Here is a 63,215-nt window from a genome sequence, read left to right as displayed (position 1 = left end):
TGCGATCCTATGACCCCAGCTGACTTCCTGCCCTTTGGGCAGGGGGCTGGACTCGATCTCCCGAGGTCCCTTCCAGCCCTAATGTCTACGAAATCTATGAAGAAAATCCTTCTCTGTCACATGCTTACCTATCTGCTGTATATATTAACTTGATGCAATTTTTAAACTCTGGAACTGTTTCTTATAATCCAATTTGTAAAGATAATCTTAGATTCTAACAGGGGTGAAGATACATATGATGTAGTTTATAGACAACCTTATTGATTTTTTAAAAAAATATTATTTGAATTCATCTTAAATTACTTGGCTGAGGTGGAAGCTGCCCAAATAATTTTTCTTTAAAATTTACAATTGTGCCTTAATGGCCATAGTTTATCTATTTTAGTAGTATAGAGACAGTCATGCAGACCTGGGTACTTATATCACATGTCTAAAAAAATTACATTATTGCTCTCAGGGCATACTCTTACAAGCAAAGGATCTTGGCTTCATTGGGATTTAGGAGTACAAACAATGCTGGGTTATAATGCACATTTTTATATGGACTGTATTAAATATATACACAGAAAACAAGTTGTTTAAGCTATACCAGTGATAAATTTGACTTACAGACTAAATTTTCAAAGAAGAATTCAATAATACCTGATTTGGGAAGGCTAACTTGTTTTGGTTCTCTTCTAAAGAAGTAGCACAAAATATGTTAAAGCACTGCTCTGTACCAAATGTAAAGCCATCAGATTTGAAAACATAAGTTAAAAATAGACATCTCTTAAGTGGACAATATTGATAAGGAATACAGGTCACATTATTGTGTTTTATAGTTAATGAGAAAAAAATGCTTGTTTTTTTGTTTTGCTACGAGTAATAAAATATGACAGCAAGTTTTAATAATCCTTTTTTTATTAAATAGCACTGTATAATGGATACTGTATCCCACCCCTTTTCCAATCCTAAGGATAAAAAAATTGCATACCTACATACCATATATTGGAGAGAGAATTACATTTTTATTATTATCATATAGCATCCTTCGTGCTGTGAAGTTCATGGGCTTTTAGTTATGAAGTAGCAGTGGTGTTAATTTTTTTCTATACTAAGATCTTTGATATAACTTTTCCTGTTTGAATACATTTTCAAAGTGAACTCTCAAATGCATGTACATGAGTAAAACCCAGTGATGTCAAAGGTCAGCAAAGTTATTGAAAGCCACCAATGAACTATTTCTTCAGACTGATTCTTCAGCTGGGTTCAGGATAGAACAATCGAGATTAAACTGAAGATGTGAAACAGCTCCTGTATGACCATCCCATAGCAAACAAACATCTGAAGTCATGCAGGAGCTTCTTCACCAGCACCCAACATTTTGATGCTACACTCAAGGAGATGTGGAACAGAAGGCTGAAGAAAATACCTGACACTGAAAAAATGTACATTGCAGCAGCTGAACCATGACAAAGGTAGTGATAGGTCAACTGCCTACACATCAGAGTCGGATGTTTTGAGGAACTAATGAAAAAGTGGGGTTATACCATTTGTTCAAACATATTGACTATGGCACAGAGCCTCAGATTATGCAATACCTGCTTCAATATTTGCTCCTCAAAGGCCCATGTACAATGAAAATCTTGCAAAGTACAGTAAACGACCACAAGCACATGTAACAAAATGGTCATGTGGTATAGAGACATGAGAAGAAGCAGATTGATACCTAGTGAAAACAGTATATTTTACTTCTTTTAAAAAGAGAAGATGATCATAACTCTAACTTTTTGACCCATTTTTCTTAAAAATCTAATTAATTTAACTTTCAGGATAGCGCTGGTTAATTTGACAGCCATATATGAACTGTTGTAATGTTGTACCATCACATTTATCACATAATAAAAAAGAACTGTGTTGTTGTTATGCAGCAATCAAAAAGTTAATTAGTGAAATCATCCCAAGTTTCTTTCTTTGTAATTTCACATTTGGAATTGTGACTATTCATTCACACTTAAATATATTTTTGTGCATGGAGAGAGCCCACCAAATGATGCAATCAAGATTTTATTGGGACTCATTTGAGAAGGACATACTACCCATTGTGGCAAAGTAGGGCTTTATTCTGAAACTTCAACGTGTAGCATATAGCACTAGCTTCTATGTAGAGAATAGGGGTGGCCAACCTACAGCATGCAACAACAGGCACAGGCAACCTTTGTGTCTAGCATGCAGCAGTTTGCGGAGGAAGCAGGCAGCACAGTGGCAGATAAGGCAGGGAACAGAAAGTCAAGTAGCAGCTTGGGCAGAAAGCACGAGCAGAAAGCAGAGAAGTAGGATCAAAGTGGCAACTGGGGAGGGTCCGGTGATAATCTGTAGCACTCCTGCCAAAAAGGTTGGTCCCCACTAGCATAGAGGATACCCAAATGTGCCAATGTTTTATCTGGGAAAGTTCTCTTAGGCACAAACAGATGTGTCCCCTGTACCACAACAAAAATGATTGTAGTGGCACAAGTTGCAAGAAAATAGATTGTGACAAGGGCCTAGGACATTTAAGAGCCCCAAATGCTGTTGTGATCAAAAGTAGCCACAATTTGTGATGCCTTTAATGGGAGGGAATCTCTTTACTTACTGTGTGCCACAGGAATTCCCCTCCTGGGATTTGTGTGGCCCATACTGTGCCCTGATTTGGGGTGCATGTCTGTAAGTAGAGAAACATGTATGGGGGTTCATCAGCTGGCAGACATGTGCTGCAAGAGTCCTAAAGAGGATTCCCATGGCACTGCTGCATTCCACCTTGTGGTTTGGCACCCAGGGCCATTGTCCTGCAGGATTGGGCCCCTGAGTCTGGGAGCCAGACAACAGCTCTGGCAATGTCTGTAAATGACAATGAAGCAGAGCTCCTATGCGTGGCCAACCATGTCACTGCCAGCCACCAGTAGTGCTAGCTTCTCCCTGGAGGGGCCCCGCCTGGGCGTCTGCATGCTGTGCCCCACCATCTGAAGAGTCCACCCAGAGCTGCATGCTATTACTGCCAGTAAAACTTTATTGAGCAGTCTGTGCCCTCACACCTCGGCAGGCACGGGCCTGTCACATGCTGAGGAATGGATTGATGCCAGCAGCGATATCCTTATCAGCTGCAGGGGGCAGGGATGTTTAGTGCGGTTACAGGTAATCCTTCAGGTGGTGGTGGAGGTTGTGGAGCAGCCCAGGCTTGTTCCACCCCAGGCCATTGAAGCTCAGAGTCCCATGCCTGTTGCACAGGTGCACCTGGGGCACCATGGCAATCAGCAGCAGCAGCAGTGTGTAGTGGGTCAGACACCCCTCAGTTTGCACAAACAGCTGCTTATGCACTACCCATGATGCACAACAGGGCACAGTGCCAGGATGGAGGTGAGGGCTGGCTCTGGGGTGCCTCCTTGAAGAGAACCCCGTGGGGAGGGCAGGAGCATGGTCAGCTCCTTGTTCCAGTTGTCTGGGAGCCCTGTGCCCCCCGAGCCCAGGTGCCATGGGCTTCGTGGCAGCACAGGAGACAGGCTGGCCTGCAGGAAGGGTGGGGAGGTGGGGTCTGGAGCCATGGCAGCAGGTGGTGCCAGGAGCCTAGCCTGGCCTGTCCTGCCCTGGGAATGGGGCGTGGGAGGCAGGATGCCTGCAGGCAGTACCCAGTGGCCCCCCTGCCCCTGTAGAGTAAGTGGGGATGGGGGGCTCAGCCAGCGGCCTCCTGGCCCTGGCCTGTCCATCCAACTTACTATGGTCCCTGGACCACTTACCAGGGTCAACTTACCATGCACTCCTGGCCCCTGATCTGAGGTCAGGCAGTACACAGCTCCTTGTACATAGCTTCTTATCTCAGAAATATTGCAAACTCTCACAGTTTCTTTCTCTGCAGGCCCTGCAGCTGCATGTGGGGGAGGGGCCACTGTTGGCAGCTGAGTTGTGGGCTCAGGGTCACCACCATCCACTACTGGGGATCTATGGATGTTCCAGCTCTGCAGGAGGAGGACTCAGGACTACATCATTCTCCTGTACTGGCTGGTGATAGCATCAGAGGAGTGCCTGGTGGATGCATGGGCCTGGTGGGCAGAGGATGTGACCCACAAGAAGTTGCAGGACTGACATGAAAAGGCACAGGACTGGTTGGACCAGGAGTTCTGGATGCAGCTCCTGGCCCTGGCATGTGAGTGGGTGGAGGCCCTGTGGGAGTAGGGCGTGGTTGCGGCCAGGGAAATGCAAGCCAGGGAGGAGGACCACCAGGTGCTGGACATGGTCATAGTCCTGGCATTCACCTTTATGCTGCCTGGCCTTTGACCCTAGGCACAGGCCCCACCTTTACCCCTGGCAACTGCCCACTGCCCCTGTAGGCCTGAGTGGAGGTCCAGCACCACTTCCACCAGCCAGGAACCCCTGCCCTGGACTCCACAACAGGTCCCCTGCCACTGAGCCCCCCTGCCTGGGCCCAGGCCCACCGCTCACCTTGGGTCCATGTGGGCATAGAGCCAGAGCTGCCTGCAATAGGGCCAGGACCACATACCAGCCCTGCTGGCCCTGGCTGCCAGAGGGAGAGCCACCCATGTTGGGGGCTGCCAGCCATCATTGGGTCTTAGTGAGCACCCTGCCTGCTGGGCTTGCCACAGCATGTGCATCTGTGGAGGAATGGCCAGAGGCTGGGGTGCTGGCTGCCTGTCCCCGGGTTCTTCCCCCTAGGTACCTCTGCCCCACAGCCTCCCACTCTGGGATGGCATACAAGCCACATTGTAAATAGTTGCACAGGGAAGAGGGTATTTGTGGGTAGAGTGGGTAGTGGATGGGCTCTGTTGTTGTGGGGAAGGGTAAAGGAGGGTTCTGTTTGTTGGGGAGGGAGGGAGATGGGGGGCTCTGTTAGGTAGGGTGAGGGGCTCTGTTTGATGTGAGAGGAATAAAAACTTGTTCTTCTGAGATGTGTCTGAAGTAAGTGTGATGCTAGGGGTCTTGCATCTGGTGCCCCGGCCTCTGGAGGTGGGTGTGCAGCTCAGTGAAGGGCCCCAGCTGGGGGGGCCCACTTCTGTCACTGCCACCATAGGTGGTATTCCCACTGCCAGATATCCTTCATTTGCCAAACCACCTCCACCCAGGTCTCATGAAACAGCTCCCCCAAGGCCTCACAGATATTATGCAGCATGCAGGCTGTGATGATGAGCTGGAGGAGGTTGTTTTTGGTGATCTCAAGGTGAGCAACAAGGGTGTGCCAGAGTCCCTTGGGGCATCTAAAGGTGCACTCCACCTGAGCATGGGTCTGACCCAGGCATCAGCTGGGCAGGGGTCCAGCTGGCCTGTGTAGGGCTGCATAAGCCAGGGCAGGAGAGGATAGGTTAGGTCCCTAATGAGAAGAGACAGGATCACCAAAGCACTCAGCTGCAGGTCCAGCACCTCCAGTGCAAAGTGGCCACTCTGAACCAGGGCTCGCAGGGTTGCAGAACATGCAGGCATCGTGAGCACCACCCACCCACCCAGCACTCATGTTTGTGAAGGCACTGCAATGGTCAAACAATGGTCTGGAGTATAACGGAGTGAAAGCCTCTCCAACTATGGTTGGAGTGGTGGCCGTGTGATGGGCAGGTGATGGGGATGTGGGTCCCATTCAGGGCCCTGATGCATTGGAGAACTCCCAGGGCATGGAACTCCACCACCCTGACCACATGGTTGTGCACACAGAGCACCATGTACCTCAGCATGACCTGGAAGATGCTACACACCTCCAGGATAGCATTCCTGGCAGTGGCCTTGCCCACTTCAAAGAGATAGCTCACAGCGGAGGCTGTGGGGTGTGACCAGCTTGAGCAGGGTGAAGGCCAGCTGGGTGTCTGTGGGGAGGGGCTTCTGCTTCAGATGTGGCCAGAGCTGCTCCAGGAGGTCCCAGAAGGTGGCCTGGGTCATCCAGAATTCCTCCAATGACTGCTAGTCATCCCAGGTCTGCTGGATGACATGCAGCCACCAGTCCTGGGTGGCCCAGCAGGCCCAGAGGTAGTGAGGCTGAAGGCCCAGGAGGACCAGGGCAGCCCTGGCAGTGGTGTCCAGCAACTCACTGGTGTCCCTGCTGGGATCTGACCAGCTGGATGGGGTCCAGGTGGCAGCTGCATGCTGGCAGTGGCTCTGGGACACACTGTGGCTGGACAGGTGGTTGCTGCATGTGGGAGAGCCAGGGGGGCCCAGATGGGTGAGTTAGCAGTTGCCAGGGTGAGCCAGCAAGGCTAATGCAGTGCCCAGCTGGAGCCCAGGGTGCTGGTCGGTGTTGCCAGAGGCAGAGGCTGGAGCAGCCATGGCATGGGAAGTCAGAGGCAGTGAGGAGAGAGCTGCCAGGTGTTCCTCCTACAGTGTGCATGTTGCTCCTCACCAGGGAAGTGACTGGCTAGGGAACAGAGGTCAGGGCTGGCTTTTCAAGATGGCTGCCAGCTGCTGGCAGTTGCAGCTGAAGCCTTGAGCTCTCCCCATTTGTGGCAGGGGCCCATTGTAGGACTGCAAGAAGTGATGCCAGTTTGCTGCTAAGAGCAGAAAATCTGCTGCCACATCCCTGCATGTGTGGACACCTGCCTGGGAGTGTTTACTGACAAGTAGTTTATTTGCAAGTAAACTGATCTTAGATCAAACGCATGTGTAGATGCACCCACTGTGGATCACCAGAAGACTTCTAATAGTAAGTGGAAATCCTAAGGAAGAAGGCATACTATAAGCTACTGAAATAGTACTTTAGCAGAAGCAAGGACTAATGCTTTGAAATACTTGGAACTTCCTGAGTGTCTTACTAAGTGGATTTAGAAGAAAGGTAGCCCATTCATGTGTCCTAAGGATGTGTTGGAAGGAGGTTGGAATTGTACTGAAAAAACCCTGCAGGCTCTAGTGTTGGATAGGAAAGGAAAGAAAAATAGGAAAAGGGCTATTTTATTATAAGGTCTTTGCATGGGGTCAGTGCCCTTCACAGGCAAATTATCAATGTATTGAGCCATGGAGGAGGAAAAGGCTTTTTTTTCAGGAACAAAAACTGCCCTTTAGACTGCATGCTGAAACAGGAGCAGACACCTTTTTGTTGGGGTTAGTAGGGATTATGCAGGTATTTGACAGGAGTAGAATGAGCTCATGAATGAGGTGCGTCATCAGTAGGATCAGCTATACTGGTGCCAGCTTAAGTGTTCACCAGTTCACCAACTGCCCTCACCTACAGCAGTCCCTGGTACCCCTCTCTCATATCCATCTTCTGAAAAAAGTAAGAATGCTTGGGCAGATGTGTTTAAAGCATCTGAGGGGAGTCTTCTGCTACAAGCTACAGTGGTTGTTAGAGTTGCAACTACTGGCAATAATCAAGAGCAAAAGAAGCAAATTACTGAGTCTAGATCATTATAGGTACCTGAGGTTGAGGTATAGAATCATAGAACATTTGGATGGGAAGGGACCTCAGGAGGTCTAGTCCATCTAGTCCAACTCCCTGCTCAAAGCAGGACTGTTCCCAACTAGGTCATCCCAACCAAGGCTTTGTCTAGCCAGGTCTTAAAAACCTGCAAGGATGAAGAGTCCACAATGTTTTTGAGTAACCTGTTCCAGTGTTTTACTATCCTCCTAGTGAGAAAGCTTTTCCTAATATTTAACCTAAACTTCCCTTGCTGCAATTTGAAACTATTACACTTTGTCCTGTCATCTGCCATCACTGGAAACAGTCTAGCTCCATTCTCTTTAGAACACCGCCCCCCTTCAGGTAGTTGAAGGCTGCTATTAAATCCCCTCTCAAGCATCTCTTCTGCAGACTAAGTAAGCCCAGTTTCCTCAACTTCTCCTCATTAAGTCATGTGCCAGAACCCCCTAAGCATTTTCATTGGCCTCTGCTGGACTCTCTCCAATTTGTCCATATCCTTTTTGTAGTGACAGGCCCAAAACTAGATTCAGTATTCCAGATGTGGTCTCACCAGTGCTGAATAGAGGGGAAGAATTACTTCCCTTGATCTGCTGGCACCAGTCTTACAGCAGCCCGGTATGCCATTTATCTTTTGTGAAGTCCCAGATTTCTGTTCCATGTGAAGATTTCAATAAGTTTACAAGGGGGCTTTTGGGAAGAGTTGATTATATCAAAACACACAATCTAACTAATGAGGATTGGAGCATGGTGTTGCAGAAAGCACTGGGCCCTTCTTTGTAGCCTCATGCTCTGTGACCTCATGCTCTCAGAGTATTGCAGTGAGGAAATACAGCTGTTGCTGTTGCACATGTAAGGGTGTTCAGGACTTGTTCTCAGGGAGCTAAATTAGCTGACAAGGAATGGTGGAAGACCTAGAGGCAGAGGAATAGGCACACAGGATATTCAGATGGTGGAATCTCAGAACAGCTGGGTTATAAAATGTGCAATGGGGAGAACTAGCCCACTGGGAGGCCTTTTAGCATTCTGTGCCCCTGGAATGTAAAAACAGTTTACTCCAGCCTTAATGATATTACTGATATGCTGCTTAGGACTAAGAACTGGTGGATGCAAAGTAAAAATGCCTTATCAGTGCAATGGTCTAGGTTGAATGGAATCTGGGGCTCAAGGGAAATGGACAAGATGTTTTAGTTGGAGCCATGGGACTGGTGAAAGATGCGGTGTTCAGGCTACAGGGCAAAGGAACTGGATTCTGTTTAACCAGATGCAGGAGCAAACCTGGAGTAGAAGTACAGGAAACTGGAGAATATAATAATGCAGATGCGGGGTGGGGCTGTGTTGATTGACATGAAAACCCTTAACAGATAATAAAGGGTAAATGGTTTTGTGCTCATTCAGGATCAGGGCCTTTGAGGACCTACCTCTGCTACTTCCAGCAGTGCCCCTTAGACAGGACAGCTGGGGATAGTCCACAATAATCACCAGTATGGCAAAGGTGGAAGTTAGTATGTCAGTAGATAGTGGGGCTGCAATCACAATGACAAAGCATTTAAAAGGGAATTAAGTAAGGAAAAATTCAAAGGATAACTGGCAGTCAGGAAAATGTATCTATAGAATCACAGCCACTGAAGACTGGCATTTGGGTAAGAAGGTGTGATACAGTAACTGAGACATAGGAAGAAATCCTGGTCGTGGCAATCCTAATGCAAATGAAATTCATTTGGACAATATGCCTGCTTTTCTTAAAAAAGGGATATTCAAACAAATGGCTTCCATTTCTAACTTCATGGACTGGCCAGTTTGAAAGCCAAATAGCAACTGGCAGGTCACAATTAATTCCATTGCAATTGTTCACTTACACATAAAGCAATTTTTAAAAAGCTTTCTTAGACATGGGCAACTCATTTTATTTGTGGAAAATATATTGGTACAGTTTCCCAGTGAAGAATGTTTAGAGGCTTTCAGTAGATTAAAAACTGTTTTGAGAAGTACATCAGCACTAACCAATCTAGATGAAACTAAATCTTTGTGCTTTTGCCCTGTAATCACACTCAATAGCATTGTGGTAGGTCTCTTCCCATTTTGTTTCGCAGAAACAGGGTCAAATCCAAAGGAAGAATAGATTAAATAGACATTACTGAAGTCCCTATTTGTGATGACTAATGGGTTTGATAGCTTTTCCAGCACCTATTGGACCAATATCCATCAAATATGAACTGTTACTCCAAGTTCTGATAGTGTTTGTAACCTCAGTCATTATCAAATGCATTCTAGCCTGTTAAATACTGAGGCCATGATGAGAGGCCGTAACCCTATCTGAAAGGACTATCCAGCCTTCAACTGGTGAGTCAATAGAGTGACTTCCATTAATTCTGTCAGTAAATACAGTGAATCCGTTCACTCTGATGGTCTCCGGCAAGAGGATGTGGACTCATGGATTGGGACTTCGGAAATACAGCCAGACATCAGCAAGTGGATCTATCAAATGTAAGTGCTTTTTATGCCATTCATTACTACCTCCCCCTTTTTCATCCTTAGCCTTGTACCTGATATTAATGCACATGCTTTCGATCACTTTAATGCAAATCTCATATATATTGTTAACTATTTAGAGCAGGGGTTCCCAACATTTATGTGCCCAAGGGCACATTCGAATTTAAAAGAAAAAGCTGTGGGTACCACTGTGAATATTAAAGTTTAAAATTTTGAATCCTGGATATGCGCATGTGCATAGTTTCCTTTGGGGAGGGAGCAGTAAGTGCCACTCTGTCACTGCATCAGTCAGACTGACTGAGTCTCATTTTGGTGGCTGTTGTGTACAGCCTTTGAAAAGAATTTTGAAGTGTTGCTGTTCTGAATTCAATCAGCAGTAATAGCATTTTTTTGTTGGAATAATGATTTTTGCTGGTCATGAAAACATGCCCGGACACCTGAATAAACCTCAGGGGGTGCCATGGTGCCCACGGACACTGCATTGGAAACTGCTGGTTTACAGCATTATGATATATCTTTAGCAACTGCATGTGAAATTTATTGTAACAGAATTGTTGAGTTGCTTGTGCAGAGTTTATCTCAGATGAAACCACAAGAGTGTCCATGCTTGCTAAAAGCACAGCTACCAGTACACAAGTTGAGAAACAGAAAATAGGACATATACCACTAGACTTTTTGAGGTGTGCTGAGTTTGACAGACCCCCATCTACTAAAAACACTGGTGGAAGCATCCACATTTTAACATCAGTCCTTAGATGGATCACTTCTCTAATAAAAAAAATGCACTGCACTAATAGTATGGGCACTTTTTAAAACAATACCTATGTGCAGCACTACCCTATCATCCATTTGGGAATAGAGTGGGCTTTGAGATGAACCAAGCATGCTATTCTAAAATCCATGACACGTAGCACTGTGAATGCTATGCTGCTGTCACCATCAATAGTGCAGAAAAAAGTTGGGACTGACTGGTGAAAACAACATCAAGTAAATGAGGTTGTGTAGCTCAAGGAAACTGTGTGCCATGGGACACACCCATTTCACACTGCATGGAGACACTGGCCCAGGGAGATACTGGCCCAGGGAGCAGTGTGATGGTCATAGTCCAGATTGGAACCCATGTTTTTAGGCTGACTGCTGTTACAAGCACCATGACTGAGGTTGTCACCCCACCCAGTAGCACAGATGACTTGCTGGTGAGTCTATTTCCTGCTATAATTGAATTGCATCTGGAAATACAAGGGCTGGTACAGCTCACTAAGGAAGACTTTGTTCACATAGCTAACCTGATTCAACAGCAAATTAAGCAGACAGAGGAAATGCAAGCAAGAATAAAGACCCCTTGGAGGGTGATTCTGGAGGATGTGATCCTGTACCCATAATTATAACCTTGAGTGTCCTACTCATGGCACTGCATACACAGTAAGCGTTATTGCTATAATAGGAATATGCTGCTACTTGCAACACTGTTGCAAAATCTGCAACAGAAACAGACTGGGATGAAACTGGCAGTAGCTATGACTAACAAAAGGAATAATGAGAAATGGAGTTTGACATTACAAAATGCAAGAAAGAAAAACCAGTGGAATATTGGCTGTTTCAAGATTGTTTGAAAATCATCAGATCAGTTTGGAAATGTAAGACAAGAAGTGGTAAATACCCAGAAAAGACTGGGAGATGTCAAAGAGTTAAGTCGTTTTCCTTAATCAAGGATAGCTTCCTGAGTGACTTGGAGGTTGACAGATAATCAAAGAATATGGAAGCTGGATTAAAATGGTAATACACTGATAGACATGAGAAAGGAATGGCATCCTTATATTAGCCTGTGATTGGATGGTTCAAAGGAGAGCGTATGTGTATAGATGTATACTTCCTAGAGAGCTCTGGATTTGTGTGTACCCCAGCATATTCTTCTGTCAATTGGATTGACCAACTGATGGTGAATAAAGACTGTCTGATTTCTAGTTTGTTTCTTTTGCTCACTGGTGAACCTGCAGCAGTGGGACTGGGAGACGTGTCCCTGGAAGCTGGGAAAGTGTGGTTGACTGGGAGGGGGGCAGGAGAAGTAGAGAGATTCTGAGGGAGCTGGAGAAAGAGAGGAAGTATCGTCCCAGAGGACAAGAAGGCATAAGGAAATAGCTCTGGGGGGACTGGGTGGAAAGTGGAGTCCCAGGGAAGACTGAGAGGATTTTGAGGAAGGACAGAGGGAACTGCAGTGCTACAATAAAAACTGTTTGGATCTTATAGTTTCATAGTTTCATAGTTTCTAGGGTCAGAAGGGACCTGAGTAGATCATCTAGTCCAACCCCCCTGCCATGGCAGGAAAGTGTACTGGGGTCAAACGACCCCAGCAATGTGTACATCTAACCTCCTCTTAAAGACCCCCAAGGTAGGAGCCTGTACCACTTCTCTTGGAAGTTGGTTCCAGATCCTAGCCATCCTGACCGTGAAGTAGTGCCTCCTGAGTGATATGAGCAGTTTGCTGTCCCGTTTGGGACATTAGCAAGCCTATCCCTTGAGGAAGACCCTCTCCTCCCAAGTTTTGAAGAAGAAAACACCCTATCTTTCATTAGCTGACCAAAAAAGAAGGATCTCTCTGAGGTGGGGCTACTATGGATTGCTGAGGAAGCCAGAGAAAAAGAAAAGCCAGGTTCTTGAGCCAAAGGCTTGCCCCTTGTGAAGCCACCCCTGAACTGGTTTCATGGGTCCTTCAGGAGAGGAAGACCAAATGAGGATTTTTGGGGGGAGTCCTGAGGCAAAGCTTCCCCTGAAATGGGTGTGAGCCATGACAGGGAGCTGGCAGTACCTAACAAAAATCATGAAGGATGACTGCAGAAAAAGCAAAATTACCATAGTGATGAATGCACGGACAGTCTTTAGACTGAGATGAGACTTGTCAGCCAGGTTTTGACTGAATAATGTACTTTTTCTCATGTTTACATCAAAGACAGAACCATCCAGGAAGAGCACCTGTATCAGGCTGAATGTAGCAGACAGACTTGGGAAGATGGCTTTACTTGTCAAAATATTTAAATGTGCGTTGAATTCTTATTTAAATGTCAAAATGTTTCAGTGTGGTAAAGGGCAGGGAAGGTACAATGTTTAAGTCAGCCAGGTCCTCCACATGATTGCTGCTGTAGTGAGAAGGTTGGTAAAGGAATCTTAGACACAAAAGGCATTTTTGCATGGGCTCTGGTAGATGAGGGGAGCACTTTAATTAGTGAATGCTTTCAATTAAAGTGCCTGAGCATCACATGTATCAGTGCCCCCCCAGGCTGAAATACGGCAGTGGGGCAGTTTAAATTAAAGCTCACTGAGCGAGTTTTAGTTCAAAATACCCCACCGTCATTTTCAGTATGGGGACACTGATACCTGTGACAACAGAGTCTGCTGGAGCATGTTTATTTCTGTGCTTCAGCAGACTCAGTGAATGGGGTCAGCTTTCCAGCACATCAGGCCAGCTCCCTGGATATGGACAGGAACCCAAAGAGAAGTGTCACCTTATCCTGTTCATTTTCTGTAGCATGTGGTGCCCAGGGGGGTGGGAGCATGGGTTGTTGCAAATAGTTGCTGTATATAGTTTCATAAGTGGGACATCTAGATGCCCTTTGCACTCAAGGCGAGGCAGCAGTCTGGACTTGTCAGCCTGCTAAGGCTGCTCCCATATTGTTTCCCTGTGACATTATATTTCATTTGATGGGGTGTTATTCCTTGGTTATAGCTTTATAGTTTTGTTGTGGGGGTGGCTAACTGCGCTTAAAGGGAAAGAGCATGAGTGACTGGTGCCTCCTGAATCTGGTGGGGCATCTATGGAGGCTGCCAACCCTGTCAGGGGGGGCATCAGTGCTACCAACAGTATCAGTGTTGGCTGTCAGGGTGGGCACCGGCCCATCAACGTGAAAAAACTGTCTTAATTCTGCCACTGTGGTTCCCTCTGTCCTTTCTTGGACTGCACTCGTCCTTCCTGGGGCTATTCCTTTCTCTCTTCTCTATCCTCCCTGGCCTTTTCTCTCCCCATTTCTCTCAGACCATCCCTCTTTCCCACAGGTGACTGGTAGGGGACAGCTGTGCCATTTGGGACATTGCTGCCCCTCCCCTTTGAAGAATAAATTCCCACCCCCTAGGGCATGACTGAAAAAGAAACTTTCTAAGGGTGCTACAGATCACTGGAAAAACCAGAGACAAAGAAGAGCCAGGGTCTTGAACCAGAGGGTTGCCTCTTGAGAAACTACACTGTAGCTGGCTTCAGGGGATCCTTCGGGAGAGGAATATCAAATTAAGGATTCTTGGGGAGTCCTGTGGTAGTACTTCCCTGAAAAAGTGGCATAAACCATGACAAGTGGTGGCATCTCAGACTGCCTACCCAAAACTATGACTGAGGATTCAGCATACAAGCAGCTTTTTAAGGAGAAATTTACTGGATTGTGCCAGGAGAGAGGTCTAACCTTTGGGAAGGCCAAAAAGAGTACAATTAATCACGCTCCTGGGACAGGGAGGTCAATCTCTGACTCCTGAACTGGTTCCAGAGCCAATAACAGGACAGCTGTCCAATTTGTTGGTACAGAATTAGTGATGATTAGTGCAGCAGCTGTAGCAGGAGCCAGGCATCAGCATGAACTTCTTCCTTTGACACTGAGTTGGAATGGCTGAGAGAGAGCTTGGAAACAGAGAAGCTTCAGAAGAAGGAGCTTGAGACCAAGATGACGTGTTAGTATCAGCAGTACCAGAAATAATCTGAGCTGGAGATGGAGAGACTGAGAAGCTCCAGGACTCCTGAAACAGTAAGTCTGAGAATCAGAGGAGCAACCTACACTTTGAGGGGGACAGATCTTGAGGGAGGGAAGAAGGGAGGTGATGGGTACTCTGGACAGTACCCAAAGGACCCCAGTGATTTCCAGGTACAGCAGAAAACTCCAGAGGAAAGAGGCAGATCCCAGGAATCTTTTCAAGTTTGGATCCATTGAACACTTGCAGACTCGGTGCCCTGAGTCAGTGGGACAACAGGATTAATTCCAGTCGTTGGTGGTATTTCTGTGTATTTGGTTAAGGAGGCATCAGAAAAGGTCCTCATGAACCAGAGAAGCCAGAGTTTTCTTTAGAGAACAATGGCCATGCTGAAGAATCCGAGGATGATGGCAACGTGTGATTGAAGTGGAGGGATGCAGGAACCCAGGTCTATGGATCTGAGAAGGGAAAGGCATAGAGGAGGTTTGTCTCCCTGGCAAGAAAGTAAAGTAACAGCTTTTGAAGGCAGGGAGGGGTGGGAATGGGGGTGGGTGCTTGGGTTGAATGGGTCAAAAGGATATCCAGGTTGCCCATGATTAATAGGGCTGCCAAGCATACCAGGATTTCCTGTGGCTTGAGGAGATCAGGGGCCACAGAGATTTCCAGGATGTGACAGAGCAGATGGTTTAGCTGGGAAAGTGGGAGTTCTGGGCTTTGCAGGTGGAAAAGTGGTGAAGTGTTTGGTGCTGAAAGGTACCAATGCCAAGCTGATAAGGTGGAACGTAGCTCTACAGGATTGAGACATGCAGGTGATCCACATCCAGACTAATGGAAACGTGATTATAAAGAGAAGACATTTGAATTTCCTTGGTTCACTGTTTGTAGGGACCCAGCTTAGTTCAATTAGCTGTACACTTCTAGTTCAGGAGGAAATATATGCAGAGCATATGCTGAGCCTCTTTGTACAGTGCTTCTAGTGACATTCTGGGGCCTGACAGATGTGTATAAAGTGACATGCTGTCATTGTCTCAAGTTGCCCACCTATTTATCTTCCACTTTGATAATATGACATGGAAAAAGAGGGATATACAGAGAATATTCACTATCTCAAACAAATACTTTCTCGAAAGTTTTATTTTCTTTTTTAATAAGTTTTGGGACTGTTTTTTGTAATGCTTTACTTATATAGAAATCCTTCCTTAATTACTATGAATTCAGCTTTATAGGTCTCATAGAGTCATAAGAAAGATACAGATATAGCCCCTGGATAACTCAGTGGTAGTTGTGGATACAGCTAAGGGCAGAAATTGTCCTTTGAAAACCATAATAACATACAGTGTATATATATACACACACACACACACACTACTGACTAGTTTGTAACAAAAGCCACTGAATATTGTATACCTATCTGTCAGAAGCTGTTTTAATCGCATTTCTTGTAGGAGTTCAGTGCTTCTGCGTTGAACCTGCCTGAAACCAGGAAGTGAGAAAGCCTATATTTAAAGTGATACTTTTGCAGCTTTAGTTAAAAAATTCAATTTGAATTACAGACAGAGGTCTGAGTCAGTTGTCCCATAAATCAAACTGGTTTGTACATTATTTTGTGATTAAAGCACTAAACTGGGACTCAGAAATGTTTTTCTACCACATGGGGACAATAATACCTCCCTAACTCTCAGTGATAATGTGAGAGTAATGCCTGAGAGAGGACCAGGAATTCTTACCATCCTCTATGGTAAATACCTCTATAGATAGTTGTCTTTTACAATATTTATCTTGGAAGGGATATAATCAGTTCTACATGACTTATTATATCTCTATATTATTATATCCCTTTATGCCTCATACATGGGAAGACACTTTATTTATAGATGGTCCACTATTTGTCTATTTCAGAGATTCTCTGATATCTTCTAAAGTATCTGGTAATGACCACTATCTGAGATAGCATGATAGACTAGATGGACTATGAACTGACCAGGGCAGCCATCAGCAAAAGAGAAGTAAGCATGAAAATTTGAGCACAACTTTCCTTGGGAGGAAGAAGCAATATTTGTTCCCTGGACTTAACTCAGATTTTCCCTTTTGTTTGCTCATTTATTTGTGGTAGATTTTAGTTTGTTGCAGATTTTTGTCTTTATTGCAAAGAACAAGACCAGATGGTAAAGGAAAAACTTAGCTGAAAATAAATTGGCTGAACATAGAGAAGGATGTAGAGGAAACAGAGACAGAAACAGAAGACAGGTAGAAAAGGAAAGAATAGTTAATCCAATAAAACAGAAGAAAAGAAAATGGGACACCAAGCAATCAGAGCCAAGGATGATTGGCAATCAGAGCCAGGCAATTGTGAGAGTGAACAAAAGGAAAGATAATAGGCAGTTGAGGGACATGCTGAAAGGGAAAGAATCAGAGATTTACACAAACACCAGGAAGAAGCAGATCTCCATGACTCAGAACTGCTTGGTAAGAAAGATTGACGGGTTTGTCATTAAAGCAAATCCAGGGAACTAAAGCATATACTGTCTGCCAGGAGCAACGATTGGTGAGGTAAAGCTGAGGCTGAAAAGGATCCTGAGTGGAGCATGGAAGAATCCTTTATATCAAGACAAATTACACTGCACATTTCTAATTAGAATGGACCAAGGATGACAATCCCAGGCTGGGGAAAGATACTTGAAGAAGTGGATGCATGGGTGATCTTCAGTGAAATCCCATTGGTTCACTGTTCTTTCTAACAGTGCAGGATTTTTTTCATGATATTCAATCTAAACCGCCTTTGCTGCAGCTTCAACCCATTGGTCCACATCTTGCTCTCTGCAGTAAAAGAGAACAGGTGCCCTCCCTCTTCTTTATGACACCCCTACAGATATTTGAAGATTGCTATCATGTCCCTTAACTGCCTTTTCTGCAAGCTGACCATGCCTATTTTCTTCAACCTCTAGCCTTTATCATTTTTTGTTATCCATATCTGGATTCTAACTTCTCCATGTCATTTTTAAAATGTGGAGGCCCAAAATGCAAAAAATACTCTAGAAGAGTTTTAAACAGTGCTGAGTAAAGGGCCACTATCATCTCCCATGTCTTGCTTCTGCTGATGTAACCCAGATCTGAATTTGCCTTTTGTGCAGCTGTATTACACTGCAGAGCACACTGAGTCTGTGATCCACCAACATTCCCAGATCCTTTGCCATAGTGCTGCCATCTAGCCAGGTGTCAGCCATTTTGTATTTTTGTTTCTGATTATTCTTCCTGAGAATGCCTTGCATTTGTCAACACTGAATTCCATCCTATTATCTCCAGACCAGCTTTCCAATGTGTCAAGATCCTTCTAAATTGTGCCCTTTTCCTCCAGTTCATAGATTCATACCTTCATAGATATTGAGGTTAGAAGGGACCTCAGCAAATCATTGGGTCTGACCCCTTGCCCCAGGCAAGAAAGTGTTGGAGTCAGATGACCCCAGCCATATGCTTGTCCAGTCTCCTCTTGAAGACCCCCGGCGTAGGGGAGAGCACCACCTCCCTTGGAAGCCCATTCCAGATTCTGGCAACCCTTATCGTAAAGAAGCTCTTCCTGATGTCTAACCTGAATCTGTTCTTTGTCAGTTTGTGGTCATTATTTCTAGTTACTCCAAGGGGTGCCCTGCTAAACAGAGCATCTCCTATCCCATCCCTTGCTGAATTTGTAGATGGCCATAAGATCACCTCTCAGCCTTCTCTTTCAGAGGCTGAAGAGATTCAGGTCTCTCAGTCTCGCCTTGTAGGGCCTTAGCTGCAGGCCCTAACCATATGAGTGGCCCTTCTCTGCACCATCTCAAGGTTATCCACATCCCTCTTGAAGTACAGCACCCAAAACTGGACACTGTACTCCAGATGCATCCTCACCAGTGCCACATGGAGGGGAAGTATCACCTTCCTGGACCTGTTTGTGCCGCACTTGCTAATGCATGATAAAGAGTAGTGCAGAAACTTTCTCAGCCTGATGAAGGGATTTTAAAACTGAAAGCTTGCTTAAAATTGTTTTTTTCTAACTATTGAAGTTGGTCTAATAAAAAATACCAGATTCATCCAAAGAACCTTATTAGCTTTACTGATCACTTCATCACATTGATGACTCATGTTTATCTTGGAGTCAACTATGACTCCAAGATCCTTTTCTGCTACAGCACTGGTGAGAGGGTCATCCCCCAAGCCTGTAAGTGTGTTGGTGATTCCTTCTCCCTGGGTGCAGCACTTTGTATTTGTCCTTGTTAAATTGCATCCTATTCTGTTCTGCTGACTTCCCCACCTGTTCAGAACTGCTTGGATTCATTTCCTGCCCACTAGTGTGTTTACTTTACCCCATAATTTGGTGACATCCATGAATTTGGACAGAGTGCTTTCCATGCCATCATCCAAGTCACTGATGAAGACATTAAACAGAACTGGTCCAAGGACCGAACCTTGGGGAACTCTACATGCTCACATCTTTCCAGGTTGATGCTGACCTGTCCACCACCACCTCTGGCTGTGTCCTATTAGCCAATTTGCCACCCCTCTTGTGACAGCTGAAAATTATGTCTATGTGATAAAGGTGCTTGCTGAAGGCTCTATGAAGATTAGACCAAGTGTTTTTCTGTCATTTGTTTAGATATTAAGCTATATGTTGTTGCTAAGAGCTTAATTAAAGATTAAGATATAGTAAGACCTTGTATGAAGTAAGGCCTAATAAATTTAGCAAAGCCTTGAAGTAGTAAGGCCTTGTGGCGTAGTTAAAATTAACCTTATTAAAGGAATGCAAGGCTTGTACTGCTATTGGTCAGTCTAAGGACAGTTGAAGTAAAAAGAATCTGAGTGGCTGTAACTTATCATCACAGCTCAGAAATTATAAATGGGCTGGCACATCTGGAAATCATTCAGAAGGAAGATACAGCTCCATGAAAGTGACTAATTAGCTGTCGACCTGGATCAGTGGGCCCGTGGATCCAGCCCCCAGGAAGTCTTATTTCTAGGGCAACTCCCAGCCAGATGGGGAAATCCCTGAGCAGCTTGGGGCTGGCTGGGAGCAATCCTGCTTCTGGGGCAGATCCTGGCCAGCCCTGGGCTGGATGGGGAAGCAGAGTCCCAGTCCCAGTGCTGCTTGGCTTCTGGCTCTTGGCTTTTGTGGGGAGCCAAGAGTTAAGCAGCAATGGGACTGGGGGTGGGGGGGTGGGGCAGGGAACTACCCTGTCCTAGGGCTGCTTAGCTTCTGGCTCCTGGGGTCAGCTGGGAGCTGAGCAGTGGGAGTTCTCTGTCGCTTGTGGCCCCAGTCAGCATCTACACATGTGCAAATAAATAGTACCTGCATTTACAGGTAGTAGATATTTTCTCAGTAGATTTATTTACTGAGCAGTAAAATGTGCACATGTGTAGACAGTGATGCTTTACTGCACAGTAGATTAGTCTATTGCTTAGTAAAGCATCTCATGTAGACATGCCTTCTGCTCATTATAGTGGAATAGTAACCATAAAGGAAACAGATGTGCTTAAGTTAACACATTCTTTAGGAAAGATGGAAAAAAAGATAAAGGTGAAGGCATAAGTTAATGATGCAATCAGTATTAAAGAGATGAAAAGGAATAGCATATAAACTGTCCAGATTTAAACTACTTTAAGAAAAGAGGCTAGGGAAATTTCAGCTTCCTTTATATAGACAGGAGAAGTCTCTCTTCCAACTATGAACTATGTGTTTAGTAGCTCTCCCAACTGTGAAGTCAGTCCAATAAAAGCTACTACCTCATCTCACAAATCCTGATTCCTACATATTCTGTAGGCCATCCAAGCTGCAACTACAATAATACAAAAACAATCTGAAATTTGTATTCTAAACAAAGGGGAAAAACAGGAAAGGAATCAGACCAAAATGAATGAAAAACCATCTCAAGAAAGATATTAGAAATAGACAAAAAGCCAAAAATAATAGATAAAAGGACTGTTCAATAAAGAAAGCTACATCAGAGGTCATGAAGTATAGGGATAAAGTTAGAATCCCCTAAAGGATATTAAAACAAACAGCAAAAGCCATATAAGTGAAAAGAAAATAAGGAAAGAAGTTGGAGTTTACTATTCAGTGAGGAATGGGTAAAAAATAAAGATAATCTTGCTATGGTCACAAAACTGATTGGGTACTTTAGCTTAATATTCAGTAAGAAAGATGATGTTGATTCTGTAGACAAAGGTAAAATGTGAATGAGAATGAAGGGTCAGAAATGAAAATTACCATAACTGAGGTGGAAACAAAACTAAAGATGCTTAAAGGAATTCAGCTAAGGGGTGAGGTAATTGCCATGCCAGAATTCTAAAAGGATTTGCACATTAAATATAACCAGTTGGGAGTGGTTCTTCCAGTAGATAAAGAGAAGCACTAATGCCATTGCACAATTCATGGGTGTGGCCTCATTCAGGATAATGGAATAGAAGAAATGCAGAGAAGTGCTTCTAGGATGAACAAAGGAATAGAGTACCTGAGAGGACCTTAAAAGTAAATCTATATCACCCTTTGAGTAAGTTAGGGTAAGAAATGAGTCCTGCCTACTCACATGCACCAAGGCCAGCAAAATAGACTGTGGAAGTGGCTTGAGGGAAGGCCCAAACAGGTTGGAGTGACCTTGAGCACGTGCCCCAACACCATGTTCCTGAAACAGCATGGAGCTGGGGTAGTGCAGTGCCTCCTAAACCATTTACATTGTCTAGTTTGTGGTCCAGCATGCCCCTGAATGGGCAGGGATGTATTCTTGGTACTATTTCTTGGTAGGGAACTCAGGCTCACTCAGAAGGCAGTATAGGTGTAGCCTAAAAGACCTTGGCTTGTTTAACATCATACACATCCTGAACCAGCAGGATGGGGTCTGAGGAGGGGCAGGCTGAAGTGCTCTGGGTCAGGATACAGGGGGGTTATGGGGAAAGGGACTTAATGGTGGGGGTCTACTACAGACCTCCCAACCAAGGGGAAGAGCTGAACTGTGAATTCTTGGGTCAGCTTGCGGAGGCACTTAAGGCAAGGGATGTAGTTGTCATGGGTGATCTAAATTACCCGGACATTTGCTGGGAGGAGCAGTCAGCCAGGTCTGACCACTTATGAAGGTTTTTTGCTGAAATAAAGGACCTCCACTTAACCCAGGAGGTGCGCAGTCCCACCAGGGGAAATGCCCTGCTGGACCTGGTCCTGGCCACAGGCGACAACCTGGTGAGGGGACTCCAGGTCCTCAACCACCTGGGAAACAGTGATCATTGCTTGCTGGAATTCACTATGCAGTGCAGGGTGTCAAGGGTCTGCAGCAAGGCTGTAGCTTTTGACTTCAAGAGGGCCAACTTCAATGAGTTGAGGAGATTAGTGGGAAGAGGCACTGGAGTCCTGAAGAGTAGGGGAACTGGGTGCCCAATATGAGTGGTCGTTCCTAAAGGAGATTATACTCAGAGCCCAAGAGGTGACAATCCCAATAAGAAGCAAAGGGGCAAGAGTGCTCAAAAGCCCCCTGGCTCACCAAGGGCATTCAGGAATGCCTGACTGCCAAAATGGAGGTGTACACCCAGTGGAAGGGAGGGGCTATCACCAAAGAGGAGTATACCTCCACTGCTTGGGTCTGTAGGGGAGCTGTTAGGAAAGCTCAGGCAGATATGAAACTAGGGCTAGCATCAAGGATAATGAAAAGTCCTTTTTTAAATACATAGGGAGCATGAAGAAGGCACCGGGTAATCTGGGCCCCCTGCGGGATATGCTTGGCAATCTGGTGGTTGCACCAGAGGAGAAAGCAGACCTCTTTAACAATTTCTTTGCCTCCATTTTCTTGTGTAGGGACCAGGACTCCCCCACCAAGATTCAGAACAAACTCAGGAGAAACTCTGCCAGGCCTAGGGTTAGGGAGGACCGAGTTAGGGAACTTCTAGAAGGGCTGGATATGTTCAAAATCAGCAGGTCCAGATGCTCTCCACTCCAGGGTGTTGAGGGAATTGGCAGGGGTTATTGCAGGGCCCCTGGCACAGCTTTACGAGCACTTGTGGTGCTCTGGCCAGGTGCCAGACAACTGGAATAAGATCAATGTGGTCCCCATCTTTAAAAAAGGGAAGAGGGAGGACCTGGGCAACTATAGGCCTGTTGGTCTTACTTCAATCCTGGGGAAGCTCTTTGAGAAGATTATCAAGGAGCACATCTGTGATGGGCCAGCAGCAGGGATGATGCTTAAGAGCAACCAGTATGGTTTCATTAGGGGCAGGTCATGTCAGACCAACCTGATTGCCTTCTACGATCAGGTCACAAAATCATTGGACGCAGGTGTCGTGGTGGATGTAGTCTTTCTGGACTTCAGGAAGGCCTTTAACATTGTCTCCCATCCCATTCTCATTAAAAAGCTAGGCAACTGTGGCATTGATGCCTACACCGTCAGATGTATTGCAAATTGGCTGAGGGGTCATACTCAGAGAGTGGTGGTGAATGGGTCATATTCGACCTGAAGGGAAGTGGGCAGGGGAGTCTCCCAGGATTCAGTCCTTGGGCCCTCACTGTTCAATTTCTTTATTAGTGACTTGGACGATGGGGTGAAAAGCACCCTGTTTAAATTTGCAGACGACACCAAGATTTGGGGTGAGGTGGGCATGCTAGAAGAGAGGGACAGGATACAGCTGTACCTGGACAGATTATAGGGGTGGGCAAATGAGAATAGGATAGGATCCAATACTGACAGGTACAGGGTGCTGCACTTAGGCACTAGGAACCAGCAGCATACCTATAGGTTGGGGAATTCCCTTCTCAAAAGCACAGGGGCAGAAAGAGATCTTGGAGTCATTATTGACTCCAAGATGAACATGGGCCAACAATGTGAGGACACGGTCAGTAGGGCTAATCGCACCTTGTCATGCATCCACAGATACATCACAAGCAGGGCCAAAGAGGTGATCCTCCCCCTCTATATGACACTGGTCAGGCCACAGCTGGAGTACTGTGTCCAGTTCTGGGTGCCGCACTTCAGGGGGGATGTGTACAGCATTGAGAGGGTCCAAAGGAGGGCCACTCGCATGATCCGGGGACAGCAGGGCAGACCCTATGAGGAGAGGCTACGGGACCTGAACCTGTTCAGCCTTCACAAGAGAAGGCTGAGGGGGGATCTAGTGGCCATCTATAAACTTACTAGGGGGGACCAGCAGGGTTTGGAAGAGACCTTGTTCCCCTGAGCACCTCCCGGAGTAACACGGAATAACTGCCATAAGTTGTTAGAGAGTAGGTTTAGATTAGACATTAGAAGGCACTACTTCACAGTCAGGGCAGCTAGGATTGGGAACCAACTTACAAGGGAAGTGGTGTTGGCTCCTACCTTGGGGGTCTTTAAGGGGGGGCTTGACAATTACCTAGCTGGGGTCATTTGAGCCCAGTTTTCTCTCCTGCCCAGGGCAGGGGGTGGGACTAGAAGATCTACAAGGTACCTTCAGACCCTATATCTGTGAATCTATGAACCTGGTAAAATGAAGGCTGAGAGGGGGGGATACTTATTATCTGCAACTACAACTGGCAGATTTAAAAAAAAAATTCCTATTTAAGCTAAAGGACAAAGTTATGACAACATATAGATATAAACTAGCCATAAAAACATTTAGGTTTGGCATGAGATGAATATTTAAAACCATTAGATCAGAGATTTGGGGAATATCAAAAAGCCTAAGCAGTTTTATGATGGGCTTTGAAAGTGATTCTGGGATATGCAACAACCTGGAAGTTTCTTACGCAGCCCTGTGTTCTTGCAAATGGGCAAATCTGGCTTTTTTCAAACCCTTTTTTAGAACCTCCTGGAGCCCCCAGAAATCATTCCTACATTGTTCTGCTTATCACTGCTCTCTCCATGGGTGCCTGGGGTGCTAGATGTGCTGGGAGGCTGCTCCAACCTTCTGTAATTACAGCGCACTGAAGCAGCCTCAGTTTTTTGGTTTTTGTTTTTTAGTGTGCTGCACCCAAACTCCATATCTTATGTATCAGAATCCCCATGCTTAAAAATGGTGGCAAGGGCTCTTTAACTAAAGCTCATTGAATGAGCTTTGGTTAAAGTGCCCTGGCTGCCATTTTGAAGAACAGGAAGGCTGATGCATGAGATGCTGTGGCATTTTAATTAGAGCAGCTCTCAGACCCACTCTAATTAAAGTGCTGCTACCTTCGCATGCCCAGAGCACGTGTTAAAATGCCTCATGTGTCTATGTCTTTCCTTTGTTTATATATGTTCTGCATTATAAGCTCTTTAACAAAGGGAATTTGTCTTTTGTGTACCAGCACTTACATTGATGGTGCTATATCAATGATTAATAACAATAATTAATAATAACACCAGTCTATCAGGCATTAACAACTCCATAAGCATCAGCCTTTTTATCTTAGCATTCCAGATAACTCTCTCATGAACTACAAGACTTCAAGAATAATTAAATAGAATTAGTTCAAAAAAGAAAGTATTTTTCCAGCTATTAAAAACATAGATACAGTAAATAGACTATTTTGTCTTTGATACTTTTTCTTCAGGAAGAATTTTAATGTGGTTTTGTGTCTTTGGGCAATATGCTTATGACAGAACTGATCATGTAGTTTTAGGAATAGGTTAGACAAGGACCAGAACGCTATGATTTGGATAGAGATGACCCTGCTTCAAACAGGAGGTCAGACCAGAAGACCTCTGGAGGTCCCTTCCACTCCTACCCTTTTATGACTCTATGATTAAAGTAGATAACATACAAAATGTTATATAAATAACATTTTAATAAAAATAATGATGTATTACCCAAATACAGTTTCTTACTCCATATGTTCCAAGACAAGCCTCTGGCTTAGACTGATGTTATGCTTGAGAATAATGAGCAGTAATTTAAGGACAAGAATTTTAGGAATGTTGTAATCATCCAAACCCAGGAAATTCAAAGTTAAGCATATACGTAAAAGAAACCAAGTGTGTTAAATTATGGAAATGCATATTTGAGGCATGCAAACGCTCGTAATTCTTGCTTGCAGTAATGCCATGCAATAACCGTGTATTTGTGATTAAGGTATTGAAAATGTAGTACCAGAGTGGATTAAACCAGTTTTTAAAATGCATTTTTTTCATATTTTTTCTCCTCGTGATGTTACCATGTGTCAGAGTCAAGATTCTTAGTGATCCTGCCAGGATGGGTGGTGGTGCTGGGGTGGGGTGTTGAATCAGTGGAATCTACTTTATTTAAGTGTCCTTGTGCTTCTGGCTCACTGTCTCTAATAACATTTATTCACTGAGTATCAATCTTGAGAGCCATTCACACAACGCCTAAACTGGTGTGTCGTGGAAGCGACATGTTGGGGCAATTCTCTGTGTAAACTCACTGATGCACTATAGCCAATAGTATGTTGCATACAAAAAGAACATGGAGTTACTGGTTGTTATCTATGATGTCACAACACCTCTACTGCTCGGGTGTGTGTATATAATAATTAGATACAAACTGTTTTCTTCAAATATAACCTGTGCACAAGATTTCAATAAAATTTAACTATGAAAAGTTCAACCAGCTGTTTTATTCCACTAACATCAAGGGGTCCACATTTTAATTAAAGCAATAAAGAAATTGAAAAGTCCTTTTTATGACTACATAGAAAGTGTATTCTTTTTCTGAAAGAATAGGTTTAGAGAAAAAAAATCTATTTTTTTTATATATAACAAAGTGACTTGGAGAAAAGCAACTATGAGCTCATCCAGATGAGTGCATATGTGCACTTTGTGGCACCTCGAAGACCACAAAACAAATGCGAGATGCTACATATTTGTAGCGAGGAGTTAAAATTAGATACCAGGAACTCCCAGTATCTAAAAAAAACAGAGCTGAGCATGTGGCTGCAGCATACACCACCTGAAACTGGAGCCTGGCTGGCCAGAGCCTTGTTTTGGCTGCTCACCAGGCTCCGCATGCCTGGATTGCCACTGCTGCAGCCCCAGGAGGCCCCCAAGACCCCAGGTAAGGCTTCCAGGACCAGCCCAGCTTCTGCTATCCCACCTGGGCAATCTGCTGCACACTAGAGTGCATATGCAGGGGAGTGGCCAGGGACAAGTAGCACCGGCACAAATATGTACCACTGCTATTTGTCCCCAGGGAAATGCACATTCCCACTCATGTGGAAGTGCCCTATAGGACCAGATCCACAAAACTTTTTGGGCACACAACTCCTATTAACTATAGTACTGGAGCTTCCAAAATAAGAGTGCTAGGGTTAGCACTCTTGATATGATATTATTTGGTTTTGAAAATGTGTCTCCCTTTGTGTGCACACAACCCTTGGGGTGACATTTTCCAAGCACTAATGCCTGGGCATATCTACATGAGATGCTACAGTGGGGAGCTATGGTGATGTAGGTCATCATTACAGTGACCTAGCATCAGTGGTCATGAACCATGATGCTGCTGCTAGTGCACAGTTGCGATGAGCTACTGAGCAGCAGCTCATTGCTACTGTGCAGTAAGGTCAGAAATGAGCCGTGTGGCACCAGGACTGTACAGTACCAGCAATTACTGCGGTAACAACTGCGCAGTTGGGCACACATGTAGATGCACCCCCAGTATATGTGTAAAGGTGCAGAGGGGTTTCCTCAGAGCTTGCAAGCTCAGTTAGGGTGTTTGCACTCTTGGCACAATGATCTGCAGCAGGCTGTGCATGCAGAATGCATGTGCATGATTGGACAGTTGGAACTCCAGGGTGGGAAACCTGGGAAGGAACAGGGGAGACTAGCTGGGGAGAGGGGAGCTGAAGCTGTACAGAGCAGGGCTGCTTCTGCGGGGACTGCTACCAGGACAATTGCATCTCGAGGACAACTGGCAGAAGAATTGTGACTGGGTGAGCTGCTACTGAGGGCCGAGGAGCCATCAGCTAACAAGTACTCAGGATTGCCTAGTATACTTTACTGAAGGAGCAGGGGTTGTGCAAACGGGTCCCCATCCCCACTCTTAAGATCCCCAGGTGCAGGGAGTCACTGGGAGGGAATCAGGGACAGGGGTTGATAAAGGAGGTTCTCTGGGAGAGTTAGAGAAAGCGGCAGGGAATTGGGGCTGTGGGGGAGCTTCAACAGAGCTCAGTAAAGTGCAGCCGATAAGGGGTGCTCCAGGTGCCAAACACAGGGGAGCTGCCTTGGGAAATGTCTGGGGAATGGTGTGATTGATTGCCAGGCTTTTCCTGGATTGCTGCTCAAAGGGCGACATTGTTGCCAGACCCTGGCTTCTGGCTAGCACCCTGAGGCAAAGTGGGGCAGGGGAGGGAGGACTGCTTCTGTGGAGTGGATGCATCTGTTGATGATACTAAGAGTTTCAATTTCCCTCTTCCTGCTTCTTCAAACTGTCTGCAGTGAACTGAAAGACAAACAAGGCATCAGGGAGCTAATAACCAGGGTTCCAGGTTTTCTGTTTCCCATGGAAAAATGGAGTAAAATGCAGATTTCCCCCTGTACCAGAGTAAAATGTGGTTTTCTCATTTTAGCAGAGAAACACATGGATTTTGCAGTTTTGCAATGAGCTCTCTGCAGGCTGAGAGAGTTGCAGCAGGCTGAGAGAGTTGCAACCTGCAAGGGGCTGGGGGGGGGGAGGCGGTCAGGCAGGGTGTGGCATATGCATCTATATGCACGTGATCCCAAGCAGCCTGGACAGCAGCTCCTGCAGGTAAGTGCGGAGGGGACTGAGGCCCTAATAGGGAGGGAGGAAAGGAGTTGGGTAGGACTGGGGCTCCTGCCCAAATGGGTGGTGTATGGGGTTTGGGGCCTAGGGCCAGAATGTGTGGCCACAGGCCCCCAGTGGGGAGCAGAATTGGGCTGCAGGAATTTTGCTGGGAGTGGGGCCAGCCTCCCCAGAGTTGTGAGCACTCCCAGGGGCAGGGTGCAGCACATGCCCCCCCAGATCTGTGTGCAGAGCAGGCGCAGGTGCATGCTGCCTGCTGTAGGCCTAGGCTCCGTGCTCTGCTGCCCCAGGGCCTCTGCAGCCCAGCAGGTTTGACCCAGCACTGCAGGGAATAGGGGGGCTGTACAAGAAAGCTGCTTAATGCTGCTTAACACTGCACTGGTGATACTTCCTCTGTGTACATGGAGTAGCAGTGTGGGGTTGTGCCCCTTACTGTAGCCCCATGCTTGCAAGAGATGCATCGCCAGGGCAGCACAGAGCTTGCAGCAGTAATGAAATCCCTCCCTACATAGCTCCACTGTTCCCTGCAGCACTGGGTCACACTCTTTGGGCGGCGGTGGTCCCAGGGGAGAGCAGTAGGCCAGGTGCCCAACCCTGCAGCATGCACCCACCTCCACTGCCACCCTGTGCACACTGGGGAGCACAGATCCCCCCTGCCCCCTGGGAGTGTGCACAGTGGCAGTGAGCCAGCCCACCTACACCCAAGCACACAGCAGGCAGGCAGTGGGGAGGATCTGGGCTCTGCTCTACTGTAGCAGCCTCTGCCTTCTGTCAGGGGCAGGGGACTGTGAACCCAAGTCCCTGGCCCCATAGCCCTGTCAGCTGGGGGCCCCTCTGGCAGTGCTGAGGAGGCAGGGGGCTGTGGGTCACCGGTAGGGCTGTGGAGGCTGTGTGTGGTGGGGTGAGGGGCATGAGTGGGGCTGGGGAGCAGTGGGAGGGGGGGAATAAGGAGCACCTGCAAGGCTGTGTGGGCTGTGGAGGGGGGCTTTAATTTTAATAATGGATTTGGGGATTTTTTATCAGAGAATTTGCCATTTTTTAATCTGAGAATTTGTGATTTTTTTATCAAGGAAATTAAGGATCCCTGCTGATAACACAAAGTTTATTAGCCCATCAAGAAAACAAAAGCCTCTCATATTAGTTCAATCTCTTCTTAAACAGCTTTTTCTAAGGAAAGAACTGAGGGACATTACCAGCTGACCTGCTGATTAGCTCCAAAAAGCCCTAAGTGGACACTGTTGTCTGCCTTTGTCCCATTGAAATTGGAGACACACACACAGACACCTCTCAGCATTAGGTAGCATGGGGGGTGACCATGACCAGATGCTAGGTAGGGTCTGTGCTATGGGAAAAGAGAGGAAGGGATGGAGTGGGGGATCCCTGCTTGAGCAGTGAGTGTTGAGGCACAGGGAAGCCAGGGAGATGCTGCTGTGCCTGTGGTCCCCCACCCTCCTTCTCAGCCAGCTGGAGCAGTGATAGTGCTTCAGCGAGGGTAGGAGGGATGGGGCTGGCCCTGCTCTCTGGAGCAGACAGACCAGTCCAGTCTAGACCAGGGCTGAAGTGCATGATGGGATCCTGGGGGACTCTGATTTAACTTAAACCAGGAAGAGGTCTGGGACAGAACTTGCATAAACCAGTTTGACCCAAAGCAGTTATGTGTGATACTACATTCAACATGGTTTATCTTATGTGCATTGAACGTATGTTCTGTTACAGGTTTAAACCAGTTTCTGATCACTTAAACTCATTTATGTGTAACATCTGTCCCTAGCCATGGTGTAACTGGCAATGTACAGTAAATGGCAATTCTTAGGAACTTATCAGCTTAATGTACAGAAGTTAGTGGCTGGAAAGAGCGAGTGTGGCTGTTCCATTTGCATAAAGGCCAGACACAGTCCTATACGTAGTAATTTTGAGTAACAACTTACTATTTAAGTTATCTTAGTAGAAAAGTAGGATAAGTTGTGTACTTGTGGAATTAGGTGCTAACCAGTAGAGCTGTGCGAAATGTCGCCAAGCGTTTCGTTTCAAAACAGCAAAATTGAAATGAAACAAAAAGCTTCAAAACAGCTTTGAAATGAAATGAAGGCACTCGAAACTTTTAGAAAGTTTTAAAACATTTCAAGTTTCAAAGCAGCCCAGTGGCAGGAGGTGGGGGAGAACCAGAGCTGCACTTTGAGCAGCTTTGCCAGCCCAGGGAACTCAGTCCAGTGGTGGGAGGTGAAGCGTGTGGAGCTGAGCCTGGTGGCAAGAGGTGGGAGAGAGCCACTGGCCAGGGATGTGCTCCAAGTAGTGGTGGTGCTCAGAGGACAGCCCAGTGGCGGGAAGCGGAGGAGAGCCAGGGCTGTGCTCTGTCTCCAGCCACCAGGCTGAGCTTCATGGGGCGGGATGAGCTGGTCGGAGTGTAGCCCGGTGGCAGGAGTGGGGAGAGCCAGGGCCATGCTCTGAGAGGCTCCACCAGCCCCACAGACCTCAACCTGCCCTCCCAGCACTGCCAGACTCCTCTGGGGGGGGGTGCCCCCAGATCTGCATTTGGGATGACAGGAGGCAGGAGGTTGCTGTCTGGGGCCAGCAGCAGCAGCAGTCTTCCCAGTGCTAGGCATGGGCTGCCTCCTGTCATTCAGTGTGTAGATCCAGGCCCCTGCACCCCCAAGAGGAGTCTGGCACAACCCCACAGCCCTCCCAGGGGTGCAACCCCTGGATCTGTGCGCTGGATGACAGGGGGTTACCTTAGTTTAAAGAATCACTGTAAAATGGTACTTCATAATAAACAAATGCAAGTCTGCTCTTTTGTATGGATGAAGCAGCATTCATATACAGAACAATTTTATTTAAATTATACATAAACTGCCCTCTTTGAGACATAAAGAAAAGAAAAATCACCATGCACTGTCATTTTCATAGGACCTATATTCCTGTTACTTAGCTTACATATCTATCTGTTAAAGAAACAGAACCCCTGACATTTGTTTGCTGATAAGACTGGAGCAACAAGGGGAAAAACTTGGACTCATAATAGAGAACAACCTGTCAGAATGTTTATGTCGCATTAAGATCTACTTTTTATATAAGATTATTTCTTTGAATTAAAATTTTCCTGCTTCTGACATTTCACAATCATATGCCTGTGTTGTTCATTACCTATTTGACCTTTTTTTTTGTTCTATGACCATTCCTAGGCTTGATGGAATGACATGAAATGCAGGGCCAGATCATTCTTCTTCAACAGCACACAGCAGCTCCAAACCTGCCACAAATAGCCGGTTACACTGAGTTACTGGCTGCTTTTATAATTGCTTTGTTGTGTTCAACTTGTGCATAATAGTGAGCATGTACTAATGAATATGATCTCTAATGTAAAATATGAATTACATGTGCAACCCAGGCTGTGGAATGTAGCTATAGGGCCTGATCTGCAAGTCTTGTTCTGATAGCACATGATCCAATCCAAAGTAATCTTTCTTCATAATGGCTTTTGGATTAGGCACATGAGCAATACTGATTTCTGTGAGTTGTTTCTTTCAGAGCTGATAAAGATTGCTGTTAAAGATTGCTGATAAAGCTTGATAAAGATTAGTGGTGTGAACAAGCATTGTAGTATGAGGTACATTATTTTCTAAAATTACTCTTAGGAAATAGTGTTGAAGTAATGTTATTGTAAAGGTCAAGGAAATATGCAGGAAACCATAATTTTTGTGGCTGATAATCCTTTATAGGATCAACTACATGGTTGCGATAGACATAGGAAAGTTTTTGGTTAGCCCAGGACTCTTCCTCAGCAGAGTTAAGTAGCAGATGGAACAAAAGCTTGTGTAAATTCCATATGTAAATAAAAACAGGCTATAAGAGAAATTATCAGGTAGCCTCCAGGCAGGAGAGATTCGTTAAAGATCTGATAAAGGAAAAACAAGGTTTTTTAGGAGAGTTGTTATCACCTGTGAAGTGCAGAAATGTGGAAGTATCATATTATTAATGGACCATGAAGTTATAGTCTGTGCTAAGTCCCTGATACTTAGGGCATTTTTAAACCTCCTTCGGGAGGTACAGGCGGTCTCTTTAACTAGTGAGCCATGCTAATTAAAAGTACCTGAATGTCACATGTATCAGCATCTCCCACACTGAACAATGGCAATGGGGTGCTTTGAACTAAAGGTCATTGAACGACCTTTAGTTAATTTTTTGGCAGGGGACATGTGGAGACATTGATACGCATGACACCAAAGGCTGCTAGCGTGCATTTATTTCCATGCTCCAGCAGACTCTATTAAATAATCAAGTCCGCTCTGCCATGTTGGATTTCCAGTATATTGGAGCAGGCTGGCACTTTGCCAGCCCATGTTCATCTTGGCATCAGTGATGACTCCAAGATCCTTTTCTGCCTCTACACTGATGAGAAGGGAGTTTCCCAGCCTGTAGGTATGGTGCTGGTTCTTCCTTCTCAGGTGCGTCACCTTGCGCTTGTCAGTGTTGAAACCCATCCTGTTCTCATCCGCCCACCCCTGTAACCTGTCTAGTCTCTTTGCAGCCTATTCCTCCCTTCTAGTGTGCCCACTTCCCCCCACATCTTAGTGTTGTCTGCGAATTTGAACAAGGTGCTTTTTACCCCCTTGTCCAAGTCTCTGATGAAGATGTTGAACAGTGCAGGCGCAAGGACTGAGCCCTGGGGGACCCCACTGCCCACATCCCTCCAGGTCAAATAAGACCTGTCTACCACCACTATCTGGGTGTGGACCTCCAGCCAGTTAGTGACCCATTTGACTATGTAGATGTTGATGCCACAGTCCCCTAGTTTTTTAATGAGAATGGGGTGAGAGACAGTGTTGAAGGCCTTCCTGAAGTCCAGAAAGACTACGTCCACTGCTACCTCTGTGTCTGTGGACTTTGTGACCTGGTCATAGAAGGCCACCAGGTTGGTCTGAAAGGACCTGCCTCTAATGTACTGGGCTGGTTTCCCCTAAGCATAATCTCCTCTGCTGGCCCCTCATGGGCGTGCACTATATTTCTCTTAAGAAGCTTCCCCAGGATTGAGGTAATATTAACTGGGTGCCACAGTTTCCTGGGTCCTCCTTCCTCCCTTTTTTGAAAATGGGAACCACATTGGTCCTTTTCCAGTCCCCTGGCACCATACCAGAGCACCACAAGTGCTCATAAAGCCATGCCAGGTGTCCAGCAATGTCCTCTGCTAATTCCCTCAGCACTCTGGGGTGGAGATCATCAGGACCAACTGATTTAAATACTTCCAGTCCCTCCAGAAGTTCCCTGACTAGATCCTCACTGACCCTAGGTCTGGGTGTGCCTCCTCTGGGGCCTATGGAGGTCCTGGTGGCGGGGGTGATGCAGTTCCTGCTCAGGAAAATAGAGGCAAAGAAATTGTTAAATAGGTTAGCTTTGTCATCTAGTGTGATGACCAGATTTCCTAGTGTGTGTTGCAGAGGCCCCACATTACCCAGTACCTCCTTTTTACCCCGTGTGTATTTAAAAAATGGACTTCTTGTTGTTCTTGATCCAGGTTGCTAGTCCCAGTTCCATCTCTGCCTTGGCCTTCTTGACTGCCCCCCTGCAGCCCCAAGCAACCACGGTATAGTCCTCCCTGGTGATGGCCCCACCCTTCCGTTGGGTATATGCCTCCCTTTTAGCAAGGAGACATTCCCGGATGCTCTTAGTGAGCCATGGGGGCTTTTGTGCCCTCTTGCCCCCTTTGATCCGCATTGGGATTACCTCACTTTGGGCTTGGAGGATCATCTCCTTAAGGAAGAACCACTCTTCTTGGACCCCTAATTCCTCTCCCCTCCAGGACTTCAGTGCCTCCCCGACTATTCTCCTTACCTCATTGAAGTCCGCCCTCCTGAAGTCCAGGGCTGCTGCCTTGCTGCAGGCCTTTGCTACCTTGTACTGGATGGTGAATTCCAGCAGGCAATGATCGCTGTCACCCAGGTGGTCATGCACCCACAGCCCCTCACCAGGTCATTGCCCGTGGCCAGGACCAGGTCCAACAAGGTGTTTCCCTTGGTGGGGCTGCGCACCTCCTGGGTTAGATGGACGTCCTGTATCTCTGCTAGGAACTTACGTGAGCCATCAGACTTGGCTGACTGCTCATCCCAGCAGATGTCTGGAAGGTTCAGGTCACCCATGATGACTATGTCCTTTGACCTAACTACCTCCGTGAGCTGACTTAAGAACTCCCGGTCCAGCTCTTCCCCTTGGTTGAGTGGTCTGTAGTAGACCCCCACCATTAAGTCCCTTTCCCCTCAACTTCCTTGTATTCTAACCCAGAATGCTTCAGTGTGCCCCTTCTCTGACCCAGTGCTACTTGTTGAGGATGTGTATTCCTCCTTAATGTAGAGTGCCACACCTCCACCTTTCCTCCCTGTCCTATCCCTCCTGTACAGCCTATAGCCCTTGATATTCACCACCCAGTTGTGTTTTGGGTCCCACCATGTTTCTGTGAGCCCCACTATGTCTGGGTTGGTGTCAGCCAGCAGGAGGGTAAGTTCCTCCTGCTTGTTCCCCATACTATGAGCATTTGTGTAGAGGCACTTGAGACCTCCTGAAGATGTGTGCACTGGCACCCTACTGTCAGTACTGCCCTGGCCCCTGTTGCCTACCTGGGTATTTGTACTGCTCGTTGCTGGTCTAGGCTGGGCTGTTCTTGTGGGTGATGCTTGGATTAGTGGTCCAAGGCTTCCTTCACCTTCATCTTCCCCTTCCCCTGATAAGCCTAGTTTAAAGCCCGCCGGAGGGGATCTGCCAACCTAGAAGAAAACATACACTTATCTTTGGGGGAAAGGTGAAGCCCATTCCACCCAAGCATGTCTCTCATTCTGATGTGCAGGTTGTTGTCTAGGAAGCCTGTAGGGAAAGGAAATATCTATCAAATTCATCCTCCACCTCCCTGCTTCTCCACAGCCTGCTAACCTCCTCCTGAAGCTCCCTCACCTGCACCTTGAGAGCCCTAAGATGGGCACCTGCAAGACACCTGTGGGGGCCCCCAATCCCTGCCCACCCTGGCCCTGCTGGGCATTCCCCACAGGCTGGGGGACAGCCCCCCCATGGGCTCTGTCTGGGTGGAGGCCTCAGATAAGCCCCGCGTAGGCGGCGCCCCCCTGGTGGGCAGAAGTCCTAGCAGCACTCTGCCTTGACACCATTGTATGAGTTGCTGTCTGTTTATATTTTAGTGTGGTGCCTTTGCTCTGCCCTTGCAGGAGTCTCCCTCCTGGCCTTTCCTGCCCACCCATCGGCATGAACGCCAGCGCAAATGCCGGTGTGCTCTTACAGAGCATGCCTGTTTGCATGCTCTGTTCGTGCAGCGTGGCTCAGGAGCGCAGCTCCCTACCGGCTCAACTAAAAGGGATCCTGGAGGGTTTCCCCTCTGGATCCAGCTCAGCTGTGCCGGCTCCCTCTGCCCCATTTACCTTTGGGGGATCAGCTGTTGCTGCCCCTTCTGCTGCTGTGTCCACCTCCACCTCAGGTCAGGTAAGAGGGATACTTATCTTACCCTGTTTTGGTAAGATCAGCTTAAAGTGAGGGTACCCTTGAAGTGGTATAGATTTGAATTAGAGACCTTTGTGCCATGCAATTTCCTTGCTGCAAAAGGAATCAGAGATGCATAAGCTTTTGTGAATCTGACCTCATTTAATCAGATACCGTGAAAGGGCATGCCCTGCGTAGTCTATCAAAAGTAGATCATGATTTGAATAAAAAGGACAGGGAAGGAGGGAGGGAGGGACAGTGCTAGGAGTGGCAAATCAGTTATAAATCCATAGGGAGGGAGATACCACAAAAACTAATCCAGGTAACAGGATAAGAATCCAGTCACTGTTTAGACCATACTTAACACAATCTTACATGTAGAAATCACCTCATCTGTTCAGCACAGCAGCACTATAAGCAGGTGATGGCATATACGATGTTGGAGGTGCAGGTAACTGAGCCTTGTGTGTTATAATCCATGTTATTTGGTCCAGTCATGATGTGGTCTGTATTGATAAAGGGGACAGCTGGCATCTGAGTTTATTGCAAGGCATGGTGCCTCAATGAGAGTAGTGTTTAGGTAGCTTGTTACTTGAGAGATGCTGTTTGAGGTTGGGGAGCTGTCTGTAAGCCAGGACAAGTTTATACCTTATGGCTACTTTGAGACAATTATCTTTTTCCAGGAAGGCTCAGAGGTTATTAATGATGTGTGCAAGGTGTCAAGCTGAGGATGTAAGTCACAACCAGGGGGCTTGTGTTGTCCTTGTCTTAGGGTTAGTATTGAAGCAGACTGAAGCAAGGTCTGAGTCAGGCTTTGTTGATCTGAGTGGCTACAGTTTGGTGATTATATTGTAATTGTAGCTTGCTCTAGATCTTTGAAATATGCATCCTGTGGGTCAGTGGGATCAGAGCAGATATAATGTAGAAGTTGGATGTAGATGATGGATCTAGTGGTATGCTTAGGATGAAAGCTGGTGGTATGAATGTATTTGTGGCAGTGTGTGGGTTTAGTATACAATGCAGTGCTGATGTAGCCACTGCTAGCCTTCACTGTGGTGTTTAAGGGATGAATTTGCTTGGTAGAGTCTTCCAGTTTGCAGTCATATTCCAGACTGAGACTGGGATGCATTTCTGATCACCTATGTCCAATAAAAGCCAATGCAAGTTAGAAACATTTTTAGGCTGCCCTAACAATGCAAAGGAAAGACACATTCCAAATGCAGGATTAAGATCAAAGCTGTGCAAATTGAAGCTCTAATCCATTTTTGCTCATGATTCTTTGTGAGTTTGGCTCCGCTACAGCCCAATAAATATTTGTTGGGAAGCCCAATGAATTTTCTCCTGTGTTTCTTTCTGTTCAAACAGTTGAAGATCTTGTGCTGCTCTTACTACAATGGAATGTGAATAAGAAACACCTTCTTGGTCTCTCTTAGCTTACTGTAATAATGTCACCTTTTTCTGTGAAACATGGATCTAAACTTAGGATTTGGATGCAAAGCTTTCAATTCACCTGTAATGAGCAAGGAGTAGAATGTATTATCTGTGGAACTGATTCTATACCCAATGAAAACACAGAGGCGATTTTCTCCTTTGATAAGAAGCAGTTGAAGCAGGGTCTGACCCTGACTTACCACTTGAATATGTACCTGTAGCGTAATGGAAGGCTTAGTCTGTATGCTTCTATTTACAATCTACCCTTGAATTAATGGGATGCCAAATTATCTGGATGAATTTTATAGCTGAATTTTGTTATTGGTGGTGTTGTTGAACAGCGTGTAGTCAGTATACTCATTCTGCCATTTCAAGGGTCACAAATAATTTAAAAATAAGAAGTGTTTATGACTAGGGAGGATCCTTGAGGTATTTCTCTAGTCAGTAACTGTACAGTTCAATAATATTGCTTCATTCTTATTTTTCACTAATTTATCATTTCTTTCTTAACCTGCTATCTTTCACAAAAGTTTCTATTTCCATATAGTCATGTCTCAGAGAGAAACTTTTAAAATCTGTTTGTAAACAACAAATGTTAGAGCGTTTAAATGATTTCAGTCTCATTAGATAACTGAAGAAACTTAAAAGAAGTTAATTTGTCCTTATGCCAGTCAGGATATAATAGATTTGTCTTGTTTTGGGGCTTTTTTTTCCATAAGGTGAAATATTTTTTAATGTTTGACCATGGCTATTTCTCTATTATAGGTCATATCATTATTTATTATGACATACTGTTATTTTAAGAGGCTATAAGACTGAGCTGTCTGCCAGATGTTCATGTAAAGATGCAGTGGGATCTGATGCATGATCTACAACATTGCACCTCCTGCTGTGCCACATGTGCATAGCAAGGAAGCATGACTCTGGGATTCAGCATCAAATCCGATCATGCCTTATTGCTGGTGCAGGGGGTGCCTGGGAACGTGACCCCAGTCTCTCCTTGTAACAGCAAGTAGTAAGCTCCCAACCACGGGGTCTCACAATGAGCTCCTGTGGCTAGGGGCACTCTCAGCTGATCCATGCTCCCAACCACGGGAGTGCATGGTGCAACCCCATGACTGGGAGCCTGGATCAGGGCACGTACCTGGCCTCACATTCAGTTAATGATGTAATAGGAACCGGCTGCATAGTTATTACACATTTTTTGTGAAATAACTTTGTGGCTTATTTCTTGTTTTATGGCACCATTAATTAATATAACGTGGCCAGGTTACAACTTAATACATGATTAACTGGTTAATCACATCTTAAGTGTAATGTGTGGCAAGGGCCTGACTCTCAGTTGATATAAATGACTATGGCTCAAAGAAGATAATGCCAATTTAAAGCAGCTGGTCATATGGGTGTTTAGTTCAGTCCATGGAATCCTTAGAAGTTTGTTCCTTGGCTTCAACAAATAGTTAATCTTTTCTTATTTGAAAATGCTTATATATTTAATTCCCTGCACCTTGCTTTCACTGCAGACATTTTGTGTGTGGAGTCCATGTTCAATTTAGATGTAGGAGAAACTGTATTCGGTTCTAGCCTTGATTATATTTAAAAACTTCCATTTGACAATTGTCCTCTAGATTTCATACACCATACACCTTTTCAGTTCACTTGCTGTGCATTCTTAAAAATCAGCACAATCTAACTTTTATTCCATCTTACCTATATTTGAAATTCCTGACAATATGTCTTTTGACTTTTGCTTAATCTCATTGATTTCTATAGTCCTTTCTGGCACTTAGATTTTATGAGTGTTAATACAGATTTTACTCTTTTTCTCTTCCTGAAATGCCTTCTGATTTTTTCATTATACATGTTCAGTAAAATAGTTGACTGAAATAATCTTTTTTTGAACTCATTATATATGCTCTGAAAATGTGCCATTAAATTTTAATATCTTTAGCTTCTGTCTTTCAAAGATAAAATCTGATGATGAACTCTGTAACTATATGAATTCTACATTAAGTCATTCAAGTACATTTTGAAGACAGTTCCCTAGAAGTGGTTTATGCAGCATGCTAGTTTCATTAAGACATAATGTGTTTGTCCATCTGCAGTGAATGTTATTGCTGCATGTCAATACGTGGGGGCAAACGCCAAATTCAGCAAAATGATCACCCACACAAAATAAGCCAACTAATCTCCAGTCTCACATCTGGAAAGCACTTGTTCATTTCAAGCATTACAGAATTATGTGGAAACAAAACAGTATAATACAGATAGGCACACTACTAATGATATTGCAGTGTGCTGAATGTGGTGCTTTTATAGAGCACGTACTACAAGGACACAAGAGCACACAATTTATCTTTATGTTTAGAACCTCCTGGGAAGCACATTCTAAATGAAGAAACAAGGTTTGCTCTCTGTTTCCTGACACAACTTTAAATGGAAAATAAGCATTTCTATCCCAGCCAGAGATCTGGGTTCAAAGAGGTCTTTCAAACAATGAATGTCTCAACATTTACTTTGAATTATCTTGGGTAGATGTTAAATAATGTTCATTTAAAGATTATTTTCTGTGTACTTAATACATTATTAAGGCCTTTTTCATTCTCTCTCAGGGATGTTTTGAAGATAATGCAACTGAGACTGTAGATTCCTACCTATTGTTCCTTAAGTTTCACCCTTTTGAAATTGATCTGCTGCTTTTCCTTTTGCCCACCTAGTCTTTTCTCAACTTTCGTGTTATACTGACCAGCATCTTGTACTGTCCAAGTCTTGTTAGTTACTCAAGCAACAAGAAGAGAGCAAACTTTTAGTGCCCATAGGATCAAGCCATCCATTTAAATGACTTCATAAATGAGTGTTGCTGTCAATCTTACTGTGGTTTTCTCACAAAAGTATTAACATTATGTCATATGTTCCTAGTTTTACTGAAGCAATGAATATAAGAAGCAGAAAAGGAGTCATTTTAGGAAATATTTGCTAAGTTAACCAGGGATTTTATAACCTTTCATATTTTTCTGCATTAGCTCCTGTTTTACCTTTCATTAGTGTTATTTCAGCGTTAGTAGGATATTCAAGTCTCATTGTTATCTTCTTACCATGTCACATCCCCCATTTATGATGCTCCAGTGTGGCATATGAATGTTGGTCTTTTGAATGAATTCTTGTATATATTATTTTCCCCATTTGTTTTTCTGGGATCATCAAAACTTCAGTTATCTGCTTGCATTATATCCCTATCTAAATATATGTTTAATGCTTTCTCTTTTTTGACTTAATGTTTTGTTTACTGTCTACTGTGGTGCAGTTACCCACCAGCAGCATATCTGTTTCTTAATGCACACATTATAGATTAGAAGATGAAATATAACATGAAGCAAAAACAGAGAAGCAAAAAGTCTCACACAATAAATAAAACCTCACTGTATGTATATCTATTGATTAATGCAGAAATAATGTAGCAAATAAAGTACAACTGAGGGCAAAGGCTGAACAATGAAATGCTATCATAATCACAACAAGACTGGGAAGTAGGATGATTAATACAGTGTATTGATTAAGTAATACCAAAAGTCTATTAGTGAAGATTTTGGGTTATCTGAACTGCACTTAATGCAGCACAATGTAAACAGTTATGTATTAGGGAGCTATATTAGCTAAAAGTCACTTTAATGTACATGTATATTGCTCTCCTTCCCCTTCCCTCAAGTAGTCCTGCTAGTGAGACTTAAATGATACTTAGCTTTTTTGATAGCTCACCAAAGGTGAAGATGTAAGAGCACAGTTGCCTTTTTGGCAGGATTAAATAAACTTAGATTTGAGTACTGGACAAGGTTTATCTGTGTATACTACATATGAGTATTTATTACAACAGTCTGTAAAAGATAACCAGTGACTTAAACAGTATGAAAACCAGTGACTCAGTATTCCCCCTATAAATCAAAATATAAAAGACACAGCATCAAATTGGAAAATAAATATATAGTAGGATATAAGGACCAACCCTTGTTCCTTCAATTTTACTCTTGCTTCTCTGGAGAAAACCCCAGAGTTAGTAGACAATCAGGATGTCTGGCACTTGAGTATCTTCCTTTCTCCACACAGTCAGACATTTGTGCTTCTTTCTTTATTTCTTTCATATCACACATTTATATATGTACGATTTTTGTGTACACTAATGTGTCTTCACCATAATTTTCATGTGTCCCAAAAATCTTACAGATCTATAGCCTGATATTATTCTCTGATTTTAACTTATCTATTCCTTATTGCTAATAAAACTGAAACTGTCAGCCTTTCCCTAAATTATGCTCAAATTTAAACAAGACATCTATAAGGCTGTACAAAACAGCACTGTTCTGCATTGCCTTGAGTTTTGAGGTTTGGACAGAACAGCATTTCATATCAAATTTCATTTTTATTCAGAACAGCTGTTCTGTTTTGCTTCTTCAAAACAGTAAGGTTGATTCGACACTGTTTCAGTGTTTTGCTAGATCAGCTGGGGATGGGAAGTCAGCCCAGCTGGGGAGACTTGCCATCCCCCTGCGCTAGATCGGGCTGGGGATGGAGCAGTCAGCCCATCTGGGATGACTCTTTATACCTTGTGCTAGATTGGGCCAGGGATGGCAGGGAGCCAGCCCAGCTGGGATGATACTCCATCCCCTGCACTATGGTCAAAACTTCTTGACTTTTGAAACGTTTAAGATGTGCCTCATTTTGTTTCTAGGATTGTTTTGACCCCCTTTATTCCACTTTGATTTTGCTGTTTTGACCTTGAAATGAGTTGAAACTGTATCAAAATGAAGCGGCCAGTGAAATTTCACACAGCCCTACTATTCTACACATCCTAGCTATTTATCTACTACTTAGGGATAAAAGTTAAATATTTACTTCTTCCCACTAGGCATTGCCTAAGCCTTAAGCCCTGGACCACTAAATGCTAAGCCATTTAGTAATTGGTCTTACATTCAGTTAGGTTCCTACTTGCAACATTAATTCTGATATGCCTAACCATTATAAGAAGCTAAAAGTTACAACAGAAACCAAGCAACCGCAGAAAGGTGGTATTTTTTTCTGAACCTTCCTTGAGCTGTTATCAAACAATCTGGGAGAATTCTCCTAGGTTTGTTCTCCTGATAGAAAAATCAGTAGCTCCAGAAAGAAAGTTAATAAAAAGAGAAGGCATTAACAGACAGGACATCATTTACAATATGCTAATCCCAACCTAACAGTACTGTCCATTCCAACATTTGACCTGCAAGACTCATTTACAATTTTTCTGAAATCTAAGCATTTGGAAGGAAAAAAAATGAAAATTTTATAGGTCACTTCTAGTAGATAACCATTGCTATCTGGGGAGAAAAAGGGAGGTTTTATATATAGACATTTGAGGAATAACCATACAAGTTCCCAGACGATACGGTTGTGAGTCTTGAAGAATAATCAATATTTCTAAATTTGTTTAATCGTTCATTCTGATGAGGATATCAGCATTCTTTAGGAAGGGTACACACATAGACACTATGCTTAGTGGTAGGAGGAAGGCAACTGAAAAAAAAAAGAAAGAATTTTGTCCATGAAAAAATTTGAAATTTTGACCACTCAATTTTTCACACAAGAAAAGCATGTCCAATGAAGACTTTACATGCCTTCATTCCCTCTGTACTGAGAGGCAATAGCCAGGGTTAGGGTGGTCATTTGGGATATGGTAAACCCAGGGTGAAGTTTCTTGTCCAAATCAAGTTCTACCATTTTAAAAAGCTTATAAAGTGGCCAAATTTGTGCAGATTTTCTTGGGATCCCTGAAGAATACAAAATCCCCAAGGCAATAATTAATTATTGCTGTCAAATTTCAATTCAGTTCCTGTAAAGACAGGAGAACTAGAGTGTACAGGGGACAAGACTTTTTAACATAGGCAAAATTAGATATTTTCCCCTGGCATCAGTCTTAAAAATGGCAAAATTGTTTTGGCTATAATTTTCTGAAAGAAAGACCTTACACAGACATTAAGCTTCTCCTGGGAGAGTTGCTGCTGTCCCAGAAGAAAAGATAAGTATAAAGATGTTCAGACTTCTTTTCTCAGAGTAAAAATAAATGCTCCAGGAGAAGCATAACTTGGGAACAAGCATGGTTAAATCATTACTAGGAGAATTTCTCCTGGGAGAGCAAATATCTGTACATTCTCTGGCTTCTCACAGAAGAGGACATAGTTCTCCAGTATCCCCTCCCACCTCCATCAGGGAGACAGTGTGTCATTTGCTGGGTTCTGCAATTCCCACAGGGAGCAGAACATGCCCCTTCACAATCCCTACATTGCAGTGCAGGGAAGCACAGACCGACCATGGACAGCCTGGATCAGCTGATTGGGGCTGCACTGTGCATTGCTGACATCTGTCTCCAAGCAACTGAGCATGCTGAGATGCATGCACAGGGCACACCCTATCCAGCTGCAAATTCACCATTCTCTGGTGCTTCAGCATTCAAATATCTGTAGGTAAGTTTTTCTACCAGAGAACAAACCTAGGAGAATTCTCCCAGATTGTTTGAATGTTTGTGCACAGCCAAAGAAAGAGAGAGACTGCTAATGGAAGAACACTAGCGTACAAAATTTTAGGTCAACTGACTGACTATTGGCTAACTTAAAGTCAATTAAAAACAGCATGACATAATACAATGTAGTGCTATATTTTCAATACAACTATTATTTATATTATATTATAAATGTTATAGTTAATGTTTTGCAATGTGTTGCCTGGCATAAATAGTTGATATTTAATATCATAAAGTCATAGAAACTTAGCATGTTTTCACTGAATTATTATTAACTCATGAGGCAGCTCTATCATGCAAACTTTTTGTGACATTTTTTGAATGATAGGCATCCACTACTTATCCTATTAGCAGAGTACAAAGCTTCCCTGTGCAGTAGTTTAATAACTCCTTGAACCAATCCCTAAGACTCAAAGAACTTATCTCATTATCTAAGAATTTAGAAGCTCTCCCTTCTCTTGCTCCTACTTACTCAACCTTCTGGTAAACACTGAATGCAGACTTGAAAGGAAACTGGTTTATATATAACTCAGACCTTTGAAGGCTCAAATCCTTGAGGACATTCCAAACTCATAAAGTTAAAGAGTGCACAAAGTTTCTTAGAAATATTCCTATAATTAATTCATTCACATTTACTGCCACAATCAGTGGCTGGATTGCAATGAGACATACTGTACTTGTTTAACCTCTTCACCCTTTTCCCAGCAAACACTTGCTTTGTGCCTTCTTTTCAAACAAGCTGAATATTTTAAACCATAGAAAATAAACTTATTTTAAAAATTCATATGGATGAATGGGTGAAAAGAGGTTTCATTTTTGGAAAATGCTGGGTAGAAAATATTTTTAAATGTGTTTCTGACCTTTTAAAGTAAACGAAACACAGAAATTGTGATCATGGAGAGCAGACAGCATGCCAGATGCAGGGAGCTGGACCTGGGCTCCAGTGCAGGTAAGTAAGGGGTTGGGAGGGCTGGAGGAGGGGCGAGGGGACCATGGGAGTGATCTCCACTGGCCCTGGCCACTCCTCCATCCTCCCTGATCCCTCTCCCATCTGCCTCCCTAGCCCCGCCATCACTGCTCTGCCCAGCTCCATCCCCACAGCTCTCTGAGCCCGCCCCCCGCAATTCCTGCCACGCCTGGCCCAGCATCCCCGCAATTGAAAAAACAACAACACCCCCCCAGCAGTACAGCTGGCTGTCCGGGTCACTGGGCCCCCACTGCACAGTGGGGATGGGTGACAGCCCCACCATCCCCAGCCTGGGCCCTGCTGCCCCCTGCTGCCCAGTGCTGCTTGGCAGGGCTCTGTCAGGAAGCTCCAGAGACCCCACAGCTCTCCCACAGCCCTGGGGTGAGTATAGGCCTTTTTTTTTTTTTTTTTTTAAACAGTGCTGGAAGTACTGAAAGATGGCATAGTAACAGCCCATACTGTGCTGTGCTGGCTGTGCACAGTTATTTTTTGCCACTGCATCACTGTATGTGCTATAATGAGGGAGAAGTGCATGGGGTTTGGGGCCCGGGGCTGGAATTTGTGGCTGAAGGGCCATGGTGGGGAGTGGAATGGGGCTGCAGGAAGTTCATCCAGAAGGCAGGGGGAAGGGCTGGCTCCCCACCATTGTGTGCACTCCTGGGGGGGGCAGGAAGGGACACATGCTTCCCAGGTCTGTGCACAGGGCAGGGGTGGATGAAGGCTGCCAGGGCTTCCCTCCCTGCTGCCTTCCCCCCCAAGGCCTCTATGACAAGACCTGGCATGGCAGGGCAGAGCAGGGGAAGCCAGGGAGGCTCATGCTGCCAGTGGGAGCTCTGCACTGCCCTGGTGAGGTTCCGTCTTCCTGCTCAACAGCAGTGAGGGGCACAACTTCACACTGCCACCTCCTCTGCTGCTGGGCAGTCAGGAGGCACTTTGCCAGGGTAGCAAAGGGCTCACAGTGGGAAGGAGCTTCCCTGCCCATCTCTGCTCTGTCATGCTGCACTGGGACCCACCTGCTGGGCCCCAGAGGCCCCAAGGCGAGGGCAGCAGGACGGAAAGCCCAAGCCTGCAAAGGGCAGATCCCCCACCCACAGGCTCCTCTCTGGCCTTGCTGCCTTGTGGGGGAGGTGAGCCATACTCTGCACTCTGCTCTCCGCTCAGGCCATGGCAGCTGCCACCCCCAGCAGGTGGTATCTGGGGCTTGGGCACTGCAGCAGGGGGCACGGGGCTGTGGACCCAGATCCCTGGCCCCATAGCCCTGGCAGCTGAGGGCCCTCTCCAGCAATGCTGGGGGGGCAGGAGGCTGTAAGTATGGCGGGGTTGAAGATCACCAGCAGGGCCAGGGGCCTATGGGTGGGGAGTGATGGGCACCCACTGTGGCTTGGGGGTGTGGGTCTGGACCTGCATCCTGGTAGAGAAAAAGGGGGAAGTGGGAGCTCATGTTAAAAAAAACCCTGAAATCAAATACCAAAGTTTGTAAGTGTTTAGAATTTATTTTATTATAGTGATTCAGGCACTGGCAGGCTTCCAAATTGTTTTAAAATTATAAATATATCAATAAAACATTGTACATAACTGATACCTATAGACATAGATATAGTGGTGTTTCATTTTTATCACAGATTTTGGGTTTTTTGTCAGAGAATTTGCAATTTTAATAAGAGAATTTGAGATTTTTTACAAATTGCCACGATGCGTCACTGGTCTGGCCGCAGCTGGAGTACTGCGTCCAGTTCTGGGCGTTGCACTTCAAGAGGGATGTGGACAACATGGAGAGGGTCCAGAGGAGGGCCACTTGCATGATTAGGGGACAACAGCGCAGGCCCTATGAAGAGAGGCTGCGGGACCTGAACCTGTTCAGCCTCCAAAAGAGAAGGCTGAGGGGGGATCTAGTGGCCTGTTATAAACTAGTCAGGGGGGATCAGCAGGCATTGGGGGAGTCCCTGTTCCCCCGAGCACCGCCAGGAGTGACCAGGAATAACGGTCACAAGCTGGCAGAGGGTAGGTTTAGACTAGATATCAGGAAGCGCTACTTCACTGTCAGGGCAGCTAGGGTCTGGAACCAGCTTCCAAGAGAAGTGGTGCAGGATCCTACCCTGGGGTGTTTAAGAGGAGGTTAGATGAACATCTTGCTGGGGTCTTTTGACCCCAGTACTCTTTCCTGCCATGGCAGGGGGTCGGACTAGATGATCTTCTCAGGTCCCTTCTGACCCTAGAAACTATGAGACTATTTTTAAACAGAGAAAACCAGGATCCTGGGTTATCAGGCAACATCCTGATACCACTTACACCATCAGAGCTTCTACACTTTCACAGACAGACTGTTGTTATTAGTTTAACCATCATTCATTCTCATTAAACTAACTGTTTTTGTTCTCATGGGGTAACTTGTTACCCCACTATGCAATATTGTTGGTCTCATGGGGTAACTTGTTACCCCACCCACATGAACAAAATGGAACGAACTTGTGATAACAGTATAAATGTACCAGCAACTATTTATTAAACATACAGATTGTTTGAAAGAGTATTTATGATGATTTGAACCCAAACTATTACTTAACTAGAACTATGAACGACATTTAAACTTTTTTTAGTTTCAAAACATGAATGAACAATTTACTAAGTTTGCAGTTCACACTGTTTTCAAACTAACAGTTACTTTCCAAAACATTTCCTAGCTGTTTTAACTAAATATTGCACTCCTCAAAAAGCAGCAGTGATGTACTGTGGTGCACACAAGCAAATTTGCTTACAATCTTTGCATCATTTCTGGGTTTTGCGGTCATCTGCCCTTGGACAAAAAGCACAATGTCCAGTCATGCTTGCAGAAGGCTCTATTGGGGTGCATTGTGGCAATTTGTAATTTAGGCAGTCATAGCAGACTCGATGGACTTAGACAGATTACGTATAGCTATCATTCTTTGTTTTATTTGTCCATCTATCAACGCCAAGCTCCTGCAAAAAAAGCACCATCTTCTTAAATGTGATCTTTGCTTTCAGTTTGTGTTGTGGCCTAGCTGAACGATGAGGCTGGCAATGGCAGCCACATCCAGCATATTGAAAAATTGTGTCATTGTCCACCTGTTGATTTTCCATCTCCAGGTGGTCATACAGACTAAGTGGTCAAGGTTATCCACCCCACTCTTGTTTTCATTGTAGTCATGGATGATGTCTGGTTTTCTTTGCTCTCCACCCACTGATAGGTCATGATGCGCTCCTGCAAGTTTCGTCCAAATCAGACAACAAAACAACAAAGTTATAGCTAGTTCATTGATTCCCCATTATACCCTATGGCTGGATCTCTGAGACAGCTCCAAAGCTTTGGAGCCACTTCAGCCGGATTGAAGTGGAAAACTGATCTGGAGCTCTGGACTGGATCCCTGGCATCTGAAGCAGCTGGATCTGAAGCCGGATCGAATAGCTGCCTACTCACACAGGCCTATTATTAACCCAAAGAACAGAAGGAAGAGCCTGAAAGAAAGAGCAAAGATGAAAGTCTGTGTTTATTTTTTGGAATGTGGATAATGTGTCCATTAGGGCAGTGATGGATATCAGTGACTGAAACAAAGGGAATAAGTTCTGATGAGGATTTTGAGATAGTAGGTTGAAGTTGCACAGGGCTTATATTCAGGGAAAATCTTGTGAGAATAATTACAGGAAAATTTCTATGTGGGCATGTACATGACACCATAATTTTTATTGACAACCAAAGCCCTACAATACTGAGTGGAGTTGTTTCCTACATTTAGATGATTTAGCAGCATATTACTAATATAGAGCAACCCAATAATGGCTTACGCAACTACAAGTGAATCACCTTAATGTAGAGTGGACTGTAAGAAGGCAATGTAATGCACTTCTGCCTCTTCCTGCCACACTGCAGCTGGCATACAGAACTGTCAACTGGAAAGAGGCTGTGGTTTGGATTCTCTAACTGCAAATGAAGTAGAGCAGCTGATGCAGTTTACAATAGTTGGTAGTTTGTTCTGACCTGTGTTTAATGAACTAATGTCACACATTTTCTGTCTCCTGAGTTTCACTGAATGTTCGCTGGCTGTGGATGAGAATCACACACAATTCCAATAAATTACACACAATTTCAAAAAAGAAAAATAAGGTCTTTGGGACATGTTAATTCCTATAGAAAAATGTATTTTCTGAATTTTTGTTAAGTTAGGTCCCTGTAGGAGAATAGCTCCATAGAATTCTGCAGGGCAAATTGCATATATTTTTGTAGTTTTCAATATTATTTTATAGAAAAAAATTTGTAAGAAAAAGCAGTATACTGGAAAGGCCACTAGTAAGGATAAATATATGCTTAGCTTTCCTAAAAGTTATGCATCAGGAAGTATTTTTCAGTATGATAAAAATATCATTTTCAAGATAGATAAAGGAGAAATAAGATATTTCCAATTTAAAAAATAATAAGGATATAAAAAAATGCATAAAGGCGTTTATGTCTGGAATGACATTTTGATGTTTAAAGCTAATCTATTTTGGAAAATCTATACGCATGGAATATGTGAAACAAAAATCCTGACTCTGTCTTGAACATCGTATTTAACTTTCCATTAGCTTATGTTGATGATTAAATTATGCTGATCTGAGGATTATTGTGCCCTTGAGCCGAAGTTTAACAGTCCACTTACAGTCTTGTAACAGGGACTTGTAAGGAATGATGACTGTGATACTGGAAGTCTTGTATTAGATATACTTAAGTGACTGTTCACGTATAAATGTATTTAAAGAAATGTATATCATATCAATCAGCCCTCACAACACATTTCAGAACCTTATATGATTAGTTTATGACTAAATTATATACTATAAATATCATCATTTAGATCAAAATTAGCAAAACAACAGTAGTGATGGCTGAAATGTCTTCTGTTATGTCAAAATAAGCTGTAATTGATCTACCAACACCACCTGAAAAGCCAGAATTGTTCTAAGGTTTTTCACAGTACAAATCTTCCTGAATCATTCTTAAAACACAGTGATTTCTAGAATGGCAAGCTATGTTTAGAAAGATCTGACATAAAAGTAAGGGTGATTATTGTTTTACATTGCTTACATCCATTTCTCCTTGTAAAACATACTTTTCTGAGTGCAGCCTCTGAAAGGATTTAAAATAAACCACACCTCTTATAATGGTTAACAGCATACATTAGTTATACATTTAAATGGAACTTAAACTGTTAGCTCTTCAAAGTTTAGGCCTAAGCCCCTGCAGTTCCTCTGCTTTTAAGTGGGCCTTCTCCCACCCTGCCTTCATGCCACCCAGGTGGAAATGGAGCATCTCTGGTGGCAAGTTACTTAAGGAGGTTCAGTTCTCTTCTTCAAGAAACCCCTTGAACAGCTGTATGTTGAAAAGGTATTTCTCTTAGCACAAATGTACCATAGCCTGTGATATGAATTTAATTCCAGGATTAGGCAGGTCACAAGGAACAAGTGTCCTAGCAAGTCATTCTGCAATGGCACATTAGGAATGAGCTATGTGCATACGACGGATTTTATTTAAAGGTGACAGAGCAGTAATCCTTGACAATTCAAGACAGGATATCATAAGTAGAATACATACTCCAAATCTGGGAATAGAGGCATACCTGTGGCAAGCTCAGGAGTATGTCTACTGGCCAGTCATGAATTCCTGGATGAGGACTTACAGTGGAGTCACATCTTACACAGGGGTTAGGTTCCAAAGTCAGTGCATAAGGCGAAAATCACATATAGTCAAAATTACTCTTGGGCTTGCCCAGTGGTACAGTCCCTCCTTCCCGCCCAGGGCAGCCTGTACCAGACTCCCACCTAGCTAGCGTGCACAGCTTCTCAGCAGGGCTGCTCCCAATGTAGCTGCTTGACCCAGTGCACAGCGCTGCGGGGGGCAGCTGCAGGCTGAATCCAAACAATCGGCACTCAGTATAATGAATATGCGTAAGTTAAATGCACATATGATGCGACTCCACTATACATGGAACAGCATGAGGTGCATAACGAGCATGGAGATAGACAACAGGAGATGTTGCAGCTTCATGAAATCCCAACATAAACTTGGGAAAAGGTTGAGAAAAGACCAGTTTGTGTTCAGTGACAGAAACTGTATGGTTACAATAGATGACTACTCTAATTTTTGGGAGGTAGACCACCTAGAGGATACTCAAACATGAACAGTAATCAGGAAGTTGAAGGCATGCTTTCTCAGGTATGGCACACCCCATACTTTATGCTCAAACAGTGGGCCACAACATACAGCAGCACAATTGGAAGGATGTACGACAAAATGGGAGTCTGAGCATGAGACTTTTTTCCCCAGGGAATCTGCAAAGCAATGTGAAGGCAGAATCAGCTGTCAAGATGGCCAAAAAACTGATGGGAAGGGAAAAAAGAACTGAACATTATGTTTATCTGACTCTTTTGGAGCATAGCAATCCACACTCTCAGGGACTTCATAGTAGCTCAACGCAGAAACTGATGGGCAAAGAACCAGGTGGATACTTCCTATGAGGGAGAGCCTGCTACAACATGTAGGAGGGAAAGAAGACAGCACACAGCCATTGTAAGAAAATGCCAAGCCAAAAAGTAGGGCTGTGCAAAATGGGCCCTATTCAATTTGGATTCGTCTTTAATCAGGGACAGTGATTCAATCCGTTGATTCTGATCACTGTCCCTGATTCAATTCAGCTGAATCTGAACCTGAAGATTCGATGCTGATTCAGTGAATTAGGGATTTGGACACAGGCACAGCTTTAAAAGTTTTTTTCTACATAACTTGAGGTAGCAGGCATGGCTTGTGATCGCTGCAGTGCTAGGGCAGATGGAGCATCCCACAGCAGCATGGGGGACTCTCCAGCATGCTTGGCAGTGAACCTGGAAGTGGACCAGAAGTACTGTCCTCCCATGCTGAGTTACTTACCTTAGGCTGCCTGGAGCTGCTCCTGGAAGCAGTGAGCAGCTGCATACACCACTCCTAACGGTGACAAATGACTGCACATGCCACTCCTGGTCTGGGTTTAGACACAGAAGTGGCATGTGCCACACCCAGTCTAATTTTAGGCAGCTTATTTTAAGATGTCTAAAAATAAACTGGGTGTCACGAACGCTGGTTTGCACCCAGTATGACTTGCTTGTTTCCAACCTTAACCAGAATAGGTAGCTGCTGTGATGAAGAGCACAAAAGGATAAGATGACTCTCATGCTGTGTTGTTCAACCATTTGTATACACTGGACGAATCTACACAGATGCTGTCACGGTAGCGATAAGCTACAACAACATAGCTCATCACTATGGCCACATAGCACTGGTAGGCACTAACCGGGATGTAGCCACTACTGTGCAGTAGCTCAGCGTGCCAGCTCATGCTCATTGCTACTGCACAATAGGGTTGGAAACAACCTGTGTGCTGCTGGGACTGCAGTACCAATTGCTCAGTGCAGCACTGTGCTAAAGCAGATGCTAAATGACTACACAGTATCAGTTGTGCTGTGCAGCACACTTGTAGACACACCCAATTTGAACTTTATTTCCACTATCAGTCAATCCATTTAAATGACAAGAAAGACATTTAAAAAAATCAGAACTATGGTTTTACAATAAGGTAAACCTTTTAGAAATGAGCAACTGTTACCTTATGGATATAAGAAAATGTGGTTCATTTCAGAAATTGTAAGTATTTCTTTTTTATTATTGTACAATTTTCTAGATTAGAAAAAAAATAGGATTGTTCTTTATAACCACAAGGTTTGTTGTCTAATCGAGCTATTTCTTACTCCCAGCTTTTTTTTTTCCAGAAAGGGAAAAGAAGGTAGAGAGAGGGGGTGAGCCTTGGGGACTTAGTTTCTTATACCAGTGTATAATCAAATAAGCATAATAAATTTGTTAAGATATATTATGTCAACATTGTTGTGCTATAGCATTTCTACGTGGTCCTGCTTTCTCTGTTGCAGACAAAAAAAAGAGTTAAAACACAGATTTCATAGATTCTCTCCAAAGTCTGATAGAGAAGAAAAGTTTACCATTTTTCCTAAAGTTTTGATGATATCTTTCAGAGAATTAATTCAAACAATAATCCTTCTATTGATTGTTAGCCATGGATAGTGGCATTAGGAGGAAGGGATTTCTGGAAGTAGTAAAATGGGATCATTTGTACATTAGCTTCTTGCCAGGTGGATGGGGTAAAGTAAAATGGCATGGCAAATTGACAAAAAAACTTCCAGATTAACTGTGAAAATTGAGCTTTATAAAACAGTTGTTAAAAGGGAAGTCAGAGAAGGAGAGAGAGGGAGGGAGGAAGGAAGTTGGGGTGGTTTTGCTAGGAAGAATTTCCATTTCCCACTCTACTTATCTGCAGCAGTGCTCATTCATAGCTGTTGGAAGTACTCATTCGTACCTGCAGCAATGCTCATTCATTCAAATGACACCTGGAAAATCACCAGCAAATTTGCGCAGATTTGCCTGTTGGTTACACCTGGGCTGTGGGGCTCTAAAAAAGCTTTCAGTGTATATCAGATCTGTTTTGTGTCAAATGGATCTGAGTAAACATGTTAGTCTCTCTCAGGAAAGCAACATGACTTGAGGGATGGGGTGGTCTATTGACAATTACCTAGATTGATGGCTCCGCTCAGTGCAACACAGAGTGATAAGCCACCCAAAGGAGCAGGGCAACTGAGCCTGGCACCATACCCCCATTCCAGGCCAGTGGCGTGGGGGTTAGGGAGTGGGGTTGTTTGAGAGGCAGAAGGTCCATGAGGAGCAAGAGCGAGCTGAACTTCTGAGTAAGCAACAACATCCTTCCCTATGAGTATACCCCAAGTTCCCAAGGAGTCAGAGTAGACTTCCCTCACGTATAAACACCACATTCAGAAGGTCAGCAGTAAAATCTCTGCATGGGTAGTTGCCTTAAGATGTTTAGCCAGCACAACATGGTGTGCCAATTTCAAAGTGCTCAAAACCACTGTACTTGCAATGGTATATGCCCCTGCAGATTACTGTCTCCTGTATGGTCCAGAAGTTGTTGCATTAAAGAGCTCAACACTGTACTGGACAGTGCACACTCATAACAGGCAGCACAATTTGCACACACACAGATGTAGTCCCTGCACTCTCAGGCATTAGACCAAATTACATAAGAAAACAGACTCTAACTGCTCCCCTGCTGCCAAGTTTCTGGGTCCATGGAGAGCCCAGCAGGCTGGGTATTGTGACCTTGTGTATTGCGCTACATTTAGGTAAAGGGTGGGGTGAATGGAAATGAAATGATCATTCAGAGTAATCCAGTCTGAAATCTATTCCTACAGTGTTTTATACCAACACTGAACAGGTCCTCTACTGGGGCACAACCTTGACAGAGAAGCATGGGTCAAGCTAAATAGACAGATTTGGATACGGCTGCTTTAAAACAACACTGTACAAGAAGACTATAAGCCCACTGTACATCTTGGAAAGCCCCCTGTGTGACTGCAGGGTCCACAAGCAACACAGCACTTAAACAAAAGCTGCAACCTTTACAAATGCCCAGATGGGGTAGATGGAATCCACGCACTGAGCGATAATACCAGACAGTAGCTTATAGCTGGCCGGGGGGTGGGGAAATGGCAGCTTGAGGGCGAGCTGGCCTGGCACTTGGGAAGAGGAATCAAGCTCTGGCCTAGGTTAGACGACCATCCCTTGAGGGACAGTGATCGGGGGTGAAACAATGCATGGGATGTTGGCAGAATGCGACCTGCTATGAGTTGCAATGGGATGTTTGTTATGGGGCTCTCGCCTACAGCAATAAATTCTGATACCATATCTACCCAGGGATATCTTAGAGTGGGATTTTTACAGCTCTTTATGGGCCCTGGCCATCTGTTTGGTTACAGCTGTAGAGTACTTTCTGCATGCCTACTGCACAATAGGTGTAACTTCTGGAGCTGGCCAGAGGCATTATAACCATTGATGTACTGAAAGAGAGGTATGTATTTTCCACTTTCAAGGAGGGGTTATAATGACCTATAAAACTGGCTTGCATAGCATCTCAGAGGGGTATCTACTTATGATGGATACCTTCTATGAGTAGTAGATTTTTGTAGTATGCTCATCTACGATCCTCTATCACCACTCTTAAATACAGCTGATTGTTGTTAATTAATTCTCAAATGCATCTTTACTTAAATGACTGAAATAATAATAACTACAGACATTTCATTTTCCTCCTTTCTATAGCATAAATGTGATGTAGAGAAACTTTTTCTCACTGACCTAGCAATTATCCCCGTATTAATTTTATCTGGGCACTGTGCAATTTTTAGCTTTTCATTTCCAAAGTTTTGCCTTTTCCTTTGTACCTTTCACTCAGGCTGTAGCTGGTTGTTTCCAGACCTTCTCTGGCCTTCAAGTGTCTTTTTTTTTTTTTTTTACTATCCCAGGTGTCAAAAGATGGGAAATGCAGTTAGAGAAGGGATAGGAACAAAAAGCGAAAGAGATCTATACTGAATGTTCAAAAGAACTGGTATTTAGATGAGGAGCTTGCCTGCAGCTGGTAGGAGGAGAAGCTAAATGAAATTGGTTTTATAAGGAAGTGAGTGACATTTTTATATTTTAATTAAATGAGAATCACAGAAAAAAGAAAGTCAGCATGCAAGACCAGGGAGGACATAAGTAGAGAGATAGAGAGAAAATAAAACACCAGGTGTTATAAAAATATGAATCAAAAGGTGACTTTTTAGTTTCTTTATTATTAAATAGGGGACTATATCAAGATGAAGATGAGAATTTGTTGCTAACAGGAAACACAAGCAGGATGACTGAAGTTATAATGAGTTTGAAATTATTTTTTTATCAGAGAATCTAACAACATAGAGTATTATATTGATCAACAAAGCTATTTGTAAAAGGCCATGATAGTTGTTAATGTTTTTATTTATGTCTTGTATTTTATCAAAAGTACTTTGAGCCAGATTTCATTCTATGACACAAGGTAAGTAGCATCTTACTCATTGAGTGGTTCCATTGATTTCAGGGAGACAATTTGCTATGTTAGGTGCTAGTCAGCATGACCTGGGCATAATCAAATGATCTTCAGGTATGTCTGTACTACAGATGTGCACCCTCAAGTATGCTTGGCTGATTTCTGCGGGTTACTTCTTAAACCAAGAAGCAGTGTACCCATTTTTGTTGGGTAGACATAACCTTAGTCCTTTTATGTAACAGGCTCTCAGTCCTGTTGCTTTCTGCAGGCTCTCAGCCTTGCTCCCACTGCTTTTTGCCTCCTCTCTTCTGCAGGCTCTCAGCCTTGCTTCTGCTGCTTTTTGCCGCCTCTTCCCAATTCCTATCTCTCTCTGCCTTCTCTTTCACTCTCTCTTTCTCTGTTCTCTATCCTCCTCCCTCAGCCCCACTCCCAGTTTTCCTCTCCCCATGTACCTCTTGGCTCTCCTGCAGCCTCCTTGCTCTATTGGCATTGGTCCTTTGCTCTATTGGCTTTCTGCTTTCAATTAACACCAATTAACCTTAAGTTACTCCAACTCCCCACCAGTCTGCTGGTTCTAATCCCAGCACTGGCAACTTTCATCTCAGTCTCCACCAGCAGTAACCTAAAGTAACCCCAAGCCTCAGCTCCTCATCCCAGGTCTCTCTAATCCTGGTCCTGGCAACTTTCACCCCCTACACTTTCACTCTCTCTCTTACCTTAATCTTTCCCAAGGTATCCCAAGTACACCAAGCACATACATACACACCACAACACTCAAGTTAGGAACTCACCTGTGTGTATGTGTAGGTGAGTGGTATGTATGTGAACTGATATACATGTATGCCACTGTGTGCATAATATACAAATTTGTGATCTGTGTATTGGGTGTGCAGGTATTGGTAATTGATTCTGGTCTAATTTCTTTTGGTCTGTATAGTGTGTGTAGGTGCTTGAATTGGTCGTGTGTGTGTGTATGCCTGGTGGGGGTGTATATACCTAGAGCACGTGTATGCGCCTAGTGTGTGTATGCACCTAATTGATTTTTGAGTGCATACATGTGCAATTATACACCACGCCCTCCTGTCTAACAATGCAATATTGAGATTCTGAGAGTTGGCCTGACCCCACAGGGCAACAACGTATCCCCTTCTAGTGACTCATCCTGTCCCCCATTGGTGCTGTATATATGCAGGCTAATGATGTCCCTGCTTGCAGACTATTTATTGGCATCTTGCATGTGCTTTTATTGGAGCTTCATCCATTTCACTTTGGCTTGGTACTCACTCCCTGCCATGGCACCATGCTTACATTCATCAGGCAATATGCTTGAATATGCCTCTGTTGCAGTGCCCTTTGTGGGGCTGGTCCTGGTTCTTCTACCAGGCCAAGATGGTGTACAGATCCCTCATCTCCCCATGGCCTCAGTTGTGTGACCAGTGTTAGGTACTGAAGGAGGATGGGATGGGGTTTTCCATGGTCCATGGTGGTACCTATAAGGTCTCAGCATGTGTAAGTGGGTGAAGGTCCGTCAGCAAGGGGATGGATGCATGGATGGATGGACACAGGGACAGAGGGATGGGTGGAGCAGTGGGTGTCCATAAATGGAGGTCCTAGCATGTGTACAGCCGCTGCTCCAGAGTGACCAGAGCTTCACTTGTCAGGCCATCTCCATGACCTTAGTGGACTTCCAGCAGACACCCCCATGATGCTGGCAACACCCCATGCCCCAGCCTGGGAATTTCCAGTGACCTCTACCTTCAACACTGAGGGCATGCATCAGCTGCTTATGAAATTTCCAGGGGTGTCTATGACTTTCCCTGACTTAAATGCTCAGTGGCTACCACTTACCCCAGCCCTAGTACTTTGGGACACTGTTGCTGCAGGTGAAAAAAACCCAACCTTGCAGCACCTGAATGGCACACGTGGCTTGGGTATCTGCCAACAGTACCCAAACTGCAGAGCTCACAGGGTCACCTCCATGCAGACCAAGTCCCAGTCCCACTCCCAGTGGTCTGCCTTCCTGCCAGCCTGACACATACCAGAGGTGAGCTACCCACACTGGCTCCTGCTAGGTAACAAGGTGCCTGTGTCTGGCTTTTGAGGTGTGATGTGCAGGTGCCAGGGCTGGGGTCTGTAGGGCTATGTCTAAATGTGGAGATTGTCCTGGACTGAGATTCTTTACATATGCTCTAGTGTGTCCAGGCATTTTAATTAGAGTGGTCATCAGGAGCCACTCTAATCAGAGATGACCCGAGCAGGGTGTGGGGCCTGAAGCAAATCAGCCCATGCAGGGCCCTGCCTCCATTTCAATCCAGACCCTGGACCCAAAGAAACTGCTGCTGCCGATGTCAGTGATGGCATCGATGGTGGGGAGTGGGGGTAGCAAGCGACTGGATGCAGAACAGCCATTCTTCCCAGCTCTGCACTGCCACTGCTCTGCCCCACTCCACGGGGCCCCCCAAAGTGCAGAGCCTGGGGAGGTCTCTCCAATTCACCCCCCAGTAGGGATGACCCTGGCTCTAATTAAAGCATCTCATGTAGTCAGCATCCCAAACTTCAAAATGGCAGCAGGGACACTTTAATGAAAGTTTGTTCAATGAGCACCCCCAATGCCATTTTGAAGCATGGAGATGCTGAATATACATGATGCTGAGGCTGCTGGAGTGTGCTAATTAGTACACTCTAGCAGACTCGATTAATCAGGCACATGTATAGGTGCTTAGTGTTGAGAGTCTGCATGTACATTATGGGGTGCCTTGGGACATGGTGTTGGGGTGCCAGGGCATGGCCTGGTGCCCATGTCCCAGGGTTCATGAAGGGAACATAGATACCTCATTTCCCCCAAATGCATACCTGCAGCTGACAGGTAGCTGGAGGCTGGAGGTGGGGCTGGGAAAGGGCCTGTGTTTGCTTGGGCCTCATCCAAAGAAGCCAAATGCGGGCCTTCCCTCGAGCACACCTCCCTGAGAGGGAGGAGAAGCAGGGGCCACAAACCAGGCTGGGATGCCAGAGGACAGAGATCTAACTTCAATTGATAGGGGAATAATACACATACTCATTTTAACCTGAATTGATCTCAACTGAGTGTACCTCGGATGTGGTCTATTCTAGGTTCCACGTGGTATTTTTAGACTGGTCTATATGCGCCAAACAGTTATAGGTTTAGATCAATCTACATTAACTTAGACCAGCCTAAATGTAATATCTGTACATGCCCTAAGAGGCAACCCTGCCTAGGTTTCTGCCTGACTTCAAATTAACATAGTTAACTACCCCTCTTCAATCCTTCAGCAATTTGAATGGGGTTTAGATCAGGTGTTGCTCATAAAGATTGTTCTTAGTAAGTGATGCTTCTAAAAACTACATTTTAAATAACATTACCTTGACTTTTCAGAAAAGAAACTGAAGTACATTGACACAATCTTTGCTACAGCCCACAAGAGAAACAAAAAGTAAAACCTAGTCCCATAGAAGTCAGTGGTGACGTTACCAATGGGAACAATCTTCTTCATTCCTCAGGTAATAAATGTTTTGCAATAATACTTTAGGCCTTGTCCTTTTGTAACTGAAATATTTATAAAGTATCTTTCACTGTTGTGTGGCCATGACAATAAAGTGAGCATGGGTTGAATCCTATAAAATTACTTTTGTTTGTTTTGTGTATTTGAACTTGAATTCTATCCTTTTTTTTATCAAGCAATAAAACATAATGTTATTTTAATGGACTTCCTAAAAAAGTAATACATATTTAGTACATTTGGAGGTTCATATGCATAAAAGAATTGTTGTGAGACAAAAAACTCAGTGACAATGTCAAGCTATCTTATTATCATTTTTTTTCCTTTACTGGTATTGACCTCGGTTTGTTCCTCAGATTGTAAAATCATCTCCATGATCTCACATTTGTATCACTTTGCCTGGCTTCCCCTCATAGCACTCTTTTTTTGCCTCCACAATGAAATTTCTGCTGATCTCAGATGTTGTGAAGGCCTAATGGCTTTCTCACTGAACTGGTTTGGAAACAACATTTGAATTAAAAGTTGCACAGTCCTTCTTTCTCTATAAAAGGATTTGAATGTCTTCAGTGTATGCTTCTATAAATGTATGCGTCTGTTAGATTGTAAGAACCCTGTGGCAGAGAATCTTTCTTCTTTTTTCTTACTGGGCACATGCCATTGTTACTGCACTGTCATTTAGTACTTCCAAAATAACTTTTGGAAGTACTAAATGACAGTGCAGTGGCAGCGATTACTGTGTCAAATGGGTGGTGCACAGTAATTTTTAGACGTGCTATAATAAGGTAGCTCATCATTATGGTGAGGTAGCATTGTCATCATAGTTTGTACCCACCTATGCTATGTTGCCATAACAATGAGCTATGTTGCCATAGTGTATCATTATGGCAACATAACATCACATGTAGATGCACTCACTGGGCATGTCCACACATGCAGCCATATGCACTTGTAGCAGCTCAAATAGAAGCAGTGAAAATTTGAGCCTGGGCTTTTTGCCTCAGTACATGTGCCCAGACATGCACTTTGGTATGGGGCAAATTGTGCCACCTGGGGCAGAATAACCCTGCCTCACTCCTCACAGATCTGCAGCCAGGGGGAGCTAGAACCAGGGGCCAGCACCTGTGCTGTCCCCAGAAGTATAAAAAGCTGCCGTGTCCTGGCCTCATCAGTACAAAAACCTGCCCTGGCTAGTAGCTCGGGGCTACTTGCTCTCAGGAGTTTCTGGGGACCAGCTAATTGGTACCTGGGGACACTACCCGTTGTGTCAGCTGGACTGCTGCAGCACCCCTGAGAATTCCCTGCACCCTTTACCCATCGCAGCAGTCTGGCAGTGGAGTGGGCGCTGCTGCCTGGCCATGACCTGCTGCGCACCTGCCAGACCTGGATGGGGACTGCAGAGCTAGTAGAGGCATCTGCCCCTCAGGGCTGCTGCCAGTGGGCTGTGGCTGCAGGGCTGGCCTTTGTGCAGCACTACTGCCATGCATGCCCCCTGCTGGGCCATCCAGGCAGCTATTGGCTGGAAGATGTTCTGGGTGTGGTGGCCTGCTTTGAACCATCAAAGCATGTCCTCCTGGCCCTTATTGGTGAGGAGGTCAGCCACCTCCAGCTGGGTCCAAGGTCTGACCAGGCAGGGTCCTGCCACTGGCCTTCCTCGCAGGAATTCTGGTGTTCACTATTGGAAAACTGAAAAATCCCTGATAAAAATATGCCAAAGTCACTCTGTAAAATACCCCCAAATACCCCAATTAAAACAAAAGACCACTAATATCTATCTATCTATCTAGCTACAGAGAGAGACACACACACAGACACACACACACAGAGTGATCAGTTAGGCAATGTTTTATTGATATATCTACAGTGTTAAAGCAATTTGGAAGCCTACCAGTGTCTCTATCATCATCAAGTGAATTCTAAATACCTATATGTTTTGATGCCCCCCACAGGGGATACAGCCCCCCCACCCACACACACATAGGAGACATAGCCCCTCCACAGTCAGAGGCCTGACTTTTTTAAAAGTTCTGGAAGAGTTGTTTAGGCCAAATAAAATTTGTTTTCCTGTCTGTTTTCTCATTAGAATTCATGTCTTTTTGCTCAAGAAGATTATGTCACCTAGAGAACTCTCCATCTTGGATAGCAGAAGAAAGAAGATTTCTGAATGACTGACAAAGGATGCAAAGAAGATGGTACAAGAAGCTATACAGAACCAAAGAATGGCAGAAGCATATTAAAATAGATTCTTTAGGTCACTTTTAGTGTGGCAGACACACAAAGGATACAAGACATACAAAGAATGTGTACAATATGTAAAGATTAATTGTGTCATATGTTTGTGCCTACACCAATCTTTCTTATGTTGCACTTGTACCCAGTTCCTTGTACTATCTCAATTCTCAAAAGGAAGACCTTACTAAATAAAGGTATTAAGGCCAGCATGCTAAGCAGGGTGCAGAAACCAATCAATAGGAAGTGTGGAAAGATGAGAGAGGAGTTTGGAACCCTTCCCTCCGCTGGAGCTTAGTAGTAGTCTGGAACCTTGACTCTTGCATTCAGTAGTATAAATCCCTATATAAGCATGAGTGCATAAATTATCTCCTAGAGGAGCAGGACATAGGTTTATGCACCCAAATGAACACTGTGGGGGTTTAAATGCTTCTATCAGTGACAGTAAAGAAGAATCACAGCCCTGAGCTCTTTCTGGGGAAGGTTAATACAATTATTTTTGTCATGTTAGTGCTTGCTATTATTTTTCCTACAAAATGTTCACATCTTTTCCTATATTTTCCTATATTTTATTTGTTAACACTTTTTAATGGATTGTTTCAATCTTTTGGAAAAAAAAGTGGCCATGTATACATATAATGAATCAATATTGCTCTGAGGCTATAAAACACAGCTGGTTGTGAGATATACCTATTTCATTAGTCATGATGACTGCTGTGATTTTTTGCCTTTCTTAATTCAAATTGCAAGGGCTTCTGAAATATTCACTGTCTCTTTAGATATAACCTCAAAAGCATGAGGGTGCAGTTACAATTGCTGAAATCTTAGAGTATTTTGAGGAGATGCTCACATTGGAAATGCCAGGACACTCACCCTATCTTAGGATATAAGGTTTATCTTTACAAGTCCAACTGTGAAGGGTCATGTCTAGATGGAAAATAAAGCCTTCACTAGGTAGCCAAACCAAACCATGTGCCTTGGAATAGCTCTGCAAATTGGCCACTGGAAAGTACACAATAAAATTTTAAGTATACCACAAACTGAAAGAACAATTATATGCATGCCTATGGCAACTTAGAGTGCTAAGTAGCCATTTACATCACATTTAGGTTGGGACAGTTATGATGTGGCTGGTTTGGCATACAGTGAGTGCTCCTTGGAAATAACTCAAGCATACATCTTATGTGGGCTTGTGCTTCTAAACTGAAATCACACCTGCTTTAAGCACATCTCAAACAAAATGGCTGATGTTCCAAATACGTTCACTATGTATGTGTTCCAATCCAGAAAATGATTTTTGCATAGATGCTGGAATACACAGATATGTGTGGAAGCATATATGAACAAAAATATTCAAGTGACCCTTTGAAGAATAACATATAAAAGACACAATATTTATGACTAAAGCTTAACTAACATGAAGAGCTAAGAGGCACTAGGGGGAGGGCATCTGAAATTTATTTAAACTCATAGGGCGCATCCAGATGAGAGTGTACATGCATCTTGCAGCATCTCAAAGACATTTGAGATGCCACAAGAGGCACATGCAGAAACAAGAAAACCTTCCCTGTGCTGCAAATTTGCAGCGTGGGGGCCAAATTAGATCCCCAGATATCCAGGGGTCAAAAAAAATGCAGAGAAAAAAAGTGGGGCAGGGCATGGTCCCACACCCTGAGGCAACCGGGGGCTGGCTCCTCCACAGAGACACTCTGGTAACAGCCAGAGCATCTCAATGGCTGGCCCTCGATCTGGTCCTGAAGCATGCTGCCTGCCCATTCAGGGCAGGCAGCGTACCAGCCACAGAGAGCTGGACCTGGGCTCCAGTGCTGGTAAGTAGCAGGTGAGGGGGCTGTAG

The 63,215-nt window shown here is 44.5% G+C and overlaps 1 long non-coding RNA gene across 1 annotated transcript; it reads left to right on the top strand.

The window, feature by feature from the left end:
• The first annotated feature begins 27,431 nt into the window (after nt 1-27,431).
• Nucleotides 27,432-62,071, top strand: LOC109316109. Its single transcript, XR_002102697.1, has 3 exons — nt 27,432-27,479; nt 59,011-59,135; nt 61,215-62,071. It is a non-coding gene; the product is annotated as an uncharacterized LOC109316109 (long non-coding RNA).
• The last annotated feature ends 1,144 nt before the right edge of the window (nt 62,072-63,215 follow it).

The sequence above is a fragment of the Crocodylus porosus genome, unplaced genomic scaffold (assembly GCF_001723895.1).
Source record: "Crocodylus porosus isolate Cpor-Errol unplaced genomic scaffold, CroPor_comp1, whole genome shotgun sequence".
Classification (NCBI taxonomy): Eukaryota; Metazoa; Chordata; order Crocodylia; family Crocodylidae; genus Crocodylus; species Crocodylus porosus.
This window is presented reverse-complemented; position numbering and strand designations above follow the sequence as displayed.